We start from the raw sequence: 72,089 nt of genomic DNA, 5'->3' as shown, positions 1-72,089 counted from the left end.
TTTATCATTTTTCAGCTGGAAGAGTAATTAATATTAAACCAATGTTTTGTAACACGTTCTTTCTATTCACGGAACTCTACTTGAACTATAATCAAAGTCTTGGTATGCCCACCGACCTTGTTTGAAACAAATGGGTAAATGGAGTAAGAATAACATCCCTACCTGATGGGCCAGGTCATAGTTAACAAATCTATTGAAGTTCCAATGCTTCAGAAGATTACTTAAAGTTTTCAGAAGAGCAAAACAGCTAGATAAGCCCTTGGGAATTCTGATAATAGAATCAGATATTTAGAATAAATATTTAATTTTATTTATTTCTTTGTTACGCTGGTATTTCTACTTGAAACCTATTAATTATCTTCCCTTTATTAAAAACAAAACAAAACTTGGGGCGCCTGGGTGGCACAGTCGGTTAAGTGTCCGACTTCAGCCAGGTCACGATCTCACGGTCCGTGAGTTTGAGCCCCGCGTCAGGCTCTGGGCTGATGGCTCAGAGCCTGGAGCCTGTTTCCGATTCTGTGTCTCCCTCTCTCTCTGCCCCTCCCCCGTTCATGCTCTGTCTCTGTCCCAAAAATAAATAATAAAAATGTTTAAAAAAATTTAAAAACAAAACAAAACAAAACTTAATACCATTGGAAAATGTCAATCTTAATGCCATCTTTATTAAAGTAAGTTTTATTCTTGAGTTGATTATTTGGCAAAGATTCCCAATGCTGCAAATTGCTAATTCATTCAAAACACCCTCTCTATAACAAGATGTTAGTGGTTATATTCATTAAAAAAGGAGTTCCAGTCTTCTGAAACTTATAGTCACATTTAAAAAGTGTGGCAATTAAAAATGCTGGTCCAGATCATTTTAATTTTCATAGTAGTCATTGATCAGAGCCTTTCTTTCAGTGTTGTTAGATCTTATGGAAATATAGCCTGGTAAATACCCTACTGTGTGATTCTGTCACATCCATGTATTCTAACATACTGATTATATTCCAATAGTGAAGAAAGTTAAGCTCCATTCTAGATAATCTAGATACTTTTCAGAATAATGTATTCATTATTCCTGTGATTTTTCTCTTCTAGGCAGCTTTTGGGAGACATCTTCACACTAAATCCATGCAGACATTAAAGAGTGAATTTAACCTTAAGATTGAGTTCTGCTTTCAGAAAAAAAAAAGATACTTATTATATACAGTTGATCCTTGAACAGCACCAGTTTCAACTGTGTGGGAATCCACTTATACTTGGATTTTTTACAGCACAGTACTGTAAATGTATTTTCTCTCATGATTTCTCACCAACATTTTCTTTTCTCTAGGTTACTTTGTTGCAAGAAAATAGTATATAATACACATAACTCACAAAATATGTGTTAATGGACTGTTTATATTAGCAGTAACGCTTCCAGTCAACAGTAGCTTATTAGTAGTTAAATTTGGGGGTAGTCAAAAATTAACACTTGGATTTTCAACTACATGGGGGTCAACAATCCTAACCCTCACACTGTTGTAATTGAATGCTTAAGTATTCAAAGTTAATAGAAGTGATAATGTTTAAAATTTACATTACATGATTCAATAGCTAAGTACATATATATTTAATTTCAAAGCACTAAAACATGGGGAAAGTTTCCTAGGCAGTTTCTTGAGAAGGTAAAGACAGAGTGAAGCATTTCACTTTTTCAATTGCTGAAGGAACAAAGATATATGGATTAAAGGTCTTATTAATAATAGAACTCATGGCCTTCTTTTTCCTAAATGTTTTTAAAATGACATTTATTTTTATATAATTATTTAATTTTCATCATTGTAATGCCTCTTCTGGCCTTGGTATCATATTCAGTGACTTGAAATTACGTTCTTTCTCAAATTTGTTGGTAGAAAGACCTAATCCCATTTTCCACAAATATTTTATGAAACACTAATCGGTCTACTTAGGAAAATGAGAGTTTTAGATATTCCCATCCCCACTTGTCCTTTGCTATTTATAGAAAGAGTTCAATCTCTTTTTTTTTTTTTTTTTTTAATTTTTTTTTTTCAACGTTTATTTATTTTTGGGACAGAGAGAGACAGAGCATGAACGGGGGAGGGGCAGAGAGAGAGGGAGACACAGAATCGGAAACAGGCTCCAGGCTCCGAGCCATCATCAGCCCAGAGCCCGACGCGGGGCTCGAACTCCCGGACCGTGAGATCGTGACCTGGCTGAAGTCGGACGCTTAACCGACTGCGCCACCCAGGCGCCCCGAGTTCAATCTCTTTAAGTTATAATGCATTTCTAAGGTTATCCATTTCTAACTGCACTTGCGTCAGACTTTAATCCAATTAGAGTCATTATCAAATACTATTTTTACAAAAACAAACTTTCATTCATCACATATGTTATAGTTGTGACTTTTTGATAGATCATTCTGGACGTGAATTACAATTTAATAAGTTTGGCCCTTTCCACCACAGGCAATAACAGCAATAAAATGTATATAAACAAAACATTGTTAGAAATGACAGCTGTATCATGGCATTTCTTACACAGTCCTACTAAAGATATATAGTACAGATAATCAACATATAGAGACATTCTGAAATTTAAATAGATCTTATTGCTTTTTTAATTTCAATGAGAGACAAAAAGGCTGTCTAAAACAGTAATTTTGTTACAAAATAGTTTCAACCGAGCTTAAACCAGTTTGTGTGTCCCCTAAGACAAAATTGGACAATGTGCAATTTTTCATTTCCAAGACAGTAATTATAAAATATATTTTATCCTACTTTTGCTATGCTAATTAAATCATGGAGTATAATTAGCACTATAGTGATTAAGGTGAGTCTTTTCTTTTCTAAAGTCATGTCCCATCTTTTGCATTTAGCTCACTTTTCTATTGCTTCCATTAGTTAAATATCTCTTTCTATGTAAAAAAAGATTTTTACTACTTTCAAAGATTGTACAGAAACCTATCTAAATGTGATTAATCAAATAATGCATTCATGTGATATGTACAACATTAATTCTGATTACCATAGAATGACAATATTTACAACATAGTAACTTAATTAGCTGTATATTAATTTATTATGGAATTAATATATGATTAATTTATAAACATTGATTTAACGGTCTTTACATTAACTTCGGGAAACGATATATCAATGTTTAAGGAGCATAAGGGTCATACTGAAACAGCGCTAGCTCATTTTAACACACTATGTATGTACGTATTTATTTATTTTAATGTTTTTTTATTTAGTTTTGAGACAGAAAGACAGAGCGCAAGCAGGGGAGGCCACAGAGAGAGGGAGACACAGAATCCGAAGCAAGCTCCATTCTCTGAGCTGTCACCACAGAGCCCAAAGCAGGGCTTGAACCAGGAACCACAAGATCATGACCTGAGCTGAAGTCGGATGCTTAACCGACTAAGCTACCCAGGTGTTCCTTAACACACTTTTTAAAAAACTTGTGACACCTTCCCCTAATGATTTTTCAGTCTATTTTCTAAACAATATTGTCAAACTTTACATTCTGTAGTTTGTTGGACAAAAATAGTGAGTGAAATGAAAGTTTTTAAAATGTTCTCAGACTGCAAACATACCTCGCTCTTGACTATTCCTACACCAGGGACAAGGTGTGCTGGTCCTTTGAATCACCTAGGCTTGCATATCTCTCTTAACAATACTGGTCTAATTATGCCTGTTAGTATATAAATACAGATGAATTGTCTTTGGAGAGATCACTTTCACATGAAGATGAAGAAAGTTATTACAGAGAGATGTGGCTTCTAAATGGGTCTTCAAGGTATTTTTTTTCTCTAGAAACCATAATTATAAGAGAAAGACATTACATATAACTATAAACATCAACATTTAAATTTTTAATAATTATTGAGAACTTAATGATGTGCAGAACAATGCCCAAATCACTTACATATATTAACTCAAGCATGAGGTCCTTTGAGGTAGGCACTATTATTATTGTGATTGCATAATTAAGATAATTGAACCACAGAGAAGATAAATTTTATGTCCATGTACAGATAGCTAACGAGGTGAGGAGTCAGACTTCTAATTCAAGTATGTGCCAGAGAATGCAAGATTAAGGATAAAATATTGTAATTTTTTAAATTTTGTTTTGTAAGTTAGTTTTTATTTTCCATCATTGAACATATCTGAAACAGTCTCTTAGTTTTAAAAGACTTTTAAAAGAAAAAATAAACACCTCTTATCTTTACTTGTCCTGAGCTCCCTTCCCAGAGACAAGAAATTTCAATTCCTTATGGTATTTTTTCTTATATTGCCTTCATATTTTTATTAATATATGCATACTTTAAACCAAATTAATTGAGACACTATTTACATTGTTGCCAAAAGTCTAGGAATGACTGATGTATTGGATTTGATAATACTGTGTAGAATCCAGTGATGTGATCCAAGTAACTTTTAATCTGTTAAAACACAAACCCATGTATAAACTGTCTTTAGAACCTAATAGTGTAAAGACAATCAAGGTATTGGTGAGCACTGAATCTATTTTATTATCTGGATTTCTTAGAAATATAATATTATAGCATTATTTTGATCTTTGCACATGATCATAAACTATTAATCTCTGGTCTTGGAAAACTTGCTCTCAGTATATGCTCCAGTCAATCATCCACTAAAAAGCTCCTATAGTTTGTACATAAAAACATTTTCTCTTGTTTTCAGGAAATTAAAATGCCTGTTTTGTGATGTTACAATTATGAAAGGTCTGTGCATTTTTATCTGCTTACTGAAGCAGTCAAAATATATTTCATAAATCTCTAAGTAAATTATTTTCATGAAGCTGTGTTAGACAATACTGTCTTTTTTTTTTTTGGACACCACATATAGTTTTTCTGGTGTAGTGAATAAAGCTATTCATAAATAGGAATAATTGGACAATTTTCGTGACTACGTTAGCATTATTTGTAAAGAGGATATATTACCTACATTCATTTATGAGCTGAAAAATGTGGCTTTTTAGGTTACTTTGTGAGGTGTCAGCCATACATGTGAGGACTACAGGAAAGGAAAAATTGTTTGGAGAACCGCAAGTTTGCTCTGTTCCATGAGTTAAACTGTTTTTTTTTTTAAAGATGAAATTAACCTATTTATATTTATCAACATGACATATGATTACACTAGGGCTTATCATATTATATTATGCCATTTTTTGTCCTATATTTTCTTTAAATCTTTCTTTCTGAACTGTTCTCTTTGTTTCATTTTGCAGTATACAATTTTTCCTCTGATACTTAATAAAGTTTGGTTCTTATGGTTATCTTTATTATCACCAAGTTGCATGACACCTTTAATAGTATGTCTATATAGATGCAATTTGTAATTATCACTAAGGATACTTACATTCTCCTCTGTCACCTATGTTTTGCAACTACTATTTTCCTTCTTTTCTTTTTGCTATTCTATATGGTAATGTTGCTGCCTTATTTGTCCACTTTAAACATGTTTTTGACATGCAGTTATTTGAAGTGGACAACTATAAAACTCCCAGATTACTTCCCCCTTACCCCAATTTTTAAAAAATTTTTATGGCTTAAATATTTGCATGTCTGCTCTGTCACTTTAATTCCCCATTATGTCACACTTAGATATATTCAGCTAAATATATACAGTAATCAAAACCAGTATTTTGTATTATGCTTAGTCATGATTAGTTGCTTGATCTATTTCTGGAATAATTTCTTCACGAAAAGTTCATGTATAATATTCTTGGAGTTTTCTCTGGATATATAAATGTAAATTGGAAGCTCTTTCAGCATTTTAAAGATATAATATCATTGTTGAATAGATTCCATTATGAAGTAGCTTGGAAAACTATTCTCAATACATTACTCACTCCCTGTAGAGAATGACCTGTGGCAGGCGATTTTATAATTCCTTCCAACTAGACAGAGTATACTTTCCCACCATTTTGCTGGTAGTGCTCTGGCCAATTGGATATTTATTCATCTATAAGACTAAAAGTAAGCCTGTAAATGTGCTTGTGTGATTTGCCATGGCCTCTTGTGCTTGATCCATCATAGGAAGAACATGCTTCATGTAGCTGCTGTTGTGCAAAGACAGGGCTCTAGAAGGAAGATATGAAGGAAATCTTACCAGACTGGAAGTCTGCAGTTCAGACTTTCCCAGATGGTAAACCCTCTGAAACGCAGCTGACCTATAAGGCCAATACAGAATGGTTGCAATCAGCCACCCAAATTGTGAAAGTTGCATATATAAAATCTCAGAAAAAATTAATACACATTGTTTCTGTAAAATTGTCATCATTTTTTCTTTTTATTGAACTTTTTTCCTCTTGTATTTTCTAACCGTTTATAAGATTTTTCATTGTCTTTGTATGTTACTCATTTCCTTTTACATATCCTGAAATTATTTTCTTTATATTTATCCTTACTAGGACAGGGTGAATTCATAGACTACTGTATCTGCAGATGGATGATTTTTAACAGTATTGGGAATTTTCACCCCTAATCTGTTTAGCTATTTGTTTCTTTCCTATTCTTTCTATTCTCCCTATTCTGTTCTCTCTTTTCAACTGTATTTCATATATCTTTTATAATATTTATTTCTGTTTTAGTATCACTGTGTGTGTAGATATGGATCTTTTTTTCTAGATTCCACATCGTGAATTTCCTTATAATTATTTTCTAACTTATGTTAATCTCATTTATATAATTAATTTCTATTTGAAAAGATCCATTTTACTCTTTAAATAATGTCCTGTTCTTTGCTTATATTCTCTAACTTTTTTTTCAAATCCTTGAATCATGGTTATTTAATATGCATGTCTGGTCACATCAATATCTTTATCTTCTATGTTTTTTTAGTTTTATAGTATTCTCTAGTGTTTTGGTCATGTAACCCTTCTTTTACATGTTTTTTTTTTCTTTGAGTGCTGGACATTTGGTATGAAAATCTGTAGAGTTCATTGTAATGCTCTGTCAGTGCTGTCTCTGTGTTGCTGTTTTGTTGATCTTCTGTTTCTTTTTCTGCGTCTGCTTTTCCTCCTCCTCCACTTTCTTCTTCTCCTTTTCCTTTTTTCCCCCCTCCCTCTTTAGCTTCTTCTTCTTCATCTGCTTCTTCTTGTCTGGCATTTGATGTGTCTCTAACTCTCTAACAAGAACACTACACTGGAACAACTGGTCCACTGCTGACTGAAGTGAAACTTCTAATCCTATTTAACAATCTCATTTTATCCACATGCTTTTGATAACTCTTCTCTTTTATATCTTCATGTCTCTCAAGATCTTCCCATAGTTGTACTCTTCCTTGTCCTTCTTAAGATAGTATCTCAAGGGTTTTTTTTCCCCTTCTACTACTTCAGTCTTTCTTACTTATAATCTGCTTTTGTCTCACTGACTCCTGTCTCCATATAGTTCTACTTCATAATTTTCCTTCACAGAGAAAATTATATCATTAACTGTTTTTGAAGAAATGGTAACCTGATTTAACAAAATCTAAACACTTTATGGAATTATTTCAACATTTTTGTGTTGTATGTTCATGATCTCTTGATTTTTTTTCTGTATTTCCCTTATAGTACCATTATATCTATGCATGCTCATTTATTTTATTTATTCCTAATTATTGAATACAATAGATTTTTCCAGAACACCTATTTGAAGCCAGTTTGGGATAATCATGAAGACAAAGACCCGGAGTTGTCTGTCAGTATTAACAACTCAAAAGTACACCTTTTCCAAATTATAGACTTAACCAGATTGTTTTCTCTGAGTTGTCTTATCTGGGTCATTCTTCCACAAATGTGCAGCCTCTGTTCTGACCAAAGAAGGTGCTAGGAAGTTCAAAAGTTCAGGCTCATGTCACTCTCTGACTTATTTCAAGGAAAGGGATTGTTTTTCTTCAATCATTTCATGACAAGCTTTTATCTTCATAAAGAATATTTTACTGGTTCTTCCTAAAATTCCTTACCTTGGGACTCATTTTGACACTCCTTCACATTTCTCTACTTCTTCCTTCTTAGATTCTACCTAATCTTAACACTTAACCTTTACCATAACCTGGAGTCTTTGATTTTATTTGTCTTCTAGGGTTACTAAAAATGAAATCTCAAATTTTCTTTTATTTTGTCATTCCCCTTTGTTGTTTTGTCAAGATAAAAGATGATGACTAAAAGGTCATATTCACATCAGAAGTCCTATTAATAAATCACTTTATGGCTTTGAGTATTCATATTAAAAGTGAAACCAGGTAATTCAAAATATAGAACTAACAATTTTCTTACGAGTTTGAACTAGTTTTTGAATCAAAGACAAAGTATGGGGCGCCTGGGTGGAGCAGTCGGTTAAGTGTCCGACTTCAGCCAGGTCACGATCTTGCGGTCCGTGAGTTCGAGCCCCGCGTCAGGCTCTGGGCTGATGGCTCAGAGCCTGGAGCCTGTTTCCGATTCTGTGTCTCCCTCTCTCTCTGCCCCTCCCCCGTTCATGCTCTGTCTCTCTCTGTCCCAAAAATAAATACACGTTGAAAAAAAAAATTTAAAAAAAAAAAGACAAAGTAATTTGTCAAACTGTTTATAACTTATACATTTCTGTGCCCTCAAGTTACTAAATTTTTGCAATTTGATTCTTGCAGTTGCAGGTAGGAGACATGCTCAGGTTGTCTTACTTGAGGAACACTTATTTTGAAGGTACTGAAAAAGAGAAAAGAGTGAAGGAAACTGTTTTGCTAGTGAAAACTTCAGATATCCTAGAGAACTAGATTTTTCTCTTTGTGATACCACATCAATAAACTGTCATAATTGCAAGTTAGTTCAGTCATGGCTATGCTTTGTGCCCTCAATGATTCAACTACTAATGTCTTCTTTACTCTCCACTTGATTTAACAATGTCTCATTGCTGAGAAATCTCTCCATAGTCTCTTAGGTATATCATCCTTCTTCATGTCCCCTGGCTTCTTCAACATTCTGCTTCCTGAATCTCTTGCTCTCTACCTCCTATCTAAGATTATCTGAAGCTTGCTTTAATCAGTTATTTCATTCAAATGCCACCATTACCGATGGAGAGGCAGAACGGGCATCCCGACCTGTATTTTCATAGCAGGAAACAACCCATAATCACAACTCAAGAATGTAGATTTGTGAATTTTAGCTTTGTGACCTTTAACTTTGTTTTTTTTTAACTTTTTTTTTAAATTTATTTTTGAGAGAGAGAGCAAAGGGGCGGGGGAGGGAGGGAGACAGAGAGAATCCCAAGCAGGCTCCATATCGGCAGCAGGCAGCATGAAGCCCCATGCGGGGCTTGAATCCATGCACCTCTAGATCATGACCTGAGCTGAAACCAACAGTCAGAGGCTCAAACGATTGAGCCACCCAGGCTCCCCATAACTTTGTATGTTTTATACAATTGTACTGTCTACATTATAATATAAATATCATGCCACTTGCAAAACTTAAAGATTATTTTGTATTGCAATTTATTTTCATGCTTATATGATAAGGATGTAAGATTACACAAAAGAGTCATATGTGCCAATAAATGTGGAATTCCTCATTCCTTTTACTTCTTGAAGAGTTCCCAATTTATTCAATAGTAAGTAGTATTTCACCCTAACAAATAAAAGTACAATTTAACCAAACCATAGAGTTAATCTGCCTTCAAAAATCAGAGAAAATGATGACATATACTTGAATTAAATTATTTTTGTTATGATTTATCATAAACTAGCTGACAAGCAGTTCAAAGATGTAAGGCAAAGCTATATAAACAATGGAGTGTACAAGGTTTGTGGTTGTATTCCTAGGTGTTTTTCTATTTGAATGATCAGTAAAATCCATGGTGAGTAAGCAATCCCAAGGCAAGAAAGAGTGATTGCTAGAAGCTCTCTGCCTTTTCTGCCAATAAACTGGAATAGGACGTGTGAGATGTCAAGGATCTACCTCTGGTTATGCAAATCCAATATTTTGCCACAGTTATATTATTCTGGGTTCAACTTTTTATGCAATATCTAATATACAACAGTTATGGACAAGGCTTAGCATAAGGCACTGCCATCTTTGTCAAGTCAATAGAATCCTTATGCTAAGTTCATCCATTAGAGAATCGAATGAATAGTCTTTTAGAGAACTTGTCCCTTGACATACTCTGTGTGTACAAGATGGCGCTAGGCCTTCATAATAGCAATGATGAAAGGAGGAAATGCTTCTTGTTCACAGGTCCTTTCTGTTAATAATGTGGTGCTTTCTCATCCTTGCTTCTCTGAACTTTGTTATGTCCTAATTGAGTCTGCTGATGATAATTAGCAGTTCCATCCAGTTTCTGTATATGCACTTGCATCTGCTCTTCCCTAGTCTGGAGTTCTTGGTGATGATATTCAACCTGCTGTAACCTCTATTATCTGACTCCAGGCTTGTTCATCAGCCCTCTTAGCTCCTCCGATACCTCCCCGGGGGCGTGCAGAACCATGTTGTTTTCCTGTACAACAACAGCACCATTTCCATGCGTGTAGAAATCTCTCTCCATTAGTGTCATTCTGTTGCCTTTACACAGGATGTTAGGAGAAAAGGATTACAGCCACTAAACCTATCTGGTTTTTCCATTACCTTCCTTCCTCCTGTGAGGAAGATTAAACATCTTTTTCCTTTAATCTTCTCACCAGAAAGGTGGCTTCTTAAACTGTTTATTTCATATTCTGGTTTTTTTTTCCTTATGTTTGCATACTAGGAAACTCTATGATCCAAATTAACCAAGTATGTATCTAATTATGTAAAATGAGCTATTGGAATTCAGAAAATCTGTTTTCTCCAGTTCCAGATACTTATTGCTGCATGACAATCCACCCTAAAATTTAGTAGGCTAAAACCAGAACCATTTATTATTTCTAATGATTCTGTAGGTTAATTGGGCACAGTTGGGCAATTATTTTCCTTCATGTGATGTTTAATGAGGCTACAGTCATCTGAAGGCTCAACTGTGCTGGAATGTTCAAAATGACCACTCACACATCTGGCAAGCAATGCTAACTAGACATTGGCTTAGAAATGAGCAAGAGCTATTGACCAGAGATTCGTGTTTTCTTGTACCTTCACCAAGTATTTTGAGTTTCTCTTAGCTTGGTAGGGGAGTTCCAAGCTTGCAAAAGTGGAAGCTCCTGATTTTTTAAGGTCCTCGTCTCAGACGTTAAGCGATATCACTTTTGCCAAATTCTGTTGATCAAAGCGTGTCACAGGTCAAGCCCAGAATTAGGGAGAGTGAAAATAAACCCCACCCCTTAATGGGTGAAATGGTAAATAATATTTCCTTCTTCAATTCACAAGTTTCCCTTAAAAAGATCTAATTCCAAAGACTATTGAATCAATTTGGACCATCCTCAAATCCAACCTGATTATCAAATTTGCAATAAGTTTTATTGTTTTGATTCTTTTTTGAAGAGTTCTAAGTTTTTAATTCATTGTGGTTACATGAAGATTTAGAAATAATAAAGTATGTCTGTTTAATCTTCAAATATATTACATAACCGAAATAATTTAATTAAAATCAGGATTACATTTTTGAGGCCTGGAAACTGATACTGTTAAAATTAAATTAGAAGAGATACAGTTATTCTAGGACTCCCTAAAATTGGTAATTTCCTATAATAATTAAAGGATGTTTAATAATTTGGGATATTACTGCCAATTTCACACTCAATAGGAAATTCGGTAAGCAAGGAAAGCCAACATATTTCCCACCTGTTTTTTGGAAATATTCAGGGAAGTTCTCTTTTATATAGTATTAATCATCAGAGGGACCAAAATAGAAAAGGAGAAGGATAATTAATTTTAAAAATAGTAAGTGAGAATATTTTCTGATATTGATCTATTGGAATGATTAAAATTTATATTTATTTTATTAAATGAAAATTAGCTTTAGGAATATGAGTGATAATGAATATAGGGAGTATAAGTCTCTTGAATATAGGTATAATTATCACTATTGTATTACTAATTTTTGAGGCTTCTTTTGCTGCTATCACTGTCAGAACTACTTCCTTTATCACTGTTACACCCACACACCTTGGATTTACACAAGTATTAACAACTTTGGAAAATTCTTAAAAATAGGTTATCCTTTTCTAAAACTTTCAAATTAATTTCCTAGGCCTCTATTTATTTCAAACATTTTATGTGAACAAAATTATATAGTATGCTACTTTTTGGCATTGACTTTATTCACTCAGCACAATTCTCTGGAGAGTCATCCTTTTGGTACACATATTAGTAGTTATTTTCTTTCTTTACTGCTGGTGCTATTCCATGGTATGGATATACCACTGATTCCACAGCCATTCCCTTGTTGAAAGACAGCAGGATAGATTCCAGTTCCTGGTTTTAATGAATAAAAGTGCTACAGGTATTCATATGTAGGTATTTGTGTCAATATAAGCTTTTATTTCATTTTATTTTTCTAGGATAAACACCCAAGAGTGCAATGGTTTTATCATGTAATAGTTATAATTTTAGCTTTTTAAAAATATTGCTAAATGTTTTCCACAATAAGTTTTTAACTATTTTTTTTTTGTAATTAGAGTGTGTGTGTGTGTGTGTGTGTGTGTGTGTGCAACTGGGGGAGAGGGGTAAAGGGACAGAGAGCGAGAGAGAAAGAGAAAGAGACAGAATCTTAAGCAGGCTCCATACTCAGTGCAGAGCCCAATACTTGGCTCGATTCCACTACCCTGAAATCATGTCATGAGCCGAAATCAAGGCTCAGACACTCAACCAACTGAGCCACCCAGGTGTCTTGGCAATAAGTTTTAAATTAAATGATTTTTTCAGGGTGCCTCGGTGGCTCAGTCAGTTGAGTCTGATTTCGTCTCAGGTCATGATCCTGCAGTCCATGAGTTTGAGCCCCACATTGGGCTCTATGCTGACAGCTCACAGCCTGGAGCCAACTTTGGATTCTGTGTCTCCCTCTCTCACTCTGCCCCTCCCCTCCTTATGCTCTCTTTCTTTCTCAGAAATAAAGATTAAATTAAATAATTTTTGAAAAGTTGGATGCGGCAACTGATATTTTACATATGACAATAATTGACTTTGTAGATAAATATAATGAGAATACTTGAAGATCTTTGAACTTAAATAGCTTTGTCATTGCATTACTTTATTGTATAAAATATTTAGTTTAGTAATCTTAAATAATTATGTCATGAAATAAAGTTTTTTTACACTAAGCACAAGGGGTTCTGGAAGCTAATAACCTTTATCATTATTTTCCTTATTTTTAATGACTTCAATTAAGAAGAAATAAAAAACAAGTCCCTGCAATAATCAGCTTGACCTTGAGCAGTGAGAGAGGTAATATAATTTAAAATTATGCAAAAAGTATTTGTATGTCAAAGAATATATTAAAGCCTTAATTATAACTAGGATTGGTTCAAGAAAATAAATAAAGGTGCCCTCAATTTTTATAAGAATCTTATAGTTTCTGTACAGCTAATGGCCTGCCAAGAAGAATCTAAAAACATGTTTAAGTATGAAAACATTGAACTTACTTTGAATAAAATACAAACCAGGAATTAGGCTAAATCTGGAATAATTAGGAATCTGATTTTCCTTGTAGCTTACTTAATGTTGCTTTCCCCCCAATTTGTACTGTATGTTTTACCAGGCTATAATAAATAACCAATGTAGCCAAATTTATTTGAATTTATTTTTTTAATGTTTATTCATTTTGGGGAGACAGAGAAAGAGCGTGAGTGGGGGAGGGACAGAGAGAGAGGGAGACAGAATCTGAAGCAGACTGCAAATAAAACAGGGAACTGTAGCTAAAAAAATGATAAATGATCTTATGCTATCATTCTGGTGAAAAGTTTTAAAAAATTACATTTCCAAGGACTATAAACCTACTAACCTGGGAATACTTTATGTAAAGTTTTAAACTATAATTTCAAGAAACCCAGGAGCACCTGGGTGGCTCAGTCGGTTAAGCATCTGACTTCAGCTCAGGTCATGATCTCGCTGTCCGTGAGTTCAAGTCCTGCGTTGGGCTCTGTGCTGACAGCTCAGAGCCTGGAGCCTGTTTCAGATTCTGTGTCTCCCTCTCTCTCTGACCCTCTCCTGTTCATGTTCTATCTCTCTCTGTCTCAAAAATAAATAAACATTAAAAAAAAAAGAAACCCAAAGACAATGCTATCTACTAACATTCACACCATGAGTTTGGTCTGAATTCTATCAGCATTCATAAATACATGTGTACACATATATTAATACGTGCATACACATAAACACACATATGCACACATCCACATATTCACTTTAGTTTTTAGTTGTGAGTAATAAATGGTCTCTTCTCTCATGCAGAGATCCAGTGTTTCTGTCAAAAAGCAGATACTTGCTACATGGAACAAAAAATGCAAACAAGATAGAATTTTATGTCAGTTCCCTACACTGCAAATTTCCCACAGAGCAACAGTGAGGATCAGAGGCTTACCTAAACATGTAGTGGGTTTGCACACAGGAGATGAACCCCAAAATTATGGGATTCAGAGATTACCGAGGGGTACTGCTACCCCCTCTGTTCATCTCTGAAAATAACAGAGAAAACCTTATCTTAATTTCTATAATGTAAAGAAGTTATCCTTGGGTAAGGTAGGAGGAGATGTCTAGTTTTTCACAACTGTGAAGTGCAAGCAAATGTTTCTGGAGGTGGGTGGGGAGATGCTCTCCATCTTTATTATAGCTTGTTAATTTCCTTTGCCCAGAATGGGTAGAATATTCAGGAATAACAAACAACCCAAGAAGAATTTTCTCTCAAAACATTCACTTTTTGATCTTACATGGTTCTGGTCCCTGGCACATTTTCCCAGGCATATGCCACGCTGTCTACCATTCTGATTAATGAAATCCACACTGTCTAATACCATGTCTGTTCAGTTCATCCTATGCAACACTTATTTAATGATTTTTGTGATCCTTGACTTTTTTTTCAACCATGTCTCGGATATTCCATCCTTGTTGCCTAAAGTTGTGCCTGAGACTGTGAAGATTTTGAAATTTGACCCTACTTCCAAGCTAAGAAGTTAACCTGTCAGTTTTATTACATATACTGAGATACCACCCGTCTGGATCAGAGAACAAACCATATTACTCATAGAAAAGTAAAACAAAACACAACCAGCCAAAATAGTACCTTGCATTTGTTCACGACACCCAACTGCCCACAATGCAGCTGAAAGCCAGAATTTCATGTGCATGCGCACTCAGTTTAGACCACAGGGGAGGAAATCTAAATGTCCGAGATAGGTCATATACCACCTGTGAACTTATTTGTCCCTATCATTCTACTCCTGGAGAAAATGAAAACGTATCTTTACTTCTATGATGTAAACAAATCTTCTAGGTTTTTACAACCTTGCAGATGTAAAGATAGAGATACTCTCTATATTTATTAAAGCTTGGCAATTTTCTTTATTCAGAACACCTAGTGATGTAGGAATACTGAGGAATCCAGGAAAAAAAAAATTCTCTCAACACAATCACCTTGGATAATAAAATTGCTTGCAGAAAGTTAGGGGAAAATATATCTACGATAAAATTCCATTTCTAATTATATGAAGGGCTAAAGTCCAAAGAGCCTTTATAGTAAAGAAAAGTTCATGTGTCGGATAAAATACTTAAAATACTAATTGGTAAAGCAATTATAGGAGATGTATCAACTGATGAAATGCAAACAAAAATACTTTAACATTGTTAGTCATCGGGATAATGCAAATAACGTGAGATACCCCAAGATACCCACAAAAGCGGTTAATTTTAAGACTGGAAGTACTATGGGTTGAAGAGACTATGAAACAAATTCCAAACTTTTCAAGTGGGCATATAAAATGGTGCAGCAACCAACCACTCAAAAACATTTTGGGATTTTTATAGGAAAAAACATTTCTTATAAAGTTAAAAATAGTTTACCCAACAACAATAAAAACATGCTTGGATATAAAGAACTGTATGTGAATGTTCACAGAAGCTTTATTCATTAGACAACATTGTGAAATAGTTATAATGCCCATTAGTGAAAAGTTGAGGTGCATCTATACAATGAAACTCTGCTTAGATAAACCTCGATAAGTGGGGATGTCAGATTGAAGATCCTGAAGTAAAAATACCTTGAAAGCATGAACTGAAAAGTAAATCTATACCTATGGAATGTTTTATCATGGTACAGTATTTCATGAGTCATAAAACAAGCTACAATAAAGTTAAAAGTATGGAAATCATTCATTCTATGTTATCTGTTTACAACCTGAGACTTTGAGCTTTGGGAAGCTATTCTGGACGAGGTAACCAAACTTTCCACTTTTTAAATATAATATTTAATGAGGTGAAAAATAGCAAGAATTACAGTAGAAAGTACAGGAAAATAAAACAATCAGTTATTTTTATTTTATTTTATTGCCCATAATTTTAGAGGGAAGGGATGGTTACAAGAGACAGCCAAAATATGGGCAAGGCCATGCTCTTTACTGGAAGTGAAAGCGGTGGGAGGTTGTGCCTGAAACATTGATATTCACCATGAATTTGAAGGTAGCTCCCAAACAGAATGGGTCTCAGTAAGCTAGGTTTCATGGCTCACTTTGATATATTTTGAAGCAAATGAGAATCAAAAATTAAAATAAAAAAGAATCAAATTGAAAAGTGTTAAGAGACACATGAAAATACAGTGGGCAGTGGTGAGAGCATTGGATTTTGTTGTTATGAAAAAATTTTAAATATATAGAAAAGTTGAAAGAGTGCTAATATAAAGACCAACACACCCAAAACATAAATTAACTTGCCGATGTTATGTCATATTTGTTTAATATATTTTAATATTTGTGAACATACAGATATATGTTCATGTATGTACACACAGGTAAATGTATATATGCATATTAAAGTGTGTGTATGTATATATATATATACATATATAGATGCATATATATATATATATATATATATTCCTGAACTATTTGAAAGAAAGTAGCAAACACCAACTCCAAGCATGGCAACATGCCACAACTTAAATATGTTTTTGACAGAACTCACTACAATTGTAATTAAAAATCCACATCCAATAAAACAAAGAAATCTTATTATGAGACATTATAATATGTTGTCAGATATCAGAACCAATTTTCACCCAAAATATACTTTAGAGCTGTCTTTTTGTTCAAAGTCTAGACAAAATTGTTTATATTATGTCTTTAGTTTCTGGTAAACTAAAAGATACTTACACCGCTTTTTTCACAGTTGCAAATTTTTGGAGTTACCAGGCAAGGTGACATATGGAATATACAGGTTATATATGACATATAGATTATATTAGTAGAAAACTAACTGTTACTCTTTCATTTATTTTAGGCTTGTATATTCAGATTTAAAAAGTCATGACTTGGGGTGCCTGGGTGGCTCAGCTGGTTGAGCTTCTGACTTCAGTCATGATCTCACAGTTTGTAGGTTCGAGCCCCACATCAGGCTCTGTGCTGACAGCTCAGAGCCTGGAGCCTGCTTTGGAGTCTGTGTCTTCCTCTCTCTCTCTGCCCCTCCTGCCTCTCCCCTCTCTCTCAAAGGTAAATAAACATTTAAAAGAGGTTAAAAAAGGTGTTTACTTCATGACAAAATGGATTTATAAACATGACCAAAAATATTTTTCTTCTTCCATAAAATTGAAAAAAAATTTATACAACATACAATTCATCTGGAAGAAAGATGTATTAGTGAATGGCAAAGTTTTTATTTTGAATAATAAAGCAGATAAAAATTATTTTCCACAAAGGGGGAGAATGGAAAGATACATTAATAATGATAAGCTATTATTAATTAGGATGTACAGCATTTTCTTCTAAGTTTGAAAACATTTTACCCAAGTTTTCAGTAATACTTAAGTGATGCTGAATCCACACAAAATATGTAGAAAATATTCTCTACTATTCCTAATATTTGGCTTTGAAATATTCTCTATCCAAGAAAGCAGTAGGACAGCTAAGAAGCACTTCTGTAACTTTTTTTAAGCAGTTCCCTCTCCTAATGACTACGTATTTTAGAGCCCTCCTTCTTCTTTTTGTTTCATTTATATATATATATATATATATATATATATATATATATACATATACATATATATATATATATATATATATATATATATATATATACACACACACATTTATACACACCATGAATTGATTAAAGAAATAGTGGGATAGTATTTGTTTTCTGTTTTATTTTACATACATATTTATACACACACACACACATACACACACACACACACACACATATATATATATATATATACACACACACACACATTTATATATCCAATGTTAAACATATAGAATTTGTTTTCAGTTATATAGAATTCCATTAGTTTACACTATGTATGATTTTTCTGTCCCACGATATATTTGAAATATTGGAACCTTGGAATGTTATTTTGCTGACATCTACACTAGTCCTAAAAGTAACACCAGCCCACGGGGTTTAAATACAACCACATTTAATATCATGTATTCAACAGCCTCGATATGCTTTATTTTGTCATCATTACAGGAAGCCACCAATCCACTTTGCAGCAGTAAAATGAATATATTACTTTGAAAGATTATCATTTAAAAAAACTATTTCTTTTTCAGATGAATTAAACTTAATTAAATCTTTAAAAAATAGAAACATGTTAGCATTACATCAGTGTAGGCTGATGAGAGTGGTAGCTTTGCTAATACAGTACGTCTGTTCCCTAGAGTATCACGAGGTATTGAATAAAAAGCTTTGTCAAAACACTGTCACAAATAAGAAAAATGGGATTATGGTGAAAACATAATGTTATTGTAAGGCTTTACTCTCCTGGAACATACTCTCTACATTTGTCATCTGGCAAACTTTTACTCCTTTTAAAGGTTCAACATTGCTAACCTTGTAAAACTCCCTGATTATACCAAGTGGCTCCTTCCTTTCTTCCTTTGCCATCCAACTCAAAACCAGCCCTGTTCACCTTTGTAGCTTGAGAAACTTACTGAATGAAAGCAATCATGAATTGATTAAAGAAATAGTGGGATAGTATTTGTTTTGTTTTATTTTATATTTTGTTACTGCATGTAAAATCTTTAATAAAAAAAATAAAATTTCAAAAAAAAATTTAACCTAACAGCATGTAAAAGTCATTATGAAGAAAGTACAAATACTTAATAAAAATAAAATATATGAACTAATATAATAATCAAGTTGAATGCAAAACTTTAAGAATCCTAAGTTAAACACAGAACACATTAATATATTGATCATTGTCAAATATCTTTCCCTCATTCTCAGACTAAGTATCAAGTCTCAGGCCCTACAACTAACTCCATATTTTCATCCTAACACATATGACAAAGCCTTGTAATTTTTTCTACTAGTCTCCTGTATCCAAAGGGCCATCTTTAAAAATGGCACATTTCTAATTTATGGTTATACATATAAATTTATTTTGAGCATAAATCTCTGCATATTTCATACTGACAATTAATGCTGAATGAATGAAAAAATAAATTAATACATGACTATGCATTATCACTAAGTAATAATGTCCTTGTAGAGCCATTTTGCCGTGGGGTTTTTTATGAGACTTCCCATTTAAAAGAGATGAGAATCTAATAAATTGACCTTTTTAAACCAACTTCTACAAACTTGGTGTTTTAAATCATTTTTTAAACACCATGTCAAAATTGCCTGGATCTTGTAATTTTCATTCTATTGAATAGACTACATGAATTTTGAGTCTAGCACAAAATCATGTGAGTTATACAGAACATACATTTGTGTGTGTGTGAGTGTGTGTAGGAAGAGAATAAGAACAGCACTTTTAATCTACTGAGAAATTTATAAATCTTTATGGAGGGTTTTTTCTATTAGTCTTTTTAATTTTTTAAAATATTTTATTTATTTATTATTATTATTATTTTTTAGAGAGACAGAGACAGAGCATGAGTGGGGTAGGACAGAGAGAGAGGGAGACACAGACTCCGAAGCAGGCTCCAGGCTCTGAGCCTTCAGCACAGAGCGCGATGCAAGGCTCCAACTCAGGAACTGTGAGATCATGACCTAAGCTGAAGTCAGATGCTTAACTGACTGAGCAACCCAGGTGCCCCCCGCCTTTTTTTTTTAAATTTTTTTAAATGTCGACTAGTCTCAATATAAATCTTACACATTTTATCACTTGATCATATTTCCTACTTTGCTTTAGCAACCAGGTAGTTAATATAAAAACATTGCTTCAAACTCTAAACATTATAAATGGATATGGGCTGTGAATTCTCCTAATGACACCTCCTTTTTTTTTCCTTGACCATGTAGTCTTCCAACCAATAAGTACATTTATTTTTAATTTAAAAAAAATTCATGTTTTTCTATGCCAGTTTAGATCACCTTGTAGACCAAGTTGGTTTTGTGACAGTAGGAATGGTTGTGGTCCAGCTTGCCATAATGTTCTGTCCTAAAGTGATATAATCCAAGGTGTGCAGTATATTCTTTCATGTGGTTATGTACTATGTTAGAATACATGGAAATATTTCCTTTTTGGTCCTTCTTTTATTTTTATGATCCAAGCTTCTTTTATCACAGATTTGGGGCACTTCTGGGTCCCTCCCTGCTCAGTGTTTAATTAGTCAGGAAACCATTTGCCTTGCCAACTCATCACTTAGCTGTATAGAACCCTCGATGAATTTGCCAATGGTAAATCTTCTTAGCTATCCAATTACAGATACCTATATTCTTGTACTTGAATTAAGACTATTTTTAGCTGTTCTGAATTTTTTGCCAAAATGATTAATAATTTTTCTCTCACCCTTTTGCCATTATTTTCCCCTGGCAAAGGTAGCTTCATATCCCTATAAAGGGTTTCAAAGAAAAAATGAAGCAATTAAATGAATGATTATATACATGGAGCTTATTTGTTGATGCCTTATTGATTCCTCTTAGCACAAATAATTTCCATTGCCCCTCTCATCCAAGATACAATTTACAGTTTGCCATTAAATGACCACCATTTTGTGCCCTACTGCCCTTGTGGGAGAACCTGTTAGCAAAGCGAAATGGCCTCAGGGCAGAAGCATCAGACTTTGTTGAGTGATTTTCTTAAGCAAAATACATAAAAAAATGACATGAGTAGTTGTCACTAAACTCTTCTGTGGCTTGGATAAGGAGTCCTGTTCCTTTCATTAGCTGTGCATCCTTGAGAAGTTGAGAGAGTAGAACCTGAGCCTTGTCATTAGGTGTAGCTTGTGTGCTACGTGGGTAAATTGCTGCAAACTGTTGCTGCCAAGAGGTCAGCAGCACAAATTCCAGACTCTCTACATCCCTGTCAAGACCTAATGTCAATCCAGCTGATGGCACTGCCAACTCTTCCCCACTTGTTAGCAACTGAGGAGTAGCTGCAAGACCTGGTTTCTACCCAATGAAGGAGGAGCTGACATTCATCTAGGGAAACAGCAACAACTTCCATAAAACTGCAACTTGAAATTTAGAAAACTTCACTATAATCACCTGATTAGGAGACTAGTGTGGGTGAATTCCTTAATAAAAGAAATTTAATTTCGGGAACTTCATCGATGATGCTAGGAAGATAGGAATATCTGGACTCAGAGAAAATGCACACATCTGAAAAAATATGAATATTATGGAGAAGCCAGTATAGACAAATAGGTCAAGTGTTTTTGATAATTTAGGTACAGTGCTTCTTGTTTAATTACATTATCTCATTCTGCTAAGTTCCTATATAATTGCTACTTTTGTTTCCCTAAATCCACAAGGGTAATAACTATTCTTCTATTATAAGATAGGGCGATAACTACTCTTAAATCCCTGCTATGCTGCAGGGAATGTCCATGAGACAGGCACACAGTTCAGAAATACTAGAATCAGAATTTAAACTCTGGACTGTCTGGGTCTAAACCTCACTTCCTTTCTATGAAACTAAATTGCCTCATTTTCCTGATATATCATCCTAACGTATTCCTGTGCCTGAAACCAAGAATTTCTACACATATAAAGTAGCAGATATAGCACAACATCTTGAGACTCTAAGGCAAGTCTGAGGCAAGAGATGGATTCTGGAATGTTTACTCTTTGAATAAGATATCACTGACTGTTTTTTGGAAAACAAAAGTGGAAGTGGTATACAAAGGAAAAGACTAAAAAGTACCTGTTGTAGTGCGAAAATAAATATAAAATGTTTAAAGAACAAAATGTGAACTATTCAAATTTCTAGGAATGATGAAAACAAGGGTCTTATAATATTCATCAGTTTGTCTCTGATTCTAACTATGACATCCAAGGCAGAAAACTGAAAACTCAGAGCTAATGTGATGGTAAGAGCTGGGGGCTAGGAGCACAGTGGACTCTTCAAGTCAGATTCTATTTACAAACCTTTCCAAAAATAATCCACTGAATATTACTCAGCATATCTACATCATGGAGTGATGTGGCTATATCCTCTTCCTTTTATCATGGCTACATCCTTATATACAGAAAAACAAAACAAAACAAAACCAAAATTCGAACAAAAAAACCCCCACCTTTATAATAAGCATCTGAAACTGAAGGATGGGACAATGAAAGTAGCAAGTAAGTCATTATTCCATGACTCTGGTTTGATATACCCTACCTCCTAAGATACAGTTAGCCTAGTTAGAGGAAACACATATATATCCATTCATGAGATCCCAGATTTTGATCCCATGCTGAATGCTGATGGCACTTTTGTGTTGTGCTCCTGGAGAAGGGATGGTATGTACTTTGTGTGCAGACGGGGTAAGTGGTACACTGAATAACTGTGAAAAAATTTTCTGCCCCACCCTCTACCCATGCATAAAAATTAGGTGTAATTGTGTGAATTGTGGTGATACCAGAGGAGATACATTACCTTTCCACTGAACTCAAAAGGTGCCACATAAGTTCCTCTGTGAATTAAATGTGCCAACTTGTGGCTATGCCAAGTTACTTTCTCTTTGTCACAAGACAAGTTTTAACCAAATTGTGACTACTCTCTTAAGCTAACTCTCTGAGTGAACAGACATGGAGCCAAGACAGTGGACCCACCATGGACATGCAACATGAGTAAGAAATAAACTGTTTGTCATAAGCCATTGATATTATAGGATCATTTACTGCAGCATAATTTATGCTGAATGAAATAGGGATATGAAATGAATAATAAGATGTACCAAATGTATGAAAACAGTATAAAAAATGATTGTGATTTTTAAAAACAAGGCCATAGAAGAAAAGTACCTCAATAAAGAATCTAATCAGTAAGTTAACAATAGTTTAAATTTAGATTTGCACATTACACTTAGAAAAATTAGGTCAAGACTATAAGAAAGAAAATATGACTTTGAAGCTAAAATCAGTAGCACTGAATAAATGTATAACTAAATATGTGATTATCTTCAATTCATGACATTTAATAAACCCATTATGATTGGAATACACAGAGGCAAAGTAAAAAATTATTAGTTAACTCAATGTGCATATGATGTGATTTCTAGTAGGCTAACATATATATGAATGTTCATGATTAATTTAATATAACAGTTAAAGTGCATATTACCAAGATAATGTCAGTACTTTTGTAAAGTATTCTAAATATAACCTTATCAGTTTTATTATTATATAGAAAGAGTGAATGTAGAATATTCTCTTTCCAAAATAATAATGATATAATGATGGTAAAAAAGGAATATAAAATTACTAAGATTTTATTACATTGCAATCAATTTTCTATGTGCCTCAGATGGATTATTTCATTAAATATCCTTGAAGACAAATGATAAAATTGGAATTATCATGACTTTATAAAAGGGAAACTGAGGGGCCAGGGGCCACACAAATTATAAAAGAAAGTGTAGAGATTTGAACTAAAGTAGTCTGATTTCAAGTTAGTATCACCTGATTTAACTACTGCTTTATATATGAGTACACACACACACACACACACACACACACCCCATACACCGGGGAAATAGATATAAGATAAGTGCTCTAGATACTCCCAAGTGACAAGGGGAGAAAATAACTATCACTAAGCCATAGCAATTCTGAAATCCAGTCAGGCATGTGTTGTCCTTTATTTAATTATAGGATAGCCTCACTGGAAATTACACTTGGGAAAGACGTTTTTTACAGTTCTTGGCTTAACCCTATGAGTCTTTTCTTCAACTTCTGGTTAAACCTTTCCTTTACATAAAGCACCCCTTGCCTGTAGTTAGGTAGTTTCTTCAATCTTATTGTCCACAGAGTAGGAGGGTCCAAAAGCCTCTGTACACTTGGTGCTGTTCCTGCTCCTTTAAGTTCAAGCTGATACAATTCCTTTGAGGGCTATTTAGGTTGCTTACAAATTAATGAATGCTCTATACTAGGGGTTAGGAAACTATTTTCTGTAAAGGGCCAAAAAGTAAATGTTTTTCATTTTTCGGCCATGTGGTTCTCCATCACAACTACCCAACTCTTCAGTGGTTGTGCAAATGCAGGCAAAGACAGTATATAAATGGATGAGTGTGGCAGTGTGCCTGTGAATCTTTACTCACAAAAATATTCCTTGGGCTTGTTTGCTCCTTAGGACATAGTTTTCTGACTCAGCCCTGCCACCTCCAATTGTATAAAATTAGATGAAAACCGCATCCACAGATTTTCTTGAAATGAGCCACCTCTTGCTTAAGTCCCTGTCAAGCTACTGTAGGGCAATGTCCTTACAATTTGGAAGCCCTATGATTTAACAGAGAGGCTTAAGTTTCTTAATGGCCTTTTTTTTCCTACTTGAAATAGTCATGCAGTACTGCCTTAGTTCTTTCTGAGTTCCTAGCTAAAGGTTTTAGATTAATCACCTAGGCTGCATATTGTTACCACCCAAATCAAGGGGAGAGAACAATGCCTTGGATTTAATGTTGTCTACAAGTCATTATCTTCATTTTAGCATCTTCTGCCTTTCGACTGACAATCAGCATCGACTCCCTAACCATGCTGTCCACTGATTCTAGTCCCAGCCTTTGAGGCAATTCGCCTCTTGCAGAATGAAGCAATGAGGAACCACCCCTGCTTGCTTCTTCCCAACTTGCATATTCATGGGTAAAACATATGTTGTTTCTTTAAACCATCGAATTTTCGGGTGACTGTTTACACAGCAATAAGTAAATGGGATAATATCTAATTCAAGATATCTTTGAAGAACTTCTCTTCATTTCTCTAACATAAATTAATACTGAAAAAAATTATTAGGTAAATTGGAAATTTCATTAAATGTAAATACTTCAGGCAATTAATCACTGGTGTATAAAAGGCTACATCTTCTAAGAAATGTTTCCCTGTACGGAAACTGGAATCATCTTTTGTTAAGTTTGTAGGAAATTTTCCATGATTCATTCCCTCAACAATGTGGTATCAATTGGCTGGTAGGTTTTAATAGTTTCTTGATTGTAACTCATTGAGCACAAACATGGAACATTAGTATTTTAAATGCAACACTGTGTGTTATGGATGATATACATGTTCCTAAATTTTAAAAGAGTTTTCTCTAATTGGTAATTCAACTAGCTTATTAATTTTTATTGTTTAAACTTATAAATCTAGAAGTTGAAATAACCTATGTCCTCTCCAAAGAAATTTAGTTCGTCACAGAAAGAGTATGTTAGTATAAAAAGATCTCCTGACCTTTACTAAATAATGTAAAGAAAACCATCTCTGAATTTTTATAACACTGTATTCATTGTGATTTAGAGTTAGAAAAAGTTTCATTTTGCTTATGAGATATGCAAAATAAAATTTTATTTCTGTTACTCAGTGCGATCCAGAAACAAAAGAGAACAGAGCCATGATAACAAATAATGATTACTTAAGACACTTCAAAAGTTCTCATTATTTGCTAGGCATTATTACAAGTGCTATATACATCTATTTAGAATATTAATCCTCACCAGGTGCTTCTGAGACAGCTTCACTCATGACCCCATTTAATAGATGAGGAGACATAAGCATAAATATAAGCAAGAAAGAGAAGGCTAGGAAGAGGCAGAGCCAAAATTTAAACTTCATTAACCTCAGTTAATTCAGTTAAAGTAACTCAGTTAACCTGGGGTCCATGATCTTAACCATATTATTTTGGTTAAACAATAATTGCATTACCTACACTTCTATTATGGTTTATATGCTTTAAAATGTTCTCATTACTTGTTTTAATTCATGTCTCAAGACACTCTTTTGAGACAGTTACAGAAGGTATGAAAATCCCAGTATCTTATAAAAGTGAAAGTTTAGACTCACAATAAGGTTTTTACAATCTGTAATGGTTGTTCTTGCCTCTCAACCATCTCCTGCCTCTAAACCACAATTCTTTTTTTTTCTTTTTCCTTTTCTCTTCTTTTCCTTTCTATTTTTTTTAAGTTGGTTTCACGCCCACCGTGGAGCCCAACGCAGGGCTTGAACTCACAACCCTGAGATCAAGACCTGAGCTGAGATCAAGAGTCAGATGTCTAACTGACTGAATTATCCAGGTGCCCCCACACTGCTTTCCTTTTAACACATTCTCAGATCTGTGATCATTCTCATCTTTTTTTATCCATACTGTTTTTAAGCATTACTTTTCTTCATCTTACAAGTTAAAGTAAAATAAACTCATGCATGTGTGCATGCACACACACACACACACACACACACACACACACACACACACACATATAAACATATACCATCAGCCTTTGAGAAAGAAGTTTTCCTTTTTTAAATCTCCTGCTTGATGAGTCACAAAATGCCACTGGCACTATATTACTAGGTATGAAACCATAATCTGTTACCAAAACTCAACTTGGTGACTTCTTATCTTTTTTTCTTCTAACTGTAACTAACTGGGTGGACCACATGTTTGCTACTTGACGAGTAAAGTGAGTAATGTCATAAAACATCTTCTCGTAGTTGTTTGCATACTTCATTAACAAGGTGGTAATTTATGTAGTGATACATTTTGTCATGCTAATATTTCATTCAACTTTGGTTAAATCAGAGAAGATTAATGAGAATGTGTAGATAATAATATAAAATTACGTGTTTGGCTCTGAAGCAAAACAATTTCATCTTTCCTTTTTTCATATAACCATGCAACATATGAAAACTACTTTATAGAGTATTTGGTGGATACATACGTGGAATTATCCCTGACATGCTGCAAAGATATTTCCATCTTTGTTGAATCTTCTAATTTGCAAAATTAGATTCTTTGTTTTTCCACAGGCATTTAAAGGAATTCATTTTAACACTATTTCAATCATTTAGCTTTATTGATATTCTTTGCAAATATGACTCATTGATTTGAATGTGGTCAAAGATAAAACGTATTCATATGAACCCTGTGGCTGCATCATTCATTCTGTTTTCCAGTATGATCAAGTTTTTAAGAGGTGGACTTTGGTGTCAGATATTTGGATTGATATGTTGCTTTGTTATATACCTTCTATGTGACTATGGAAAAATTATTTAATCTTTCTAAATCTCAATATCTAAAGCTGCCAAATGAAGTTAATAATGCATGACTCATAGAATGGGATAATTTAAGTGATCCTCAATTGAGGACCACCACAAAGAAAATAAGTTGTAAGGATTAACTGGGATAACTAGAATTCTTAGCACATAATCTAGGATAGGTACAAGGCTAACTAATTATATTAAAAAATGTAATATGCCATGAGAGACCTATTTATTATGCTGTGGACTCTATCATGCCCACCTGAACCCCAACATGATTGTATTTAGAGGTCTTCTAAGAGGTAAAGTTAAATGAAGTCACAAAAGCAGGGTCCTCATCCAACAGGATCGTTTGGCCTATAGGAAAAAAAAGAGATCCTCTCTCTCTCTCTCTCTGCACACACTCTGAGGAAGGGCCAAATGAGGACACAGGAAGAAGGTGGTTGTCTGCAAGCCAGGAAGAGAACTCCCACCAGAACTAATAGTGCTGGCACCCCTGGTCTTGGATGTTTAATCTCCAGATCTGTGAGAAAATACATTTTGATGACGTAAGCTGCTTCACCTACTTTTGTCTATGCTTTTGTCTATGTTTTGCTGTGACAGCCCTCACAGACCAACACAGATTTTGGAACCAAGAGCCAGGTTCTGCTATAACAAATGCCTAAAAATATGGAAGGGCTTTAGGATGGAGTAGAGGCTGGTGGAGTTTTGAAGGGCATGCAGGTAATATGGACATTAAGGGAAGTTCTGGTGAGGGTTCACAAAGAAAAGAGGGGAGGGGCGCCTGGGTGGCTCAGTTGGTTAAGTGTCCAACTCTTCATTTTGGCCCAGATCATGATTTCCATGCATCATGGGATCAAGCCCTGAGTTAGGCACCACACTGACTGCGCACAGCCTGCTTAGGATTCTCTCTCTTCCTCTCTCTCTACCTCTCCTCTCTCACTCCCTCTCAAAATAAAAGTATGCATTAATCTTTTACATTAAAAAAAAAGGGAGAGCTGGAAAGAAACATCCTATCTTCTTATAGAAGAAGTTATAGAAACTATTAGAAACCCTGAGAAGATACTCTGTTGGAGAACTAAAGGCAACAGAAAAACATAAGAGAATACAAAATGGGCCTACTGTTTATGTTCCAGAGGATTTAGGAGATACTCAAAAGTAAAGTGATATTGAAATGGGCATTGGTAAAAAGAAATTTTCAAGTTGAATGAATAGCCTTCTAACAAGAACAAAGGTATGGATGTATAAAAGTGAATGGCATTTTTGCAGTACAGCAAGACATCCAAAATGGATTAAGTATAGATTGAATGAAAAGGAAGAAAGTAAATCATGGTAGAAAATTTAGTTTAAAGAGAAATTATAGTGTTTTTTATTAGTTTCAAGTTTTTGTTTGTAAAACTCAGCTCTACAAAATATCCAGATGCTCAGGGTGCCTGAGTGGCTCAGTCTGTTAAGTGTCCAACTCTTGATCTCAGTTCAGGTCATGATCTCATGGTTCATGAATTTGAGCCCCACATCAGGGTCGGTGCTAACAGTGTGGAGCCTGCTTGGGATTCTCTGTATGCTTCTCTCTCTCTCTCTGCCCCCCGGCTCGTGCTCTCTCTCTCTCTCTCTCTCTCAAAAATAGACATTTTAAAAAGTATCCAGATGCCAGAAATGCATTAAAATGAATTAAAATTAAATGTTGGAATGCCATCAGGATTCCCTTTCTTCTTTTCTTTCTTTCTTTTGCATATTCCAAGTTTTCATCCTTGTTTTCAAATGTTTTTGATTAAGTCTTCAAGAGTCATAGGAGGGTTAACATGTAGATTTGGCGTTTCAAATTCAGAGTCTGATCCTATAGTGTGAAGTGAATTCCTCAGGATCATTTTGGTAGACAGAAGTGGGATTACTGGATCGAATGGTAATTCTATTTAAAAATTTTTGAGGAATCTCCATACTGTTTTCAATAGTGGCTCCACCAATTTAATTTCCCACGAACAGTGCACAAAGATTGCCCTTTCTTCACATCCTTGTCAACACTTCTCTCTCTCTTTGATAACAGTCATTTTAATAGGTGTGAAGTAATAGCTCATGTGGTTTTGATTTACATTTCCCCGATGACCAGTGATACTGAGCACCTTTTCAAAATCTGATGGCCATTTGGAAGATTTCTTTGGTGAAATGTCTGTTCAGATCCTTTGCCCATTTTTTAATCGTTTTTTTTTCTTTTATTTTTATTTATTTATTTTTTTTTTTTTACTGATTTGGATGAGATTCTATTTATTTTGGATATTAACTCCTTATCAGATATATGGCCTGCAAATATTTTCTCCCATGCTATAAGTTGCCTTTTCATCTTGTTGATTGTTTCCTTTGTTGTGCAGAAGATTTTTAGTTTGATACAGTCTCATTTGTCTATTTTTGCTTTTCTTAACTATGCTTTTTGTGTTAAAGCCAAGAAATCATTGCCAAATCTGGTGTCTAGAAGCCACGTTTCTTCTAAGAGTTGTATTGTTTAAGGTTTTACTTTTTAGTCTTTTATCCATTTTGAATTCATTTTTAAAATATGTAGTATAATAAGGGTCCAGTTTCAATTTTTTTGATATGAATATTCAGTTCATCCAACGCTATTTATCAGAAACTATATTTTCCCCATTGTGAATTCTTGACACTCTTGTAAGGCTTCAGCTGACCAGTATTTGTGACTATTTGGATTCTCTATCCAGTTCCATTGATTTATATGTCTGGTTTTATGCCAGCACCAGACTTTTGATTACTGGAGTGTTGTAATATATTTTTTTAAATCAGAATAATGCTTCCTCTCCAAAGCTACCTATGTCCTAATCCTTGCAACCAGTGATTATGTTACTTTACATGTCAAAAGTACTTTGCAGATATGATTAAAGGTTTTAAGATGGAAAAACTGTCCTGTATAATCTGGATGGACATAATATAATCACATATGTCCTTATTAAAGGTAGGCAGAGTGGGCAGAGTTGGAAAAAAATTGATGATGACAGGAGAGACAAAGACAGAGTGAGGGAAAGAAAGGTTGACAGGAAGAGAACATTTGGGGTTTTTACACTACTGGCTTTGAAGACAGGTAATGTAGGTGGCTTCTAGTAGCTGAAAAAGACAAGGACACAGATTCTCCTGTAGAGCCTCCAGAAGAAATGCAGCCCTTCTGGGGCACCTGGGTGCCTCAGGCAGGCTCAGGTCATGATCTCATGGTTTGTGAGCTTAAGCCCCACATGGGCTCTGCACTGATAGTGCAGAGCCTGCTTGGTATTCTCTCTCTCTCTCTCTCTCTCTCTCTCTCTCTCTCTCTCTGCCCCTCCCACATGCACTCTCTCTCAAAAATAAATAAAACAAAAGAAATGCAGCCCTGCCAACATGTTGATTTTAGGAATCTCACCGTAGAAATATATCTGTATTGTTCTGAGCCATTAAGTTTGTGGTAATTTTTTATAGCAACAAGAATAAAGTAATATAAGTATTATTTTTGACAAACCTACCCCAAATGGTTCCTATATGGTCTCCATACCCTTCTAAGAATCAACAGAAGATTAAAACAAAAATTACATAGGAAAGAAAATGAGTTTCCAGAAACTGATCTTATTTACAATAGTAAGTGTACAAAACACTAGGTTTCCAATGTAACAAAAATCCATGTAGACAAATTCAGATTTAATAATTAAGGGAATTGTTGACTCTTGACTATTATAAGCAAAATTTGAAATTATTAAATCAAGAATTAAGTTTTTTTTCATTAAGATAAAACTAGTAATCAAACAGGAATGAGATTGGAAGCTAAAAAAGACACAGGTTAGGGTGCTATCATCAGGATCCAAAAAGGCCTGGGGTTTGCATTAAAATAGAGACAAGTGTACCTATAAGCAAAGGGCATTTGAGTAAACATTTGAAACTGCATTCAAACCCCTTGACAATTAATTGGTTGAATGAGATATGATAAAGAAAATATAGAAATGACTTTTAGGTTTGTAGTTGCATGTGCTGTGTAGCTACCTAATAAGAAGTTTCACAAGAAAGAATATACAGGAGATAAATCAGGACTTTTATATATTTTGTGTTTTATTGGGTAAAGGGATAATTTAATCAGATTCTGTAGAGGACAAATTTAAAGTGCTTCATGATATAAACATCTTGGTGTCCAACTGAAAATTGGAACTACTGAGCCACAGGAGAAAATTCTGGAGCTAGAAATTTGGGATTTTGGCAAAAGACTCACTGCTTTTTAGTAAGCTTAAAATATGTTTTTTTGGTTTTTTTAAATCTCTTATGCCTTTATAGTTTTGGATAAACAAATGGTAGAGAGGGATCTGGCAAGAAAAAAATGTTGGGGAAAAAGATTATTTTGGGCATAATTAGTTGGATATGTGTAGTCTATGTAAGCCCATTTCCAATATTTTAAAATATTTAAATAACTTAATAAAATGCACATTGGAAGCCAAAATTGTAGTGATGGATTCATACAGAAATACCAACATCTTTACTGCACACTAATTAATTCAAGAATTTAATTAGGAGGCCCTACAAAGTGTTGGCTAACAATTTACTCTTGACCCAGCCAAGGATGAACAGTAATACAACTTTGCACAAAATATTTGACATTTAGTATCACTGCACTTTAGCTGACAAAGAGTACAGCTCAACTTCTTAAGACATCAGAGTTCAGAGTTAGTCCTATGTATCTATCTGTACATTAATTTAGTGTTTACTGGCATTGCACACATAGACATTGAGGATCAAAGAAAACTCCATATGTTTCTACATATTTTAATAGGACTTAGTAAGATAACTGAATACAAATAATTGCATATCAAAGCAAGCAGCTGCATTAATTCAAGATAATGTTTATGATTCACTCTGCATTATCAGTTTCTATGTTTGTCAACACAGCAAATTACAGGCCTGAGGACAATTTATGGTTATGTATTACTCTCCAAACTGTTATTAATGCAAAATTCCAGAGTGCACACACTAAAGATTTTGTTATTAGTGGAACAGAATGAAACAAAGATATTTATTGTTATTTATGTGATTATGACTTATGGGATACATTTATAAATTTATGTTGATGAATCTACTACAGACTCACGGTATCTATTACCCAAGTATGAACTTCAATGAGAGGGGTCACATTATTTCTCATATTCCCAGTGTCTCATCCCTAATCTCATAGACAGCAAATGCTTAATAAGTGTTTATGTAATGTACAAATTAATTTTAATTGGTGATGGAAATATATAACGTTTTATTTACTTTTCCATTTTCTGAGAAAATGATCCAAATGTGTTTTACTTTCCCTTTCTAGGTAGCCAATCTCTCTTTATTCCCCTCCTTCTCAGAGACTGCTCCCTATTTTACTGGGTATTCCACTGGGTATATAACTGGGTTTATGATGTGAATACTGATCTTCAAATCCTCAATCTCTCTTTCAAAAGCACTTTTGTCTCAATTAAATGTTCCTCATATCTTTAGAGGTTAAAGGTTAGTCTCACTCAATACCCACCTGATTTTTTCTTGCATTTTTCTCATCAATTATTTCTACCCTTGCAGACATCTCCTATCTCTCCTCTTTAATGGTCTAATCAGTACTATACCAATATTCTACCACTTTCTCCTTTACTTACGACTATCCACAGCATTGGCTTTTATCTATTTCCCACAAACCGAGCTCAGGGTCATTCCATGTGCAGATTACACAGATAGAAACTCTCCTCCTACAACTCTTTTCACAGCTAGCTCCCTTCCCAGCTTCAAGTTTCTAGGCGGTGTCACCATTCAAGAAAGTCATTTTTTAGGCACGCCTGGATGGCTCAGTGGGTTAAGCATTCGACTTCAGGTGGGTTAAGCATCTGACTTCAGCTCATGTCATGATGACTCAGAGTTCAAGCCCTGCACTGGGCTTCTCTGCTTCAGATTCTCAATCCCCCCCTCCCCCCCGCCCCCCTCCACCTTGCTCCTGTTTACATGTGTTCTCTTTCTCAAAAATAAACCTTTTTCAAAGGTATTTTTCAATTATGTACATAAAAGTAGGATTCTATTCATCCAACTCTTTTGTTTTTTTTTGTCATACTGTTGTTTTCATGTGCTTCATATCACATATTGATATCCAAAATGTTGTTAATATGTAATTTTGCTACTTTACTTTCTGGAAATGCCTCCCAACTGTCATGTAAATTCCGTTAAAACAAATACATTATTCATATTATTTGCCACCATATTCACAGTTTCTTGAATAGAGTCTGACTCAAGTAATTCTTCCATAGCAAGTATTTCTAGAATCAACACACTTCAGGGAAACGTCATGACCTTTGAACTTACTACATATTTACACTTCTAGCTTGTGACCTTATTGAATAGAATTATATAGTATTATGATAAGAAAAATATTAAAGGCCATGTAGTTTAAAAGCTCACCTGTGTTTGGACCAGTGCCCTCTATTCCTCCTCATCAGTGGTAATGCAGATTCTGTGTGGTTTAAATCATGTGACTTGGAACTCACATCTCGTGGTAGTGTTCCTCTTACCTGTTTCCTAACCTCTTTAAATAGCAGCAACAAGCTACAGCTGAGTTCTTAATTAACTTACTCATAGATATCCGGTTTCAGACCTCTCTATAATAGTGGGGGGAAAAATCAACGCAATATTCCTCAATATATTATTTTCCCATCCACTCTTCTGCCATGTATCATAACAACTACCTATTTTTACTCCAGGTTCTCTAATCACTGTGCTTTCTTGGTTTTCCTTTGATCATAACTCTCCTCATTAGCTTCATTCTTTTACTCAAATCTAGACATTTTCAAAAAGTCAGTCTTCTCTCTACTTGTTAGCTCTCCCTCCCTACCTTCTTTTACATGTAGCTGCACTTTCCCTGGCAAGCCCATCCACTGCTCCCACTGTCTGTGCAAATGCTTTCACAGCCAATATCTCTTTTGAGTTTTCCTTATGCAATTTTCTACACGTTTTTCTTATATTATTGATTTACGGGCATTTCAATTTGAACATCTTACTAACACTGTTTAAAATTCTTGGGGAAAATACAAATAAAAACATCAAATAAAATTCTTAGGGAAACAGTTCCAGGATTAGACCAAATAAATATTACAGCAAATAAACTGAAGGGAGATGAGCATAGAGTTAACTACTTTCATATTTGGAAAAAGCTAGTTAAGAGAATTGGCTCTAACAATAAGAGAAGGAATTCAAATGGTTATAATAGTTAATAATTATTAAGTACTTAGTATGTGCTTTGAACTTTGTCCAATAACTTTTTGAATCCTAAAATACAACTAATCAGAATATCTGGCAACACAATAACCCTGGTAGCTCATTCATTAGATACTGGAGTGGAGTAATATAGACAATCAAGTGGTTATACAGGTCACAGATTTTCCTTTCTATTTTCATCAACCTCATATGAAGGCTGCCCTTATATATTTGTAAATGTAGAAATTCATTCACCAAAATTCTAGGGTCAGGGATTGGAGGGAGAAGTTTCTTTTCATGAGACAAATAGAACTATAAAAGTACTATACTTCCCCTGAAGTTACATACCTTTAAAACAGTTTTATTTGCGAAAACAAGATTTTTTTTTGGAAAAAGATAATCTGACAACAGTAAAGAAAGAAGAGAGATCAAAGAAATATGTACTGTGAAACATAAGAGGGAAGGTAAGATGCTTAAAAAGGATTTTTATTTTTTTAAGTTTATTTATTTATTTTGAGAGAGAGAGAGAGAGAGAGAGAGAGAGAGAGAGAGAGAGAGAGAGAAAGCAAGCATGAGCAGGTAGGGGCAGAGAGAGAAGGAGAGAGAATCCCAAGCAGGCTCAAATCTGTTGGTGCGGAGTCCAGTGCAGGGCTCTAGATCACAAACCATGAGATCATGACCTGAGCAGAAACCAAGAGTTGTACGCCTAAACTATTAAGCCACCCAGGAGCCCCAAAACACATTTTTAAATATTTTTATTTTGATGGGGTGATTTCCCTTTTCTGTTAACTCAAAAAAATATTCAAGAGTTTTGGAATTATATAAATGCTTAGATATGTTGGTAGGACAAGAAAGACCTCAAAGGGATCCAGTATTATTCCACTTACAAAATGACTTCTCTTGAATCCACCTCATTCCCAAAGCCACCACCTTAGTGTGATCCCTCATTATCATTGCTTTTATCTCTTTCAATCAGTCTTCCTGAATGCAGTATCTTTTCTCCAATTTGTCCTGTATATATGACTTAATCTTTAAGTGCTACTAATACTACTTCTCTGGTTCAGCTATTGATTCATTACGTCGCTTCTTTTCTCATCTAATCATATAAAATTCCTAATCCAGGTACTGAGGACAGTGTATAATACATTAGCTTCCCTGTATTATTTACTGCCATTCCCCAATGCATTACCATATGTAATGCATCAGTCAAATCAGGTGAGTTATTATTAAATATTTCTAATTCCTTCAGTACACAAGATACTCCCAATATTTCCTATTGTCTTTTTCTAATACATTCTTTAATTATATCTAAAATACTACCTTTCTGATTAATTCAAGTATATATGAATTTTCTAACTTTTGAAAACATAATAGGAAGTTTTCGTGATTTAGTACTAACTTTCAAAAGTTGATTGTGTTAAGTTTATTTATATATGTATTTCCTTTATAAGGTTGTAAGCTACCTGAGAGCAGTTATTAACTTATGTATAGTCGTTCAAAAATATTTATCCAGCACTCAATGGGTGCAAACAACTCTAAATAATGTTTCAGTAATCATTTCATACAAAAGGCTTCTCCCATCATAGACTATGGACCCATTCAAGTGTGTACAAGGAGAGCTTGTGTCAATGGCAACATCAGACACAATGTCTTAAGCACAGTGAATATTCAATGTTAATATATTTACATAAACATTCATAGGTGCATATGAATAGATTTTGATTTGAATATATATAGGGTAAAAATAGGCTGTAGGCTTTTTCATTTATATACTTTTAAGTTCTTCCTTACCTCAAGGTTTATCTAGCTTTTTTTCCTCATTTTTATTCACTATTTCTAAGTATACCATCTACATTATAGAATACTAGAAGTTATCCAATAAAGCAAAATGATATAATGAAATCAGTCCCTTCCATTCAGTACCCATAATTATTAAAATTGTTGCATTCAGACTATTTCAGATTTTTTTTTCTAATTTAGGCTTTAAACCTATCCCTTCTCATGCATAAATTTTATTCACGGCATTTCAAGAAAAGAATATTTTTGTCAAACTAGAGTATCTGACTTAGGTAAATGTATGAAGTTTAGCAAATGGATTATGCCTAGAAGTGTCCAGACAGCAAATACTTCCTCTAAAATGGAGATTTGCTGAATTTTGTACAATTCTTACATTTTCAATTGGTGCACTACTCTGCTGCCAAGTCTTCTGTAATGCAACCTCATGGGGAGTTAAAAGGTAGGAAAATGGCACTGAGGTGTGTACTAAAAGAAGCTGTTTCTCCTTTGGCAGTCACTCTATAAAGCGGATGCCAAGTACAGATGGTGAAGATGTTCCTGGCTTCCACCACTATCTTGACAGTCCAAATGCAGTCAGAGATCACTGGAGAATGGTATATGCCACACCTCCCAGCTGAGACAGCAAAACCTCCAGTCTCTTTCTAAATGCTTTCTTCAGAACATCAGGTTCTTGTTCATTTGATTTTTGTTAACTTGCTCACAGAATAAATTGAACAGGACTATGTGAGTAGGACAAAAAGAAGGGGGGAGAATAATCTCAGCACCCTTTGCAGCAATTGTATTATAAAAATCACCATGGCATTTTGGCACATTTATATAGCTGAAGGAATTATTTATTTTGAATGTACATTTTATTCATCTCTTTGTCCTGTCTTCAGTAAAATAGATTGAAAAACAAGCCTCTGAACAGTAAGTAGTGCTCTCATCATACTAAGGATGTTCAGCTCCTTAAACTGATGAATTATATAGAAATGAAAGGATTCTTAATTGAATGCCACATTAAAAAGGAAACAAAAATATTACCCCTAATTTCTTTATTGAGAGAATTTTTTAAGTAATATAGAAATGGTTATTTTTATTTAGTTTTCTAAATGTTGGACTAAATTTGATCTAAAACAATCTCACAAGGGAAGAGACCATGCAGATCAAGAAGTTCTGGATAACTCTGGATAAGTGGGGTTAAATTAATTATAGCTCCTAAACCATAATTATTTTTAATCAGATATGACAATAAAAATGAAAAACATTGGATAAATACTCTATATTATTGCCCATTTGAAAATTTTTTTTCTCAAAAATTACACTTGTGTCTGAATTCAACTTTATTGAATTGGTTCTTGACCAATAAAGACCTCTTGACATAGAGGTCTTAATGCCCCAAACATTTTGTTCAGGTTCACAATTTTTTTCACCTGATTAGGTAATAATAGACTTTCTTTGATGTTCTAACCAAGAAAATTTGAAGTCTTTTTGACCCAACAGTTTTCATTATTCTATGTATTCAAGTTGAATGGTTAATACTTTTGACTCTATTGCCTCTTCACCCCTTTATACATACTTATAAATCTTTCTTGTATAAATATACTTATCTGATTATTAAAATCCCATCTGCAAAAGTTTCCCTATATAAGCCCTTCAGCAAATTGTGAATATAGAAAATAATCTTCACTGTCCATTAATTTGATAGCCTACTGATACCAACATTGAAAACATATCTAAAAGTCTGCCACTATTGCATCATATGAATCTTGTGGAGAAAATGTGTTTGTCTTACTCTGATTTGAAAGTCCAAACTCCTTTTTTTAACTGAGAAATCTTCTGAGATATTTTTTTTTTATTAGCTGAAGGCTAAGTAACATTTTGATTTTTACTTTATGTGTTAACTTCAATGTACTTTACGTAAATCCCACAGAGATAAGATCTGAGAATAGAGTGCTTTATGTGTTCTTAACCCTACACCCAGATCTCTTTCTTTTCAATAATTCACATGAACCCAAGAATAATTTCAAATTAATGGTAATGAATGCTGTTTATGGCAATTAGAGAAGGGCACTTATTGAAACAAGGTAATAACAATGTAATAAATCAATTACAGCAAAATAACTCTTACTGACCCATCACAAGTTCTTCTTTCTAACTATTAAAGGACACATGACAAATAGATGAACAATAAAATCGGTTGCTGCTGGAATTTCTAACAGAGCTGTTTTCCTCTGAAGGGATGCTTCTTTAATTTGGATTTATGAACTGGAAGAGAAAATTAATCCCTGAAGTATTTCGACTGTGGAAATGTGGAGTTGACATGAAAAAATGGTTGAAGAATTGGGGAAAATCCTGGGTTATCAATTTTGTTCTATACAGCTTTTCTTATGGCATTGACAAAGAGTGATCACTGAAGAACAAAATCTAATTGTCTAAAATCTTAAAAGTACTTCTCTTACAATTACTTTTCACAAGAACTGAAATACTCCTGACACTTTTTGCCACCTGTATCACTCCATTCTGCTATCCCTTATTAATGTTCAGCACAAAGGGTAAATGATAAATCAAAGTGTGTGGAGAGTAAGATTATTCTTAAATAGTGCTAAGTAAAATGTGAAAATTTAATAATATTAATAATATATTTTTAATAATTTGAATTCTTTTTTCCCATTTTTATCATTAACTTGGCCAATCAACATAACCCAAAATCGATATTTCTGTTGAAAAGAAATTATAAACCTTAATATAAATTAGAATATGCAACAATGAAACATAATTATAGTATAAGACACTAGAAATTGTATTATATGATTGATGAAAAATACACGCACTCATATATATGGAGTATTAGGCATATTTTGAAAATAAATCAATTTACCAAATTATCTTCAAATTGTGATACCATTCATATAAAATGGTACTGAAAACTGTTTTCTTTTAGGTAATTCAGTAAAAACATAAAAATAAATATTTACACATATGTGTGTATATACATATATATGTATATATATAAATTGCATATATGAATATACATATGTAAATGTGTGTGGGGGGGTTCACACATATGTATCACTTACTGTCACATAAGTTGACTATTTCTTTCAATGAATGCCCAACTGTTTTCAAAAATGTTATATACTTAGTTGAGTATGATTATTTTCTTTTTGAACTTTTAATTCCAATTATTTTATTTGAACATTATTGCTGTTTAATTGTGTCTAGTGATTCAGGAGCTGAAATTAGCCCTACGTTATAATATTTTGTCAATAAAAAAGACTGGGTCAAAATCACATTACTGTTTGAATGAAAGGAAAGAAGATATAATGAACAAAAACAGAAGTGGAGAGCAGATGACACAGCAATGAGGAAAAGTTTTTGTTATAAGGTAAAAGTAAAGCAGCAAAAGTGTTTGCTATTCTAATGTATTTAATGAACCTATTCCATGCATATTTCACCGCAGTCCATGCAAAGTACTATGGTTTTGAAAAATTTTAATTTTAGATAGAGAATATTTATTCGACAACATTGTGAGGAATAAATGAATTAGAAGTAACAAATGCTGTTACCATTCAAGGGATGTAATTGGGATTAATATGGTGGAATTCTTTTTACTCATTTTTGTCTTTTCCTTTGGAAGACTTTTCAGCCATCTTTCCATTCATTTTTATAAATGTAATCCACCTTGTTCAATCTCACCATCCATCTTATGTCCCTAGGAACATGCACAATTCTGTACCTTGCTTATAATGCCTGGAAAACTATATTGCCCAATATATTAGTTTTCTATTGCTTCAATAAAAAAATAATTCCCCAGGGGTACCTGGGATTCATCTGACTCTTGATTTCAGTTCAGGTCATGATCTTGCAGTGAGCTTGAGCCCAACATCGAGCTCTGTGTTGACAGTGTGCAGACTGCTTGGGATTCTCTCTTTCCCTCTCTCTCTGCCCCTCCCCTGCTTGTGTTCTCTCTCAAAATAAATAAATAAATAAATAAATAAATAAATAAATAAATAAATATTATTTATATATATCTATATATTTAAGTTACTTTAAAAAATTGCCCCAAACATAGCACCATATAACAACACAAATTCATTATCTTACAGTTCTGGAGGTCAGAAGTCTCACGTGGATCTCAACAGGCTAATGTCAAGGGGTCAGCAGCACTGATATTTTCTGGAGGCTCTAGCAGAAAGAAATTCAAAGCTCATTCATGTGTTGACCGAATTCATTTCTATGTGGTTTCAGAGCTCAGGTCTCTGTTTCATTGCTGGCTATCTATTGGAGACCACCTTTGAGCCCTTCAAACTTCTGCATTCCTTTTATAAAACACTTATGTTTCAGAGGCACCCTTATCTTGCTGCCACTTCTCTGGCCAGTTTTCTATCATTATATCTCTCTTCAGGGCCAAGGAAAGATTCTCTACTTTTAAGAACTCATGTGATTATATTGATCCCTTCCTCCCAGATAATCCACAGTAATCTCTTCATCTTAAATCCATAACCTTGATCACATCTGCATTGTCTTTTGGCCAGGTAACATAACATTACCGCATATCTTTAGGGCATGAACTTCTTTTGGTGGCAGAGGGGAAGTGGGATTCACTACACTATTCTGCTTACCATACTGTCTTATGGATCTACTAATAATTTTACCATATTCTCTTTATTAGTCTGCCAAACAATGTTAGCAAATATTATTCTAGGTATTTGCCTTTCCAAGCCAAACCCTAAACATTTTCAATCTCCTTTACCTCATCTAATGTGGCAAAAGTGATCAGAGAACTTGGCATTTGGTTTAAGATTTAGATTCATAGAAACTAGCCAGATGAAAATAAGCTGTCTTCACCTAGTCACATATATGACTGAGTTAATGCACAATCCTTTCTATCTTATATTAGTTAATTATTTTACGTGGTATATTTAAGAATAGAGAATATTATTTTAAGATTATTTTAAGAATATTCTTTATTGTGAATATCAGAAGTCTCCCACAAGTATAGAAAACCAGGATGCAAAGAATATATAATTAATGATGTTTACCAGCTAAGGAAGTTGTAGAATGATTAAGATCACTAGTATATAGTGTTAGTCTGGCTTCAGAGAACAGTTCTATTCCTAAACTGTATAACTTAGGGCAAGTTACTGAATTCCTCTAAGCCTTAGTTGCTACATCTATGTGGACAATCATAACATCTAATTCATAGGGTTGTCATGAGAACTGAGTCAGTACATTTGAAATACAAGGTAAATAAAAATTCAATACATGTTAATTTTGAAAAAGAATGGCACTATACATGAAGCCAATTTTTACATCTGTCTTTTTGAAATTTCTGAACAAATGAATAATTTTTCTTAAAATTCATATACATTTTAATTTAAAACTATGATATTAAAAGTAATGCATTTTATTACTAGCTCTTTGAAGTTATGATACTAATTATAAAAGGGCATTTCCATATATCTGTTGAAAACTTTCTGTTAAAATCCCATGGGTTTCTAATTATCAACTTTGTAGATATTAATTTTTAGAACAACTATTAAGTTTAATTTCTAAAGCAAAGTAAATTTCACATATTTATTCATTATATATCAGATCCAGGAACTTCTACTTGTTTTTAACATTCTTTTGCTACAAAAATTATTTCCACTGTACTTTTGTCATCAGGAACCTTCTTTAAGAGTAATTTATTTACCTAAAAAGGCATGTATAAAGTAATGGCATTGGCTTCCTGGAAAAATAATATGGATAGCTTTTAACATAGTGGGATAGATTCAGGTGTTTTTGAAAAGACACCAATATATTTTGTAAATTAACTCATGGGTCTACTTATCCAAAATAATATAAATGTTATTTCTATAAATTAATCATGTTGCTTTCATTAACATATTTAAAATATCAACAAATAAATCATTAGAGCCCTGGAAGTTTTTTTTTTAATATAGTGATATAAACTAAAACATTATTTAATAACTTGGAGAGCATAATCTTGAATTATAATTACTTTAAAAATATTTTGTTGAAGTACAAGAAACATAATGAAGAATGTACCAATCTTATGTGATGATCTCAGTGAACTATCAAAAATATTAATACAACTATATAACCAACATAAAAATTAAGAAAAAATAATACCAACACTACAACAGCCTAACTACTTTCTTCTCTAAAGTAATTAGTGTTTAATTACACTTCCATGGGTTCATTTTCATCCTTCTGAAATTTATGTGAAGAAAATAATCTAATGTATCCTTTTTTGGTTTCTGGCATGTGTGAGTCAACCCTATATTATTGCATGTAACAATATTCCACTTATTTTCAACATTATTTGAGATTATACTTTATAAATATAATGCAATATGTTTGTTCAAATTACTTTTGAGGAAAATTTTACCAGTTTCTAGTCATCTGGGACCATAATTTGAAAAGTATATTGACATTTGACTTGTAATGAATATATATGCAAATTATTTGGTGTATACACTCAATTGGAAGCTTTTTATGACCAGTTATGCAGACTAACAGTAGTTATATAAATTTTTACTCCTGTTAGCAGAGTTTGAGCATTCTAATTAATTTATATCCTTGCAATCTGTTTTTTTTTAAATAGCCATTCTAGTTTTTGTATAGTGGATTTTCAGTGTTATTATAAATTCACTTCCTTCATAAGTGATACACTGAGCACCTTTCATATGTATAAATTATATTGTATTTTCCTTTTGATGATTTCTTTGTTCCAGTCAATCTTTTCCCCACTGTATCCTTATGATCTCTATCTTTTTGCTATGCATTTGTAGGTATTACTTATATTTCCTGGATATAATCTCCTTGTCAATTGTAATAATTGCAAATTTGTCTCACCCTCTAGAGTCTGCACTTTCATTTCCTTAAGGTTTGCAGTGGACAGATTCTCAGGCAACCCCCAATGACTACTCCACTTCTTGGTGTCCATGGCTTTGGATGACCCTTCCCATTGTATGCAGAGGCTGTAACTTGTTTTTAACCAATATAATACAGCAAAGCAGAAAGGATATTATTCCTGTGGTAAGGATGCATGGCAATGGAGTTAAGATGTTACTCCAGTGAATATGTTAAGTTATAAAAGACACTGGAAGCAGTGTGGAATACGTCATTTCTGCTGGCTTGATGAAGTGAGCTGCCATGTTGAGGAAGCCCATGAGCAATACACCAGATGGCCTTAGGACTTTAGGAAAACCTTCAGGAAACATCCAGCAAAGAGCTAGAGCCCAGCCATGCAGTTGAAATCCCTAAGAATGAGATTTTGACAATGACCTGAATAAGTTTAGAAGTTTCAAATGTCTAGATGGGTTAACAGCCCAAATGCACTCAATATGTGTGTATGTGCATGTGTGTGTATTCATATGAATGAAAATTGTGTACAAATTATGTGTATGAGTATAGAAATTGACAAAATGATATTAAAATTAATATGGACATGAAAAGCAGAGAAATAATGAAAACAAAATTAAAGACGTTTGCTGTATATTAATTTAAAATTAATATAAAAATATTATATTAGTATTATAAGATATATATTTAAACCAATGGAATAGATTCAGGATTCTAAAGAGATCCTTATTTAAATGTGCCTTCATACATTGAAAAAGCAGAGCAGAGCAATGCAGAGCAGTGCAAAATGCACAGCCTTTTTAAACCCTGGTACTGGATCAACTAAATAGTTCTATGAAAAACAATAAACTATGAACTCTACCATCTACCATACATCAAACCAATCCTAAATAGATAATTTGCAGAAGCTAAAATAATACATCTTGTAGAAAAGAGAATAGAAACAAATCTCCAGGATCTTGCAATAGCCAATAATTTCTTAAACAGGACATAGAACATGAACAGTAAGGAAAACGTAAATATACTGACCTGAGTTGAAAATGAGAGCTACTGTTCATTGAAATATATCACTATATTCATTTTATATTGTTATGTAATGAATTACCACAGATCTAGTAGCTTACCAAATGCATATTTAGTCTCTCTGGGTCAGAAGGCATGGTCTAAATGCTAACCTCTCTGCTCAGGTCTTGGGTTAAAAGTCTCGTCCTGTCTCAGAAATATGTTAACATTGTAAGCAATAAAGAAGAAAGGAAGGTATTTCTTCTTTAGCATTCTCAGTTTCTCTTCACAGGCATTGATTCTTCTTTTATGTCTCTTATGTCTAGATCTCTCTGCTTTAATGTATCTTAAAAGTGCTCTAAGGCTCACCAAAAGAGAAAAAAAAGGAAGTTTCATCAAGGGTACTGTCACTGATTGATGTCAGTGATCCAATTTAAAGAGTGTTGCAAGGTAGACATGTTCAATAATTTTTTGCTGATCATTCAAATATTTTTATATCCGGTGACACAAGTTTTTTGTTTGAAATCAGAATGATGTGAGAATTACGTTGGTTCTCATCCATGTATGATCTCTATGAAACTGGACAGAATCTAACATTCTTTCCATTAGCTGTAAGATCTGTGCCTCCTCTGTTTGAATCTGAGTGGGTCCTAAGAATGCATTGACCAATAGAACATGGAAGATGTTACAATATTACCAATCTCTAGACTCATAATTTAAGAGAATGGCAACCTAATACCTCTTATTAGGTGTTGAAACCCAGCTTCCATTCTCTGAGAAAGTTTATGCATTCCAGTGGAGAGGTCCTTGAGTTTCTAAGCTGAACTCTGAGCTGACAACTAATACAAAGTTGCCAGTTTTGTGAGTGAGCCAGATTCAGGAAATCCTCTCGCCTCAGTCAGCCTCCCCATCTGATGCCACATAGAACAGAGATAAAGTGTCAAGTGAAGTCCTTCTTGAATTTCTGACTCATAAAGTGTTAAGCAAAATTACATTGTTGCTTTTAAACCACAAACTTCTAATGTAGTTTTTAATACACCAATGAATAACCTAAACAATCAATGATCCAGAATTTTCTAGTGTTTTTTTTTTTTGGTTTGAGAGAGAGAGAGAGAGAGAGAGAGAGAGAGAGAGAGAGAGAGAATGTGAGCCAGCATGAGTGGAGAGAGGTAGAGGGAGAGAGAGAGAGTATTCCAAGCAGGGGCTCAATCCCCCAACCATGAGATCGACCTGAGCCAAAATCAAGAGCTGGTCACTAAACTAACTGAGCCACCCAGGAACCCCACGATCCAGAATTTTCTAAATAAGGTGGAGTACACTCATTCTTCCAAAAAAGGGACTATTAAAAAAAGGAAAAAGAATTCAGATTAGAAAAATATCTATTCTGGGCTGAAGACATTCACTTCTCTCACAAATATCTGAAAATATTTTTATACCTGAAAATATTTTATAATACAAGTTATGAAATATTAGTGAAATTTATTGATAAAATAAGCAATAATGATTATAAATACAAATTGGGAGTAATAATTTTAGAATATTTAAGCTTATATTACAAAAAATAAAAATAATTTAAGTCATTCCCATAAATCTATAAAAATGTGAAGACAAAATGAACAAATAATAAACTGAAGAAATGCACCATTACTATTTGCATTGGCAAGATAAATTTTAATAGGATGGCAGAACAATAAATATTATCACTGGGGAAATGTGAAGGGTTAATTTCAGCAAATCTTCATATTTTCTTACTGGAAACCTTTTAGAAAACAAGTTTTTATTATCAACAAAACAAATGTACTACTTAAATGGGAAATATGTGTAATATCAGCTATTAGTTACATTGGTCCTTTAATTTTCTTTATTTTTAAAAAAAAATTTTAGGGGCGCCTGGGTGGCACAGTCGGTTAAGCGTCCGACTTCAGCCAGGTCACGATCTCGCGGTCCGTGAGTTCGAGCCCCGCGTCAGGCTCTGGGCTGATGGCTCAGAGCCTGGACCCTGTTTCAGATTCTGTGTCTCCCTCTCTCTCTGCCCTTCCCCCGTTCATGCTCTGTCTCTCTCTGTCCCAAAAAATAAATAAACGTTGAAAAAAAAATTAAAAAAAAATTTTTAATGCTTTATTTATTTTTGACAGAGAGAGAGAGAGAGAGAGACAGAGCATGAGCGGGGGAGGGGCAGAGAGAGAGGGAGACACAGAATCTGAAACAGGGTCCAGACTCTGAGCTGTCAGGACAGAGCCCAACACAGGGCTTGAACTCACAGACAGCGAGATCATGACCTGAGCCAAAGTCGGATGCTCAACTGAGTGATCCACCCAGGCGCCCCATACATTGGTCCTTTAATTTTAAAAATAACAACAGTTATTACAGGATGCCCATCCTTTTCCCTTGTTCTGAAGAGCGTATTTAATTTTTTTGGCATCTCTATTCTTAACGACAATTTTCTTCCCTGGAAAAACCTAGGTAGTCTACTCTTCTCAAACATGGTTTTATAGTAACTCTATGCTGCCAACATATTTTTATTCTTGTATATAATACTTATGCTAAGTGTCATATATCTTCTCATTTTATATCTTAATTATATGACCAGGTACAATGAATACAGAAAATCCTGTTAATAATGCTAGAGTGTATCTCTTGTCCCATCTCCATGCTGTGTCTCCAGGAAAACCTAATGTTCATTTGTGTATACTTACAGATTTTTGTTTGTTTTGTTGGTTTTACAAGTTGGTATCTTTGGGGCACCTGTGTGGCTCAGTTGGTTAAGGGTCGACTTCACCTCAGGTCATGATCTGACTGCTCCTGGGTTTGAGCCCTGCACTGAGCGCTGTGCTGACAGCTCAGAGCCAGGAGCCTTCTTCAGATTCTGTGTCTCTGTCTCTCTCTGCCCCTCCCACGCCCATGCATCCCCCCCACCTTTCTCAAATATAAGTAAACATTAAAAAAAAATTATGGAAGTTGGTATCTTTGCCAAATCCACAAAGTACATAGGACAAATAACTAACTTTATAAAACAACTCTCAAAATCTCCTTTAATTACTTTGAAGACAGTACTTATTCCTTGCAATGATAATAGTCTTGTCAAAATATATTTGGACTGTCATTTCAGAAGACTCTTTTTGCATAAATCAAAGACTTTAAAGAGTATTTTTGCAGTGGAGAGGCCAAACTAGACACTAATGGTCAAACATGTACAATGTCTGTAATAGCAACAAAGAGGGTTTTACTGATAATTTTGAAGACAATTTCAAAGGATGCAATTTCACTTATAAATCTAGAAAAAAAGGCTTACTTTGTATGGAATATAATTTATTAAAAAATAAAGACAGAAGATATATAAAGTATAAATAAAAGTGAATGATATGAAATGATAATTTTAAGTGTATGCAATGATGGCAAAATTATCTTTGTTCAAACTGATGCTTGATGAAAATTAGCCCAAATAAAAAACTTACATTCTCCAAAAGATTCAAAGTGAATTACTTCCATGTTTCTCATTAGTATTTTTTCCATTAAAAGGTTTTATTTTTTCACTTGAATTCAGATGAACACAAAGCATATAGAAACTTGATGTTCTGGAGGATTATCAAACCCCAAATGTGATCTAAAACTGCATTACAAATAGAAGCTTTAACTGAAGTGTCAGACTCCTATCTCTGATTTGGAAATCCCTTTGGCTCATCGTGAAGGTAGTTGCTGTCACAAGAAACTAGATGTTTGAAAAATGCATTGCAATTCTGCTGGAAGGTATTCTTTTTTAAAAACTCCTATATCCATAGTTCACAAGAAATGTCTCAAGCCTTATGAATATTTTAAAAGTAAGCATATTCTTTGCTTAAATCTGTTTATCTTGGGATATGTTAAAATTTCTAAAGATCAAATCTGGAGATATTTGCATATAATTGAACCTATTTTTGGTCAGGTTTTAAGTAAAAATAACAGTGATATTAAGTAGACGGCCTTAAATTACTTTTAGATACACACATCCCATACTTCTTGCAAAAAAAATTAGCTATTATAAAATTCAATATAGCATTTATGGCTTTCATATCACTTTCTTTTTTTATTTTTATTTTTAAAGACTTTTTAAAATGTTTGTTTATTTTTGAGGGAGAGAGAGAGAGAGAGACAGAGTGTGAATGGGGGAGGGGCAGAGAGAGAGGGAGACACAGAATCTCAAGCAGGCTCCAGGTTCTGAGCTGCTAGCACAAGGCCTGATGTGGGGCACAAACTCACAAGCTGTGAGAACATGACCTGAGCTGAAGTCGGACGCTTAACCAACTGAGCCACCCAGGTGCCCCTCATATCATTTTCAACATTAAATCAGAAATATATTCTAATGAACAAAATATGTTATCATTTAAACACTAGGAACCAGTTATTATAGTAACTAGAGAGATACATGGGACGCAATGATTAAACTAAATTATTTGCCCATTATTGCTTGACACCACACTGAATATATTAGTGCCCAATAAATTCTTGTCCCATGAATCAGTCCGCCAAATTAAATTAACTTTCAATCACGATTCAAGTATTTAAGAATGGAATAGTTATCCTAAGTGAACATATAACCAATGCAAATTATTATGGATTTAAGAAGAAAGCATTAAGCTCTATAGATAAATGATAACATTTTACATTGAATATGGTTATGTAATACATTTTAAAAAAATATTTTAGAGAGAGAGAGCTGAGGAGAGGGGCACAGGGAGAGAGAGGAAGAAACTTAGGCAGGCTCCATGCTCAGTGAAGAGCCTGATGCAGGGCTCAATCCCATGACCCTGGGATCATGATCTAAGCCGAAACCAAGAGTCAGACACTCAACCAACTGAGCCACCCAGGTGCCCCAAAGTAATATATTTTCAAATCACTTTTTCTAATCTCTAAATTAATATAAACTTCAATAACCCACTCATTAATTTATTCATTAGGTCAATCAGTAAAATATTGTCAATTTTTAATTACATATATATTGAACTTATAAGGTGCCAGACATATTGGTAAGTACTTCTGTCCTAGAGTTAAATAAATTCATTCTTCTGTATATGATGAACTAATAGGCTAGTGTAATTATTCCCTTTTTTTAAATTTTGGACATAGTTGTGAATCAGAAGCTGCTAGTTATGTAGAACATGGAAAATGAGCAAAACTGCATGGAACAAAGACTGTGGCTGTAAATAAATAAATCACAGGAATGTATAGTACAGCATAGGGAATATAGTCCAAAATATTATAATAGGTTTGTATGGTGATGGATGGTAACTGTCTTATCATGCTGATCATTTTGTAACATATATAAATGTCAAGTCACTATGTTGTATACCAAAAATTAATATTGTATGTCAACTATACTTCAATAAAAAAACTTCATTACCAACAACAAATTATAAAATCACAAAAGAAATGACACTGAGTTATTCTTTGATCAAAAAATATGCGGGGCGCCTGGGTGGTTCAATCGGTTAAGCACTCGACTTCGGCTCAGGTCATGACTGCATGGTCTGTGGGTTCCAGCCCCGTGTCGGGCTCTGTGCTGACGGCTCAGAGCCTGGAGCCTGCTTCGGATTCTGGGTCTCCCTCTCTCTCTGTCCCTCTCCTGCTTGTGCTCTGTCTTTGTCTCTCAATAATAAACATTAAAACAAATTAAAAAAAAAAAGAATATGAATTTTCCAGCCTCCTTAATTCCTTAATTCCCCACGAAATCAAGAATTATATACGAGAAATATGAGATAGCATGAACAAAGACATGGAGAGATTTAAAGCATCATCCACTCATTGTTCTGAAGTGTCCTGATGTGGCAAATGAGATAGGAACATTCTCGAAGACACGTGAGGAGCTAACTGCTTATTTTAAGAGAGCATTACAAATCAGATTATGGAGGTCTTTCACATGATACCCCATTTAATATAAGCCCCACAAATCTATGTGTTGAGGTAGGTAGACATAAGACTCTTTAATTCTTTGAAGTAGAACAAATTCATGCACATTGGTGTCCTGATAATTTCTCAGATAGGTTTTAATTATAGTATATCTGGAAACATCACTGTGCTTTCTGCAATTCAGTGCTTCCTTCAAGGAGACGGGCCTGCAAATCTTCAGCCTAAGCACAATACACCTTGCTTACCTGGCTAAGGAACTAATTGTTTAAAATAATTTTAATGTAAGAAGGAAAACCGTAAAAAAGACTACACCATGATAGTGCTATGAATGAGCAAACTACATTTTAAAAGACAAATCTTGGGGCACCTGGGAGGCTCAGTGGGTTAAGTGTCCGTCTCTTGATTTCAGCTCAGGTCATGATCTCATGGTTTGTGAGGTCGAGCCTTTGGTTCAGCCTGTGTTGGGCTTCATGCTGAAGGCTCTGTGAGGACAGCATCATGTCTGCTTGGGATTCTCTCTCTCTGCCCCTCCCCCACTCACACTTGCGCTCTCTCTCCCTCTCTCTCTCTCTCAAAATAAATAAATAAACATTAATTTTTTTAATTCTTTACAAAATAAAGAAGCCAGGTATAAATGATTAATAATATATGATTTTCTTTATATAGAATATAAAAATAGCCAAGACTATTCCATCATGTTACAAGTAAGTATTCATATCCTGGAGGGAGTATTTAGAGACTGAGAAGGAGCAATGGAGGTCACAGTGGCACTAGCAATCTTCTGTTTATTGATCTGCATGCTGGCTACACTGGGGCATTCAGTTTGTGTAAATTTAGTGAGCTAAACATTAATTGATTATATGTGTAATTTCCTATATATTTGTTAGATGCAAGAACAAAGGTTAAAAATTATAAAACGGAGAAATGTCATGTTCAACAACACAAAAAGCTTTGAGCCCAGATCTCTGAGTTCACGTTCTTTCCTCAATTCTGTGACTAATAGTTAAAAAACTATGAAGGTTATCTAACATTTATTTATTTATTTTGAAATAGAGAGACAGCAGAGGAGGGGCAGAGAGAGAAAGAGAGAGAGAATCCCAAGCAGGCTCTGGCCTGTCAGCACAGAGCTTGATGCAGGGCTCGAACCCACGAACTGTGAGATCATGACCTGAGCCGAGATCAAGAGCCAGACACTTAACTGGCTGAGCCACCCAGACACCCCACAAAACTTTGAAGCTATCTAAAAACAGGAACAAAGAAAAAAAAAAGACTGCACACTGAAGCAGAGGATGGCACCTACTGCAGATAAATCCACATCTGCACTTTGTGTGCTGACATTTGACAGAATCTTGTTTAAATAAGGAAAGTTGTCACATACTCTACAGTGCTATGTATCTGAGATAAGTACTAAATGTAAACTTGAATTAGATTTCAGTCAAAGAGCTTTATGTCATAACATACCCTTCTATACAAGACTAAAGGTATATAAAAGTGAAAAATTACAATAGTTTCTGGAAGATGACACTCACATAATAAAAATGCTTTTTTACTTTACTCAGTCTATTAAAAAAGCTACTTCACAATGTCAAAAGAATTATTTTTGGTGTAAAATAGTAGTATGATAATACCTTAGGTCCCAGCCATATTTACTTACAGAAGAGTATATATTATCAGATAATAAAAAGCTAATTTTGTCATCTTTACAACTGATAATAATCTTTGCTTTTGAATTGATTATATAGATATTTAAATAAAATAGAAAAATGGCAAGGAAAGGCATGTGGCCACCCGGACACATGCTGCAGAAGCTAGACAGAGCATGCAATCTTGGTGTGTTCAGGTGATAACCCCTATTTTCAACCTGCTAAACGAGTCACTGAAAAGTATTTTCCAACCACATGCTGCTGCAAACTACCTGAAGAAATTAGTTTACAGTGGAATGGAATAGCTACAGAAACAGGCAGGAATGGTCTGTAAACATGAACTCTTTCCTACACCTCCTCCTTTCTAAATGCGAGGGAGAGAGAAGATACATGGTTGGCTTAATTGTAGTGAACCACAAGAATTATTGCTGACACTTCTACCTCCCCCCCAATCCAAACACCCAAAACCTCACCTTAAATGGCACCTAGTATTGTAACAGATTTTTCTTGTCTTTTATTAAAAATGTTTTATGTCTTTCTTGTTAAACCTACATGTCTCTTAGTCATAGATATCTGATTTCTGCTAGCCTATTTAACATTAGTGTCTACTTTCATTTTTGCTACTATTATTTTTTTCCTTCAAATATATATAAAATGGGGGGGGAGGTAGGGGGAATTAATCAAGTAACTTTAAGTAAATAAATATCGTGTGTTCTCCTGCCAGTATCTGTATCACCTATATTGTCAGATTAGATTTTTACATGGACTTGTCCAATGGTTTGCATTTAGTAAGAGGTCTGATTGAGAATTATTTGAGAAGGAATTATGAATTCTAAACCTATAGTGTCTTAGAGAATGTTAATCTTGAAATAAATCAGTAAGAGTGGGGCTAGTAAAATGATTTCCATTTTTTTTTCACTTCAACTTTGAAATAACCCCTGTTCTACTAATGGGATTGCCAAACCCTGTATTTGTTTTGTTAAGGATGAGCATTCTTTCAAATATAAATCCATGTAAGTCAAGGAACAACTGTAAAAGAATGTCTTTGTACTTTTATATGACTTTGTATATATGCAACTAAAATGAAATACATGGCTTCCTTCAAATTGGATTCATGTTTTAGCCTGAATTTGGTTTTGGCAACTATTAGAGAATAAGGCTTCACTTTGAACTGGTCCTTTAAGATATAGAGTTGGAAAATGAAAAATATCTTAAAAAAGTAATCGAAGTTTTAAAATTTTAAAATTTACATATTTCTATTCCTATACCAATATATTATATATATGCATACTGAAGCTTTATTACAGTTTTGTAACACACATATATATCCCCAAATCCTCAGTCTTATATTATAGTCTTTACTATACTCACTCCTTATATCTCAATATATGTTAGAGGATGCTTGCCAATTTCCGTAACAATTTTTGGTTGTTGGCTTCCAAATGAATCTATTAAATAATTTGATAGCAACTGATATCTTTACAATTTCTAAAATGGTTAAATATGTATTAAATGTATTAAAACTGTAAATATGCTATACAAAATACATTAATTATATCTCCTTTAACATACCTAGTGGAATTTTACATATTCCATATAACTTTTACACATCATCATTTAGATTTACACAGATATTTCATATTTTTGGTGTTATTCTAAATTGTAAAAATCTAAAATATTATTATGCTTCTAGAATATCAAAAGGCAACTAAATTTTGTATAATAATATATCTAGTGACTTTGTCAAAATCATAATTCTTATCATTTATATGCAGACATTTATGAAATCTCTGGGTACACAATCATATTTTTTGAGAATAGTTTTTAAAATTATATTTAAATATTGAGGCACCTGGGAAGCTCAGTCATTTAAGCATCTGGCTCTTGGTTGCAGCTCAGGTCATTATCTCATAGTTTGTAAGTTCAAGCCCCATGTCAGTCTCTGAGATATGAGCAGGGAGCCTACTAGGGATTTATTCTCTCCCTCTGTCTCTGTCCTTCCCATGTTCATGTTCTCTCTCAAAATTAACAAACTTAAAATATACATATATATTTAATTTAATAACTTGGTTTATGACATAACTTATAAGTTATTATTTATAAATAATTTATAAATGCAAATATATAAATTATATTTTGGAATATAATGTAAATAAGATTATAAATAAGATTATAAATAAGATTATAAACAGTTATAATAAAAGTATATATCATGTATAAATATATAATTATAAAATAATTTAATTTTAAAGTAACATGAATATGTTTTTAATTTTTTTGAGGTAGCTTTGGTGAATTGTATTTTTCTAAAATTTTTTCTATCTCATGTTCTTCCAAATTTATTGGATATATTATTTATGACAATATAATCTTATTTCTTGTTGTCTGAAGCATTTCTACCCTGTCCCATTTTTATTGATCATATTTGTTGTATACTTCTTCTCCACACTGTTCTTAATCTTGCCAGATAATTGTTATTATGCCTTAGGTTCACTGATTTTTACATTATTTAAATTTCTCATACGTTGAGCTTGTGAATTTTTCATTTCAGAGACTCTATTGTTCAGCTTCCAATTCTCTACTCATTATAATCATGCTTTCCCTGAAAAGGTCGATTTTATTTATGGTAGTTATTTTACAGCAATTGTCAGCTAATCTATCATGTCTGTCATTTTGGGACCTGAATTTATTTCTTTTTTCCTGTCATTTCATCTGTTTCTTCTGAAGTCTAGTATTTTTTTAATTGGAAATTTGGCATTTTGTATTGCACAAATATCCATACTTTATTTTCTACATTCAAAGAATATTATTATTATTATTATTTGGGAAAGATAACTTACTTATAACTAGAGCTAACATTTTGAGGCTTCTTTTAAGTTTTATTTTGTAGCCTTTCCTCAAGAGTAGTTTAAGACCTACTGTATATCCTTAACCTTTAGATGGCTCTGCTGAATACATATGTTGAATCTTATATCCTTATTTGGGGAGTAGGAATTCATAGTCTCTCAGCTATGAGTAGTCTCTGAAATATGTTCATCAACCTTTTGGGTTTTCACCATATGAATATGAATATTGGTATCCAACAAGAGACTAAAGGAGATGCCATGAATGTACTTGTAAATTTTTTCTTGGTATATCTCTCCGTTTTGTAATTTTTCCCTTCAAATCACAGCTGCCTCAGCTACCAAAAATTCTTATTTCTTGTTCAACTCACTATAGTCGTTGTGCTTGGCTTGGGTTACTCATTTTTATACCCTGCCAGGAAAGCCTTTTCACAGGACACTTGAGGTTGTACTAAAGCTCACTTCATTTGTTTTCTATCAATTGCAGAGCACAGTCCTGTGCTATTTGCTTTCCTATTTTCTTGTATATTTTCAGTATCCTTCCTATTTAAAAATGAAATGAATGCAACTAGGTGCAGCCCCCCTGGAAAACAGAAAAGATTAAAAATAGATCCAGTAATCACCCTACTGTGTATTTGCCCCCGAAATACAAAAACACTAATTAAAAGGGATACGTACATCCCTATATTTATTGCTGTTTTGCAGCATTGTTTACAACAGCCAAACTATGGAAGCAGCTCAAGTGTCCATCAACAGATGAATGGATAAAGATATATGTATCTTCTTTATTCAGCCATAAAAATAGAATTAAATCTTGCCATTTGCAAAAACAAATGTTGCTAGAGAGTATTATGCTAAGTGAAATAAGTCAGTCAGAGAAAGACAAATACCATATGATTCCACTCATATGTGGAATCTAAGAAACAAAACAAATGAGCAAAGGGAAGAAAATAGAGAGAGACAAACCAAGAAACAGAGTTTTAACCACAGTGAACAAACTGATGGTTACCGGAGGGGTGGTAGGGGGGATGGATGGGGGAAACAGGGGATGAGTATCAAAGAGTACACTTACCATGATGAAAAAAAAATACATTAAAATGCTTAAAAAATAAAAATGAAAATGAAATGAGAAGTCTTGTACTAGGTACTCCAACAAGGCTAGAAGTTAAAGTTTATACTTGTCTGTTTGGTTGTTTTTGAAAATCCACTATGTCATTATTTAGAGCTTCCAATATTTTAAAAAATATGTTTCTTTAAACAGGAGGAGAATGAATTATTTTAACCACCACATCATATAAATCTATTACCTGTAGACTATGCATGGCTGGTATATACTTTCTGTTGATTCTCACTCAGGTTTGGCATTTCTTATTTCCTTGTATCCTTTGTAATATTTTATAGCTTACTGGCCATTGTCTTTAAATGATAATTAGTATTCTCTGAAGTCAAAGGGAGTTGCCCGTTCCCTCTCTCTTTTCCTTCCTTTCTGCTACGAGAGGTTTGAGAAAATCCTAAACCAAATTGAAGATGCAAAAGTCCCTGACTCACCCAGGCTGAGCGAACTCATACAAGACAAGGTCACGTCTGCGATCATAAATTCCCCAAGACAATTTTTTTTTATTATTCTCTTCTCTTCCACTTTGTGGCAAGGAAACTCTCCCTGCATTTATCAACACTTATTCACTTTTACTTGAAGATTAGCTCTTTAGCTCAGGGTAAGGAAAAGTGACAAAATTTGGGGCTGTAATCTCTATGTTTGTTCTGCTTCAACCAGCAAACCAAATATAGATGATTGAAGTATGGGTAAATGCCATGAGGGCAAATGTATCCCTCTCTCTCTCTTTTTTTTTTAAAGTTTATTTATTTAAGAGAGAGAGAAAGAGAGAGAGAGAGCACAAACAGGGAAGAAACAGAGAGAGGGGGAGAGAGAGAATCCCAAGCAGGCTCAAAACCACAAACCATGAGATCATGACCTGAGCAGAAATCAGCAGTCAGACAATTAACTGACTGAGCCAGCCAGGCACCCCATGGGGGTAAATGTATCTTTAATAAACAGTTTATTTTCCCCTTTTCTTACTATAGGTTTTATTTAAAAAAAGACAAAAACCAAACAACAACAACAACAAAAAAAAAAACACAAAAAAAAAAACCACCCAGGGGTTTCCTACTATCTTTTTCAAAATACTAAAGATCTCAAATATCTGCTAATTTATATACTTTTTACTGTTGATTTTGAGAGAGAGAGAGAAAGAAAGAGACAGGGTAAGGGGCAGAGAGAGAGGGAGAGAGAGAATCCCAATCAGACTCCTCATTGTCAGTGCATGTCAGTGGGCCTCCAACTCACAAACTGCGAGATCATGACCAGAGCAGAAGTCAGACACTTAACCACTAAGCCACCCAGGCACCCTGCTATTTTATATTTAATACAGCATATTATTTTTGCTTTCACCTAAGCAATTTAGCTTCCACTATTAGAAATATAATCCCTCGTGAATACTTTTAAGAATTTTAGACTTTTATTCAAAATGTTATTCTAAAGGGATTAAAGCACTTTGTAATGTCAGCTTAGTTCACACTTGAGCATGATGGAAATTGAGGGAATACACAAATGTTTTAATTTTGATTATTTAACACAGAGGGAATTAACGTTCCATTGACTGCTTTCTTAATATGCAAGCATTAGAGTTACTGAAGTTACAAATAAACATAATTTGATATTTTATAAGTGGCCTAATAATAATATCCAAATGGATAATATTCATCATTTTGAAATTGATTTAAATTTATCAAGAGTGTTATCCAGTAAACGGGTATCCATCTCTGAGATTATTTGAATTTATAATGTTAATACAAGATATCAGAGCCAAAGGAGAAGTAATATACAATGATGATTTGACATCACTCAGGCTATTGATTATATAGGCTATGTCTTAAATACTCATATATATTTGAACAAACTGTGGCTTTATTAGATTCAAACATATGGAAATGTACTGACTCAGCAGCACAGATTTCTACTTTCCAGGGTAACACTTGTATTATAGGATTATCATACAGTCCATATCCCATTAGAAAATATTGCTGTTAGAAATATTTATTTTGAGATAAAGGTGTTTCTTCTTGTACTTCCCTAATTCCTCCATAAGCCAAATCCTTATATTTATAATAGTACTTAGTATTCTAATATTGAGTTTAATCCACAATCAACATGAACTGAACAAACACTATTTGGGGCATTACATGAGGTATTGCTTTTGGTACAAAAAAATTCTAAAAGACCAGCATTCTATAGGCAAAATGGATTGGAAAGTGAGTAACTTACTTGAATTAATTCTTTCAGGAGAAAAATGTTTCATTGGACTTTAAGTCCATCATCATTCAAATTAATTGAACCAGGATAACCATACGTATAAATGCTGGAAAAGGTCACAGAAAAGAAAATCCTTCCTATATACTCATGCCAGAAAGTGAGCATTTCCCTAGCAGCAAATTTTTGTTATGCTCCACTACTTAAGATATTGTTAGGGAATGTTAAAAGGATTTGCCATGGTAAGTCCACATGGTTAGAATTATGGTATGAGGAAATAGCATATCCTAGAAACCATGTTAAAAAATAAAGCCTTTAAGATTTACAAGACCCCATTAATAGGACATAAAACAGGAAGCAAGTAACATTAAAATTTACGTTGCCTAAACATCCACCTCCAGATATGAAAGGAAGGTTAATTTATTAACCTATATCACAAAATAAACGGAGAATCATAAATGTGTTCTGATAAAATGTTTTCCCTTCTAAAAATAAAAAAGCCTGTACAAATAATAAATATATTTAATTTAAACAAGTATTACAAAATTCTCCCCTATATGGCAATCTTTAAAGAACTCACTTTGTGAATAGGTGAAATGCTAGGAAAAAATTTAAAGTGTTATTTGATGGTTGTCACAAAATATGATCAGTTTATTAAACTTGTTTTTCATTCATTTCAGGAGACTGCCTTAAATAATATTATTCAATCACAGAAGTTTCAAACCCTGACTAATTGTATCTTGAAAAATACCTCAAAATCCAATAAAATTCAGTGTTTATATTTAGATAATTTGAAAAAATATTTAGATGGTAAATTCTTTAAAACAAAATCCTAACCAAGAGTATTCATGGTTTGTAATAAATTTTATTTATTCTACCAGTGAAATATGTTTGTCATTTGTAAATGGGCTTGGTTAGAATACTAACACTTATTTCATACCCACAGAAATACTGATGGGGTTTCTTTGAGAGTTCAGAACTTACTCAAGTTCAGGGTACAGTGGTGAGGAGTCATAATAAATTGCACATTCCCTTAACTCATCATCTGGAAGTTTGCTGAATAACATAAACAAGTCCCACTTTGTGCAGATTCAATACAGACAAAAAGACAAACACATGATTTTACATTTGAATTGGCATTCAAATATCAATATGAAAATACATTAATATCCAATTAGACTATACATGATTTGATTCCCCTACTCAAATACAACACATGAAATGGAAGATTTGAAGAGAGTTTCTTAGCTGTTCTTTCCACTGCATACAGGAGAATGGCTTCCTTAGTAAGAGAGACAATGTAAACTCTACTATCATGATGCAGATTTGAAGAAACAAGGAAGGCATCTGTTGTTCTGTCTCATAGGTGTACAACTGCATTTCCAGGGAAACCACAGACTTGCAATGGAAACTACTGAAGGCCAGTAAGCACACAACCCAAATGTGCAGAAAATTGCAGTGGAAGGACTACCCAGGGTTCACAGAAGATTTCACTGGTTTAAATTAAATCCAGGGACACTAGAAATCTGGTGTGTAAGAATTCTTTCATTACCACTAACAAATGGAAGAATTCTTTATAGAAATCAGGTTTTGTGTTCCTAGGCACAGAATAGAGCATGATTTCCAGCCCCTGAAAATCTGTGGTTAGGTAAAAGAGTCATGCCCTGAAATATTAAATATCACAGAATTACACACAGAACATATATCACATTACAGCACATGTAGTTATTTTTTAGTGAGAAATAGCAAAAAATTATATCCCATAAAACATACAGATAATTATTTATAATTTAACAGTAAATTCTGTACAAAAGTGTGCTTTCATATCTTACGTATGCATATGGTTTTAAATTTTTAAAAATATGTATTTATTGTTTAGAGAGAGAGAGAGGCAGAGTATGATTAGGGGAGGGGCAGAGAGAGAGGGAGACACAGAATGTGAACCAGGCTCCAGTCTCTGAGCTGTCAGTACAGAGCCCGACATGGGTTTCAAACTCAAATACCACAAGATCATGACCTGAGCTGAAGTCGAATGATTAACCGACTGAGCCACCCAGGCACCCCACATATGGTTTTAATTGTACATTTTCAGGGCTCATTGTTTCCCAGATATTCATGATTATATCTATATATATCTATAAATAAACTTATCTTTAGATGCCTATTCAAAATCATCTGTAGATGGTTTGAAACAAATTTCAAACTTTATGTAAACAAATACTTGATCACTTCTCCCAATGACTTATTCAAGTGGTACCCTCTTCAGTAGATGTCACTTAAATCAACACCACTGTGCAAATAAAATGTTGTTGTAAATTTGACCTTGACCTTTATCTTTCTTTCACACACCATATCTGGTACATTAGTATATTTTCTGGGATATATCTTCATAATGGTCCTGAAAGGATCTCACCTAGATTACAATAATAGTATCCAAAGTGGTGATCATCATCTAAGTACTTTCCACATAGATCAAAACACATCATCACCATGACAATCATTTGATCACAATGAAACAAAATCCAAATCCTAGCTTTTATGTAAAAGAACATAAAACAAAACAAAAACCAACATAAACCTATATTAACTAGCCCGAAGTTTTTCTTTTAAGTCATTTCCTATCATATTATTCCCAACTCATTCCTTTTTTAAAAATTTTTAAAAATATTTTATTTATTTTTGAGAGAGAGACAGAGCACAAGTGGAGGAAGTGCAGAAAGAGAAGAAGACACAGAATCCGAAGCAGGCTCCAGGATCTGAGCTGTCAGCACAGAGCCCCTAACGGGGCTCAAACTCACAAACTTTGAGATCATGACCTGAGCTGAAGTTGGGCACTTAACCGAATGAGCCACGCAGGCATCCCATTCCTAACTCACTCTTTAGGAAGACTTATTTTTTTGCTCTTCTTCATTAATAACAAATTAATTAGCACAGCAGTAAATTTTTCTTGCTCTTCTCCATTCCAGGAATGAATTGCTCTCCAACTCGCTTCTCACCTCATTCACTGTCTGCACTGCACTGTCTGCCTCAAATAGCCTTCCTGGACTATTCCTATAAAAATAGCCCCACCACCATCATTCTTCATCTTCTTATCCTGTCATGTTACTTCCTAAAATTATATTATGTGTTGTTGTTGTTGTTGTTGTTGTTGTTAGCTTTCTCACTGGCAACTAGAATGAAAGTTCTACAATGGCAAGGATTTCATCTATGTTCCTATGTGCCATATCCCCAAAGAACAGTGCCTGGCTCACAGAAAAGATTTTTTTTTATTTTGTTAAATTGATGAATAAATGATGCACAATTGATAATATTCCTCTCTAAAGAATTTAAGATCAATTTTATCCAAAATCTTACAGCTAAATATTTAGGGAACTATGAATTAATGGCACGGTAATAATTAGAAAGAGCTTGAGTCAAAATAAATGTTAACTGTAACCATTAAAATTTGGAAATAAAATGTTCACTTGTAATTCAGTGTCACTATCTTCCCATTTTTCTTTAAATAGGAATTAGACAATTATACTGCTTAACATTTATAATTAATTGTTTTGTTTGATTGTTTTAAAAACAGCTGTTTTGATGTAATCTAAAAGGGTGGAGTAAAACACAACCTACTTCCCTGGAAGTAGCAAATTATGGTTGAGGTCCTGTATATATATACAGGAGAGAGAAAGAGAGTAAGAGAGGGAGGGAGGGAAATAACGAGGAAAAGAAAGAAAGAAAGAAAGAAAGAAAGAAAGAAAGAAAGAAAGAAAGAAAGAAAGAAAGAAAGAAAGAAAGAAAGAGAAAGAGAGAAAGAAAGGAAGAGGATGGAAGGAAAGAAGGAAGGAAGGAAAGAAGGAAGGAAGGAAGAGAAAGGAAGGAGGAAGGAAGGATGGAAGGAAAAGGGAAGGAGGAAGGAAAGAAACTAGTTGCCTTGTAATGGCATAATACTTTGTGTTTTGTAAAATTATGTGGTAAAATGAAGTTTTATTAAAAGTATTATGAACTAAGTTGACCAGGGGTTTAGAATCCAGAAAGCTGACAAAATAAGAAAATATACATACTTAGAGATAGCCAAAGAATGACGATAATATATTCAAGAAAACTTATGGACATATTTCCAGTAATTACAATAACTTCTTCATAATTTCATTCATAGTAAGCCATTTTGAATGATGTTCATGATGCATTTGTTGAAACAAGCAGGCAACAAAAGAGCATGTATTGCTTGACTTTAACTTTGTTACACTACACAAGGCACATTGTCCTTGTCAGCCTTATCAATTACTCTATTAAAATTTATTTATTACATTGGTTTGCAACCGTGTCTCAGAAACATGTGCTGGCAACTTTTCACTCAATTCATGAGGTCCTACTTCTAAAAGATCAATTACCTTATTATATTTTCTAGACCATTACCTGGGATTGAAGTAAATCTCACAAGATAATTACTTAGCTTGTCCTTGTACTATTAAATCTGAGTTTATTAACCTTTCTTAACACAGGAGAGAATTTACAAGATTTGTAGAGATTTTTTGATAACTGTTTGTAAAAATGTCTTTACTAACCTTTCATATCTTATACACGGTCTCATACATATTTTCAGTATGCATTACTATTTTATCTGAAACATAGGAAATTAGTACATTTTAACACACCTAATTTATAAGCATCAAAGTTGTGTTAATGAAAGATAGTATAGCTCTTAAAAGTATAGTCTGGAAGTGAAGTACAAATTAGTCTATCATGTTCAATATTCTCTAATAACAGCAAATGTGATGAGAAGTTAATCCAATGACAAGGATGTTCCCTCCTTTCCTTGCAAGATTTGTGTTTGTACTATTTTTAGTATATTAATCTTTTGCTATCTTAAAATGCTAGCCTGTTGACCATACTATATTCTAGCATCCAATTTTTCTTTAATGATTTCTGACTCAAGAGTTCTGAAATTTAGATGAGAAGTTGATTGCTTTGGGGTAAAGAACATTACAAGTATGTGATTAACTTATGCCCTAAAATATAAAAAAAAGAAGTAAATGGAAAAAATGGGGCTTTTCTTATTTGATTAATTAAAGTGTTAGACACACTTTTATAAGAAGAACTATAGAGATGAGAAAGAAACGTTTGGTGTTCAATATTATTCTCAAAGATCTCACTAGTGCAGTTTAACAGTGAATCAATGAAGTACACACACGGAAACAAAGGGGAGAAAATGCAAAATTACAATTGCTTGCAAGTAGGATTTTATCCTTGAAAGCCCAGGATCAAACATTAATATATCTAAGATATTAGAAAATTCTATACAAAACCACATGACCTAATTAACACAAAATTATCCTTTCTACAACAAAAATACACAAGTAGAAATATATTTTTAAAGTAGACAACAAAAATATAACAAGAGACATCCAAAAATTATGATAGAAGAAACACTTTACTAAAGGTCAAAGTAACGCTTTATGTAAAATGAGATATTTTGCTTTTGGAAAGGAAATCAATAGTCAGTAGAATCTCATTAATGTTATTTGAGCATAGTTTTATGCAATCTTTTTGAATGTTAGCTTTATTTATTATTAAAATGAAATATCCCTCGCCTTTGATCCAGCCATTCTACTTCTAAAAATCTGCCATATAGATATGGCTGCAATGTGAAAAATATTTATGCAAAAATAACTTATCCAAATCTTTTAATAGAATAGTAAAAATTTGAATACATCTTAAATATCAAGAAGAGGAGACATTTAATTACAACATTTATGAATCATTGTCTCAGTTAGTACTATAACATGGTTGGATAATATTTCTTAAATGATTATGCATATGTAAAAATAAACATACACATATAAACAGAATAATATTCATAATGTTATCTCAGTTATGAAAAAATATATAAAAGTGTATTATGTAAATATATCCCTTTAGTGGAGTAAAGCTCATCAAAATGTCAAACATGATGATTTCTGAAAGGTCAAATTTCACATGATTACATTCTTTTATGTCCTTTAGTGTATGACTTAAATTGTGGATGCTATACACCTGTCATTTTCACAAAATCTCTTTTATCAATTAAAGGGAAAAATTAAAGTGGAGCTAAGAATGTATTTTTGTTTAGATGATTATTACTTACCAGTATATAAATAATTAATGGAAAAACACAGAACAATATGATTTTAACAGTAATATATAAAATAAGTGATGCATTACTTTTAAAATTAATATTAGGAATTTAGAAGTTTTTCTCCTGAAATTATTTTGTCATTAGAAGCTATTTAGTAATTTATTATTATTATATAGAATATTGTGTAGAACTTATACATCTTTAAAAGGTACACATAAATCATACAGATGTATTAAAAATTGTCTTTAACATATGGGGAAAAATACTGCTGTGAAAATACATGAAGAACTGGATTTTAACTCTATTTTCTATACCTTTAACTAAAGTCTTGATTTGGAAATAGACATTCATTTAGATGTGTTTAACTTTTGAAAAAAAAATAGAAATACCTGTTTAATATGAAACTATGTAGTAAGATGATATACATTTCTATTATTTCTATACATGCTTTTTCTTTACTTATAAACTAATTTTGCAATTTTTTTTAAATGAGGGACTAATCACATTATGGTGACAGAAACAGAATACTTTCATTATTCCTCATTTCTACATTTTTTTTTTAGTTTTCGTCTTAATCTGTGCCCTATAAAAATGATACATTATCCTCTACTTTAATATATAATAACTTTAGTCTCATAATTGAATATCCATTCATTCAAACATTAAACGAACATGTATTTTGCATCATCCATATACCCAACACTAAACTAGGCTCAGTCATCTGTAAAAAAACAGAACTGAAAATTCTTAACTTTGAGACAAATCCATAATCCAATAATTAATATATACTAGATACATTAATATCATAAATAAACAGTATTATTGTTGTACAAAACTCATGATAGGGACTAACAAATATATTTTCCATCGCAAGAAATAGAAACCTTCCTACAGAAAATATCTACAATTGGATGTAAAGCTTGAAAGATCTAATTTTTCTCCTAATCATAGAAAATGTAAGGTGTTACTATTATACTAATTCAGGTGGAATTATTGTGACTTACATGTTTTGGAAGACAGCTACTTTTGAATTTCAAATAAAAAGCTTAGTGAAAAAGTTTTATCTCTTTCAAGTTGTAGCTCTCTAAACCTGTGACAAAGATTTAAAAACCGCCCTCTGGTGACGTCTGAGGACTTCCTCTGCACCATCTGTGCTTTCGAAATGTCAGCACTATAAGTATCCAATACTGAGAACAAACTGCAAGGAGCTCACAGAAATAGGACTACTAACTTTTATCAGATTCAGCCCACTGCTTGCCATAGATGGCAACAGAAACAACCTGATGTCCTTTACTTGATGAAAATGGTCTTCATCAGAAACGGCTAGAAATGTAGGAATTCATAGAAATGTACTAACACAGTATTAAAAGATTTTGCATAAAAATTAAATTACATGTGAAGTTAAAATTTCATTATTACTCTTTTGGCTGAGATACTATAAGGAACTCAATAAATCTGAATATATTTAAGTCTATTAAACTTTGAAATGTTTATTACTGACCAAAAAAATAATGTAATTTGCTTGTATTTGAATTCAATAATATTTGCAAATGATTTCATCAACAAAATGACATAATTATGTTCTGTGTATTATTTCATAGCTAGTTGATAAGAAAAAATCCATAGACTACTCAATCATGTCTTATCTCAACCTTAATTTTTCTTGCAATCAGAATTTTGACAATAGAAAACTAAGGGTTTCTGGAAGGGAGGTGGGCAGGGGAATGGATTAAATGGGTGATGGGTATTAAGGAGGGCACTTGTGATGAGCACTTGGTGTTGTATGTAAGTGATGATCAATCACTGAATTCTAAAATCTACACCTGAACCTAGTATTACACTATATGTTAACTAAGTGGAATTTAAATAAAAACTTGAAATAGGAAAAAAAAATAGGCAAAGGGAAAATAAATAAATAAAAATAAAAAACAGGTAAAGGGTCTGAATACACATTTTTCCAGAGAAAACACACAGATGGCCATCAGGCATATGAAAAGGTTTTCAACATCAGCAGTCATCAGGAAAATGCAAATTAGAACCACAATGGTATATATCCCTTTACAATCTGCCAGAATGGCTATTATCAAAAAGACAAGAAATAACAAGTGTTGGCAAGGGTGTGAAGAGGAGGGAATCTTTGTGCACTGTTGGTGGGAATGTAAATTGGTGCAGCCAGCATGGACATTTCTCAAAAATTTTAAAATAGAACTACCATATGATCCAGCAATTCTGCTGGGTATCTATCTGAAGAAAACAAAAACACTGATTCAAAATGATATCTGCACCCTCACGTTCACTGCAGCATTATTTACATAGCAAAGATACAAAAACAACCTAAATGCCATTGATAAATGAATGGTTAAAGATGTTGTACATGCAGTGGAATACTACTTAGCCATAAAAAAGCATGGAATGTTGCCATTTGGGACAATATGGATAGGCTTAGATGTTATCATGTTAAATGAAATAAGGCAGAGAATGTCAAATAAAACATAATTTCACTTACGTGTGGAACCTACAAATCAAAACAAACAAACAAAACCAAAGCACACCTAGATTCACAGACACAGATCTGTGGTTGCCTGAGGCAAGGTTGGGGTTGAGCAACATTTGTGAAGATGGTGGTCTACAGGTACAAACTTCCAGGTATAAAATAAAAAATCATGAGGATGCAATGTACAGCACAGGCAAGAGTCAAAAATATGGTAATAATTGGTAACAGATGGTAACTAGACTTACTGTGGTAAACATTTTGCAATGTATACAAGTATCAATCACTATGTTGCATACTTGAAACTAATATAATATTGTATGTCAACTATGCTTCAATAAAAAGATCAAATGTGAAACAAAAGAAAATTTGTGTTAACGACCTTGTGGGATTTAAAAAAATATATTTATTCATATACCTATAAACAAATTTCAAAATCTATCATACAAATATCTTCATACAAAAATATATAAGCTAAAGTATGAAGATTGTGGTGGTATTATGCCAACCATGTGTTATAAACTTTTAAAGGTGTACTTTTTTTCAGAATTAAACCTTTCCATATGATATAGACAATGTTCTCCAACAACTGCATTACTGTATCAAAAAGGAGCAGTTGTATTTTTGGTTTTGTTGTAGAGTTAACACGTTCCCAACCATCAACTTGAAGAGTTGTATAACATAACAATGGATGAATAATTAAATTATGAGTTATAAACTGTCAATTTCAGTAGAAAGAGCAGCACTGCTCTTGATAATAAGTTTAACTGTTCTTTTTCCCTTTCAAAACTGTTAACCATGACTAATATGCCTTTTTTGGTGCATTACCTAGTTTAAGGATTTGTTGGTATATTCTTGAACAGCTTTAGCTATTTGCATTGCTTTGGGATACAAATTAAAGTTGTCTGGTGCATATGAATCCCCAACTGATGAGAATATTCTTTACTTGTTTCCACCCTTGAGGACAGTAATTACTGATTTTAAAGTCAGGAAAAAATTAGTAAATTATAAATGAATCTTTGCACTATAAAAATGAATTTAAATCAAAAAGGGAACATCAATATTGATCTAACATAAACATATTTATATTAACAAATTTTAATTTAGCTATATGATAATCTCTTGATGTAGCCAACAAATCACTTCTCTAATTACACAGAAATGAACTTTCAATAAGTATTCTTTCCTGGATGACATGATATTGATTCACTATAGATAACTGCTGTACAATCAGTTACAAAATGTTCAATAATTAATATTTTACCTAATTCATGCTGTTTATAGCCAAAGTATGAAGAGTTTGAATTTTTATATTCCTAATATTTTGGTGCAAAGAAGAGGCAACCTCTGTGGATTGTCAGATTTAAGCATAAGATCACATAAAACCAGTATTATAGTTACTTAAAGAGCTCAGATTGATCACAATTCAAAATGTGAAAGCAATTTAATTTTATATTGCATATCTTCTAATTCTCTATTTTCTCTTTATTGCTGAAAAAGGTATTTCTTATAATGCCTTCAAGAATGGGATTAACTTTTTTTCTCCCCAGTGGGCTATAAATATAGATTTCCTATAGTTCTTAATTGAAGTAATTTAGGCCACCTCTTTTCAGATGCAGACTTATTGTTCCCTCCTCCTGACTAGGTGACACCAAGCTAATTAACTCTTTTGTATTATAATCACTTTCCTGGCTTTTTTTGCACACTACTTGTCATACAACAATGTAGAAATAAACACACTGATTTTTTACTATTGTATACTAGTCAACCTCGATGAAAAGACAGTTTATAGTAGCCAGTGAAGACAATGGTGAACAAATGAAACTGACATTTATCAATAAACATGCAGGCAATGAATTTAACTCTAAAACTATTTCCAAACAGGTATGGAAATTTTTATTCTTGTAATTACCAGTTTTTCAGGAAAAGGGGGTTTGCATCTTTTGGCTGAGGTGCTGTGATGAGTATACATGAGCTAATTCAGGGCAAAAACACAATGGCAACTCATCAAGAAAATGAAGTAATAAATATTGCATTGCCAGAGGTTGGCGTATTATATATAATGCAGCAAGTCGTAATAGACAAACCTCCTTTAGAAGAACAACCGCATACTCTTGATAAGAAATTTAATGCAAAATGAAATTAAAAACAAACTGCACAAAGACAGGACACCTTAAAAAGGAGCTGAAACTTTGAAGATGGAAAGATAAATTCCTAAATTTGGGGGCACTGGCTTGCGCAAGAGGTGCAAGGCTTTGTGGTACTCGGTGGCCGAAGCCCCGATAGAGATCCCACCATCGTTGTGACTTGACAGTTAGATGACAGAGCAAGAGCTGACCATGACAGCAGAAATCTGAGATGGGAATCTCAGAAAACAAGAACCCCAATTTATCTGTTTAAACTTGGCCAATTCACTGGCTGAACCCTGAATCTCACATTTATAGCATTCATGCTGCCAAATTAAGGCTCAAAGAGTAAAACCAAGATTTGAATTGCCATCCATGACAAGTGAGCAAGAGTTTTCTATTTTTTCTTACTAATTTAATTTCCTACTCAGTACAATTATTACCACTCTCAAAATCCATAGTCTATAATACTTAACATCACAATGTTCAGAATACAATTCAAAACTGTTTAATACATGCAGAGCCAATGATATACAATCAATGGAGATAATGTAGATGTTGACAATATTAGGCAAGGACCTAAAAGTAGTTATTATATCTATGCACAATGAAGAAAACTGTCCTCAGAATGAATTAAAAGAAAAAAAAATTAGCAGAGAAATACAAACTTTTCTTTTCTTTTTTGACTGTTTTTTTTTGAGAGAGAGAGGGAGAGGGGCAGAGGAAGAGAGAATCCTAAGCAGGCTCCATGCTGGGGCTCGATCCCATAACCTTGGGATCATGACCTGACCCCAAATCAACAGGATACTGAGCCACCCAAGTGCCTCATAGAAACTTTTTTTTTTAATTGAAATATAGTTGGCATACAATGTTATATGAGTTTCAGGTATACAACACAGTGATTCATCTGTATCTGTAATTTTTATTAGTAAAATTCTATAATGTTAACTAATGGGTCTTTATCAAATATGATGAAAGCCTTGATTGAAATAGCCACATTTTATAGAGGTTTATATTTATTTATTTCTATTTTAATGAGTTCCTTTAAATTTAAGAAAGGATGTGGTATTTTTTTAAATGTATGCTAGGTATCTACCCTAAGGACTTGGTAATTTTTTTCATTGTATCTATTGATTTGTTGAATTATTTAATATACTGCCTCTAATATTATACTGTTGAGATAAACGCTACTTGCTCATAATATATTATCTATAAAAATACTTCAGGTTACATTTCCTAATGTTTTACTTAATATTTTTATATGTTCATAGGTAATAAAATGTATTTCCCATATTATAATCTCCTTATAAAAACAGCTTAGACAATTTTCTTCTTTCTAGAAAATTTTCATTACTATTATGAATATCAGGTCTATAAATATTTAGAGCAATTTTCCTTGTGAAAATATCTGGAATGTTACATTTTAAGAGGTAAGAAATACGGTTTCAAATATCTGTATTTCTATTGTGAAGTTGGACTATTTAGATATTTTATTACTTTTGAAATCAATTTTGATACTCATATCTTTAAGATGGCCATTTTATACAGTTATCAAATATTAATTGGAGTCAGAAACAGTCTAATGAATTTTTAAATTTTCTTTCTATATGTAGGTATTTTCTGTGATCCATTCCTATTTTCAGTCCATAAACTACCAATGGGCATCAAGAATTCATTACCACACTAGCACGAAAACAGTGCAATTGTTAAGGGTTCAACAGGGGTTTCATACATTGGCTCTAAGGCCCTGGTTCCCAAGATCTCTTCACCTCTATTGGCAAAGGTCAAGAGGGAACACCAGTTCCTACCTCTCCTTAGCTCTAGAACTTATCAGTTTTACCACCACTAAATGCCTTGTATCAACAATGAATGATCTTATGTTCTCTATTGTTGTTTTTACCAGATCCCAACTTTTGCCTTATAGTCTAATCACCACAAAGTTCTAGAATTTTCCTATTCTGTTTCACTTACATCTCCCAAACTCTTGACAATCTACCACTGTGTCCTCTGAAATTTATGGTTCATAGTTAACAAATTCCCTATATCCCCAGACTCTTCCCTGTTTAGTATGTAATTGGATCCCAGCTGTCTCCTGAGAATATCACTTTTCCACATCATCTTAACATTTAGCTATTATTTTCTCACAAAACCCTCATAGTGGCCTATAGGAGAGGTTGGTATCTTCCTTCACCTTTTTTTTTTTGCTATAAACTATTTTTCTTCTCTTCTTCCTAATATTAACCAGTTGTGAATATCATTTAATCAAAATAGAAGAACTAACTCACCCTACTTTGTTGTTCAGTTCTGACCAGAGATACTCTCTCTCACTTCACAATGATTCTATTTTACTGGCTCACTTTTATTATTTGTAACAATACAGATCCTTTCAACTCAATGGCAAACAGCCTAGATGGATTACAATTGACCTTATTGATAACAGTAATATTTGAATAAACTTAAATGCAGGGAAGAAGCTTTCTATTAATTTTTACCTTTCTAGTTCCCTCCTTTTAGTGTTCTCAACAATTATTTAGCCTTGAAGAAACATCCAATGCCTTTGATAACCTCATTTCCCTCATTTTTGCTTAACTTTCATGTTTAGTTGTTATAGTAATTCCCTGCCTACACTCTTAGCGCCTTTGTCCTCTCTTGCTACATAGTCCTTGCATAGCTACAGCACCAATCTTGTTGAAGGTGAGAGTCTTAGCTTGTGTCTACCCATCAAGGCAAAGCATGAATCAAGTACTTACAGATAGATCATTAACTGTGTAAAATGATCCAAGAAAAGCGGGTATTGATGAGTATAAAATCTCAAAGGAAAAAACTTTTGTTTAAAGATGTATTTACACTTATGTTTCCACTTGGATAAGTGTAACTTGATCCTGTGACTATGAGGAACCATGTAAAACATGCATCAAATCATTTATCTGATAGATGGAAGAGGGGACATTTAACCACCAACATCCATCGCTGATTAGTCAAAGATTTCTCCACGGGGATAAATCCCTCCAAATTCCAGGTTTCCCACCAAATCAGTAGTGTATCAAACTGATTCTTGCAGACATTTCAAAAGAAGCCACCCAGGACGTAGTGCAAAATTTATGTAGTGTAGATGAGATAAGGTGAGGCAAGGTGCTTTTAGCTAATATGTGCATGAAGTTGAATCCCAAAAAAAAATAATTGATTGAGCAAAATGCAAAGATAATATAGGAGTGGGGAGTGGGTATCATACATTTTTCCCCTAACCTGTTCAGAATTTTTTATTAAGATCATTATGAAGACTACCATAGGTTATGTTGTTTTTAATTCTAAAAATAGAATACATATGATTAGCAAAAGAAGCTACTTCC

Source organism: Prionailurus bengalensis, chromosome A1, assembly GCF_016509475.1.
Source record: "Prionailurus bengalensis isolate Pbe53 chromosome A1, Fcat_Pben_1.1_paternal_pri, whole genome shotgun sequence".
Classification (NCBI taxonomy): domain Eukaryota; kingdom Metazoa; phylum Chordata; class Mammalia; order Carnivora; family Felidae; genus Prionailurus; species Prionailurus bengalensis.
This window is presented reverse-complemented; position numbering follows the sequence as displayed.